The sequence below is a fragment of the Ovis aries genome, chromosome 1, assembly GCF_016772045.2.
Source record: "Ovis aries strain OAR_USU_Benz2616 breed Rambouillet chromosome 1, ARS-UI_Ramb_v3.0, whole genome shotgun sequence".
Lineage (NCBI taxonomy): Eukaryota > Metazoa > Chordata > Mammalia > Artiodactyla > Bovidae > Ovis > Ovis aries.
Window position 1 is genome coordinate 128,233,195 of NC_056054.1, and position 72,089 is coordinate 128,305,283.

The 72,089-nt window shown below is 39.5% G+C and overlaps 1 long non-coding RNA gene across 1 annotated transcript; it reads left to right on the forward strand.

Moving 5' to 3' along the window:
* Positions 1–27,773: 27,773 nt before the first annotated feature.
* Positions 27,774–56,973, forward strand: LOC132657679 (uncharacterized). The gene is made up of 4 exons (XR_009596186.1): positions 27,774–27,911; positions 28,480–28,516; positions 44,306–50,254; positions 52,169–56,973. It is a non-coding gene; the product is annotated as an uncharacterized LOC132657679 (long non-coding RNA).
* The last annotated feature ends 15,116 nt before the right edge of the window (positions 56,974–72,089 follow it).

Sequence of the window (72,089 nt, forward strand, 5' to 3'; positions counted from 1 at the left end):
AGGAACCAAGGGTTTTGTTTTTATAATATCCTAACCACTAATGTTTACCGTCAGTACTAGGTGAATCACAATGTCTTTACTTAGCCAAAGATCCAAATCATAACCACACTTGCAGGTGAATGGATAATAAAATAACTCACATTTTGGATACTGCAAACATGTAGACTGTTTAAAAAATCTTAAGAGCACAAAATAAAAATAAAAAAAAAAGAAAATAGAAAAAGAAAATAAAACTTACAATTTTAAACATATTATTAGGAAAAATAATGAAAGAAAGAAAAGAAAATCAGTTTTCATATGTTAGAAAGGCTGCAATCAAAAAGAATCTGTGCTGTGGTCATTGATTATTCTTTCCTGCTTCCTAACCCTGAAACCTTCTTTCTATGGTTTGAAAAATTCCCTTCTGAGGAACTCATGAGGTTTTTGGGGAGGCAGATGCTACTTCCTACTAGAAAAGTTGAACTTCAGATACTAAATTTCCTAGCCTCCCATGCACTACGACCTAGACTCCTTGATGTGTGGCAAGAAGCAGAGATGGTATGGCATTCTTAGAAGGGAACTGGTAGTTGCTGCATGTTCAAGTGCCTTGCTGCAGAATTAGCAGTATTGTCAACTGTTCTGTTTCACAGTCTTTGAAATGACCTAAAATTTCTTTTCAAATCAATTTGATGTCATGATTAGACTGTTGTTCAGGCTGCTTATCCCTTAACTTGGTTCTCTAACCTCTCCAATGATCTTGTGAGCTATCTATTATCTTTAAATCAGAGACTATCTTTCTTTTTTCATGCCTGAGTCACTCAGAGTGACTCCGTTACTTATATCTCCACAAAAAGACAACTTTAGATACACAACAGCTACCTTATTTATACATATGAGAGGATAGCCAAAGGAATTTAACCTTTAGATTAAATATCTCTGAGTTTAGTATCAGTCAACTCAGAATTAAAATTAAGGAGGTGCTCAGTTAACCAGCCTTGGCATTGCCTGTGTTTGAGCACCTGGACTGACATATTTGATAAAATTCTGAACTGGCAAGGATGTGAGCAAATTGCCATTTTCAGCAACACTGATGTGAATGTGAATTGGTACAACAGTTTGGGAAGCAATTTGACACTTGCTATAAAAATTTTAAAAATACATATATTCTTTGACTCAAGATTGTCAGTTTTTAAAATCTGCTCTGCAGACAATCCCTGGCATATATATGAATATACAGAAGAATATTGTAGCATTTATAGTTATAAAATCTTGGAAGGAGCCTAAATGTCCAGCTGCTGCTGCTGCTGAGTCGCTTCAGTCGTGTCCAACTCTGTGGGACTCCATAGACGGTGGCCCACCAGGCTCCACTGTCCCTGGGATTCTCCAGGCAAGGACACTGGAGTGGGTTGCCATTTCCTTCTCCAATGCAGGAAAGTGAAAAGTGAAAGTGAAGTCGCTCAGTCGTGTCTGACTCTTAGCGACCCCATGGACTGCAGCCTACCAGGCTCCTCCGTCTATGGGATTTTCCAGGCAAGAGTACTGGATTGGGGTGCCATTGCCTTTTCCAAAATGTCCAACCATAGGGTATAGTTGTATATTCTATCTATATCCATATATATCCATATATCTGCATGTTTATCTGTGTATCATTATATTGCTATAAAAATACCTGAAAGAATGGGCAATCTAAATACTAGCATCCTATTTTTTAAAATAAAATATAGGAAGAGCAACTGCTCTGTGCTTTTTTGGGGGATATATTTGCATGAATGTAGATAAACATGTGAAAGACTCTACACTGTTGAGATGGGTTACTTCAGTGGATAGAGTTGTAATCAGGAAGATGGAATAGATAGCATTAAGTTTTTTCTTTATATGAGTCGGTATTATTTGGCTTATTTATGCATTATTTTTTAAGTTAAAAAAATTCAGAGTGGAAAAACTTTCTCCAAACACTGTCATCATTTGATGCTGATGAGTAAGTTTTGGGAGACAGTATACTGCAGTGGTTATGAACGCAGAACTGGAGTTATTTCTGAGCTTAAATCCTGACCTTTTGTTTACTAGGTGTACGAGTGGGAACAGAATACTTTCTCATTAAGGGTTGGTTTCCTCCGTTATAAAATGGGAATAGCAATGTGTGTTGGTCCCTTTCTTTCTACTGCATGTTGTGGATCAGCTTCTCATTCCTTTCAACAATTTTTCAGTGGTGAGATGGACCACAGAGGTCAAGAATTTTAGCTAATTGGTTACTATAGCAACCTTTTTAATGAGAGGCTCAGTTTCTGATTCTATGGACTTTGTTGGCCAGACTACAGACTCCTCTAAGAAGGTCAGCAATTCTCTTCTCTTAATTGGTCTTGGAATAAATGCAGAGTAGTAAGCAAATGAAGATACTTGAAGTCTGAGCTGAGAAGAAGCTCCAAAGATTGCCATACCTTGAGCTAGCAATATTTTTTTACTTGCTACATATCTTTGAAGAACAGAGAAATATCCTTCCTGCCTCTGTCTGTATCTTATTTCAGAGATTTGACTTAATTTATAGGTACTAACTTCATGAGCAAATTTTTAACCCACCCTATCCATGTCTGAACTATTTACCCAATAATGTGTGTATTAGTTTGCTAAGGCTGCCGTAACATATTATATCAAGTACTAGGTAGCTTAAAGAACAGAGATTCATTGCTTCACAGTTCTGGAGGCTAGAAGTACAAGCTCAAGGTGCCATCAGGGTAGCTTCTTTCAGAGGGCTCTGAGGAAGAATATGTTCTGTGCCTTGCTCCTAGCTTCCTGGTCTTTATTGGCAATCTTTGGTGTTTCTTGGCTTATAGACACATCACCCAATCTCTGCATTCCTGTTCTGCACCATGTTCACCTGGTGTTCTCTCTGTATGCATGTCTGTATTTCCCTTCTCATAAGGACATCACTTGTATTGTATTAGAAGGCCTCCTTACTCCAGGATGACCTTAGCTTAACCCCTCCAAAGCCTAACACCTCCAAACAAGGTTACATTCTGGGGCACTGGGGGCTAGGATTCAGACATGTGGATTCTTGGGGGACACAATTCAACCTAAAATAGTGTTTTATTTTTCCACTGACACTTTTATATACAATAATGTAAAGGAATGCACAACAGAAAGATTAAAAATCATCTTGAAAATGATGATTGTAAGCAAAATATTCACTTAGAAAACGAACAATCAAAAATGATATTTCTGTTGGCAATTTTAACCACTATCTCCACCACTAGTCTTTTCCATTTACTATCACTGTGTCAATGTTATTTCAAAACTAGTCAACTGGACCACAATATAAATCCAAGTTCTCATTTTCCTTCACTTAACTTTTATTTCCCTTTTTAATCATTAGTCATCATTGTTGATGACAAAAGTTGCTAGCATGCAAAGTTCAATTAGTCTAACAAAATGGATGAGTTATGAACTGATTTGTCCTTAATTTTCTAGCTGCTGTTTTCTATGCACTCAGTTCAATCAAGGACCTTACATAAATAACAGGAAATAACAATTAGTTAATCATTGAAATTCAGCTTATAGTTCTGCTGAGAAGTGAACATATGTTGACTTAATGGACAGTAAGTCTGGCAACTCGAGGCTTATGGTTTCTAACCTTTTCTACTCTAAAAAGTAGCCTTCATCTCACATCAGTAACTTATGTTACCACTCCCTGGAAATTCTGACTAAGTGGAACTGGGTCTTTTATGAGATTAAAGCTGGAGTTTTCCTGTTTTAACACATAGGTCCTTTATCTTTCCAGTTTTCTCACTCCCTTCTTGCTTGTCTTTCAACTCTTACCATGATTGTCAATTTCTTGGACCTGCCATGTTTTCCAGATCTAACATTATTTTTTTTCAGTTTCATTTTTCTTTCCTACCATTCATGGAATTTATGATAAATCTGTCACCACATCTTGACAATATCCAACCCTGGCTTCTTAGTAGAACTGGAGAAAAATCTATAAAAGGTCAGTAGAAGGCAAATATAACTTAAATTCTAGATTTCATAGTCGTTGTTCAACAAATGCTTTACTGACATTATAAATGTGTGCTGTGGTGATTTGTAACACCTGTTCACAACATTTTTCATGTTGAACTACTTGTAGCCATGGTCTATAATGGATACCTTTGGGACCTTAATTGAAGCTGAGAACTAAGTAAAATGTTCAGTCTGCCCAGAGTCACTACCTTGGATCAAATCCATGCAGTAGTTGGATGAGAGTCTATTCAAGCCTGAGTCTTGGTTGGGTTTCTTATTTCAATAAGGGGACGTCAGTCTCCCGATGGGCCCATCAGTGTATAACAATTTGCTAGCTATTGCATACATGCTTCCATACCATATGACCTTCAAGTTCTAGCCAGAGAAAATAATTTGAAATTCCCTGCTATGCAATTTTTATCGAAAAAGGGTTTGGGGTAATAATATCCGTGAAGAATTGACTAAAGAATTTGTAATCCACATACTTCCAGAAATATTTTAAATTCCATCCCAAGATGATACTGAATTAAGATACATTAGTCTTTGGGCTCATATAATTATTTTTATGGAAAACAGGTATTGGAAATATGCCATTAGTGTTATTTAGGGAAGTGAACTTGGAGACTGCTTTCTGCTGCTGCTGCTGCTAAGTCGCTTCAGTCGTGTCCAACTCTGTGTGACCCCCATAGACAGCAGCCCAACAGGCTCCTCTGTCCCTGGGATTCTCTAGGCAAGAGGACTGGAGTGGGGTGCCATTGCCTTCTCACAAAGTGCCATTTTCATGATGACCCATAGGAGAAATTTCTCTTCAGTTTCTCTATTAGAAAAAAAAAATTTTTTTTTTCTCTAAGGGAATGTCTATTTCATTCCCTGCATGCTAGATAGAAAACTTAGAACTTAATTGTAGACCAGTTATATAAATAAGATTTCCCATTATTCAGTTTGGGGTACAATTTTAGCCTTGACCATTTATGACAGTTAATTGTATGGGTCAACTTTCCAGGACCACAGAGTCCAGATCCACAGTCAAACATTATTCTGAGTGATTCTGTGAGGGTGTGTTTTTGGACAAGATTAATATATAAGTTGGTGAACTTTGAATACAGCAGATTGCACTCCATGATGTAGGTAGGCCTCATTCCATCAGTTGGAAGCCTGATTAGAATGACAGAATCAACCAGCAGATGGCTTTTGGGCTTGAACTGCAGCACTGGTTCTTTTTAGCTCTCCAGTCTGCTGGCCCACCGTGAAGAATTTGGACTTGCCAGTTTCTATAATCTTGTGAACTAATTTCTTAAAATAAATCTCTTTATACTTATTTTATTCCTTCCATCCCTCTTTGGCTTAATTTCCTTACTCTATTCTTACTCTATTGTTTATACTACATATTTTTAAGGCTATTACAACTCTTAAAAAAAACTAAACATATAACTCAGCAAGTAAATACACAGAATTGATGACTATTAAAAACTATTCATAAAACATATGTTTGTAGTCCCTTTTAAAACAAGACCATTCTTTTGGCCTTGAGGCCAAAAGCTTCCATATTGTGGATAGAGCCACATGGCAGGGAATGATGGATGGTTTCTTAGAGCTGAGAGTGTCCCTCAACTGACAGCCAGCAAGGGAGTAGAGATCTTAGTCCTCTGGCTGTATGGATCTGAATTCTGCCAACTAGTGGGCTTGAAAGAAGACCACAAACCTCAGAAGAGATTGCAACCTCTGACAACTTCTTGATTTCATTCTGGTGAGACCTTGAATAAAGAATCTTGCGAATATTTGCCTGGACTCCTGATCCATGAACACTAAGATGCAATATATCTGTTTTGTTGTATTTAATAAATTTAAGCTGCTATATTTGTGATAATTTGTGTTATAGCAACAGAAAACCGATGCAGGGAAAATCAATCCAGATTTACCAAATCAAGATAAATTTTAATAAAACAAATTAATCATGCAAATAAAATCAGTTTGATTTGTTTATGTCAATGTTTTATGCCAGGAGGCTTTAGAGTAACATTATTATGGTATTCTAGTAAAAAATATGAGCCAATGGCTTCATATTCAGCCAAACTGCCTTTTAACTATAAAATCTGTAGACAAACTGCTTTGAGTATATGAGAACTCAGATTTTATTGTTTTCATGAGCCTTTCATGAGTAATTTCCTAGAGAAAGATTTTTTTTTTTTCAGAAAACCAAATGACTGGTGAGGTGTTGAAAACAGAATTAGTGTGAACTTAAAATATATACTGACCTGTATAATTCAGACAAAATGATGACTATAACAGAGAACCACACATACACAATAGCTATCTCCTCTGGCAATATTGACAAAGTATAAATATGAAAAAATGGAAGTGGAATGAGGAAGCCATGTAAAATACTGAATACAATTTATTCATCTTATTGTTGGTAGTTGAAAGCAAAAGATAATGCTTCAAACCAAATGTGCAATAGGAGAAGGGGAGAAGAATATAGTATTTAACTTTAATATTATTTGTAGTAGAAAATTAATAATCCAAATTACATAATTTACAAATATTGTTGTTGTGATTGTTCAGTCACTGAGTCATGTCTGACTCTTTGTGACCTCATGAACTGCAGCACACAGGGTCCTCTGTCTTCCACTATCTCCCAGAGTTTGCTCACACTTATGTCTATTGAACATCTAACCATCTCATCCTCTGCTGTCTCTTCTTTTCTTCACCTTCAATCTTTCCCAGTATCATGGTCTTTTCCAATCAGTCAGTTCATCACATCAGATAACCGAAGTAGTAGAGCTTCAGCTTCAGCATCAGTCCTTCCAATGAAAAAGTAGGGCTGATTTCCTTTAGGATTGACTGGTTTGATCTCCTGAAAGTCCAAGGGACTCTCAAGAGTCTTCTCCAACACCACAATTCGAAAGCATCTGTTCTTTGGTACTCAGCCTCCCTTATGGTCCATCTCTCACATCTGTACATGATTACTGGAAAAACCATAGCTTTGACTATATGGGCCTTTGTCAGCAAAGTGATGTCTCTGCTTTTTGATATACTGTCTAACATTTTCATAACTCTCCTTCCAAGGAGCAAGTGTCTTTTAAGTTCATGGCTGTAATCACCATCCACAGTGATTTTGGAGATCAAGAAAAAAAAGCCTGTCACTGTTTCCACATTTTCCTCTTATATTTGCTATGAAGTGATGGGACTGAATGCTATAATCTTAATTTTTTAAATGTTGAGTTTCAAGTCAGGTTTTTTCACTCTCCTCTTTTACTTTCATCAAGACACTCTTTAGTTCCTTTGCTCTTTTTGCCATTAGAGTGGTATCATCAGCATATCTAAGGTTGTTGATATTTCTCTGGCAATTTTGACTCCACTTTAAATTTTTATATACGACTGAGTGACTAACACTTTCACTTGCATCATTTATGTAAATATATGTATTTATATATACAACTTATGGTAGAAAATCAATTGATAATGACCAAAAATAGAGTCTAATGGAATTACATAAAGATATTGTATATAATTAGGAAAATCAGAGAAAATTTTCTATGGAATCTTCATATATTACTCTGGAGCAGTTGTTTGGAAAAGTGAAAAATGAGATGAAATCAATTTTGTAATACACTGCAATTTATCTAATTAACTGGAAATGTTGTTTAGTCACTGACTCTTATGTGACCCTATGGACTGTAGCCTGCCAGGCTCCTCTGTCCATGGGATTTCCCAGGCAAGAATACTGGAGTGGGCTGCCAGTTCCTTCTCCTGGAGTAATACATGTGTTATTTGCTATTATTTAAAAATTTAAAGGATAAATCATGAAATGAAAGAAGTCAAATTGGAAATTAGAGGAGAAGGAAAATTAGGCTTCTTTGAATACATCTCATTTTTCAGATATAGCTTTTGTATCATGTAAATAGTTTACATAATTATAAAACAAAATTTAGTTAAAAACTGATTCTTAATTAAAATTCTAAAAATTAAAAATAAGATGAAATAAATGAAAAAATGTGTTCAGCTAATGTATAATTTTACAGAGGAAGTCTTTTATATTTGAGTTTTAAATATCGCAGTTGGTTTTACAACCTAGCTGGTTTTCTACACCTTCATGGGATATAACCTGAGGGAAAAAAAAACCCTGAAAAATGAATTTTCTTCTACCTTTTTTCTGTCATCTGTCTATGCTAGTGTTGATAGGATTAATTATTTGGTGTCTGTTGGGTGGAGTCTCATATCTCAGCTGGCTTTATACATGGTTTGACAGCATGAAGTGCTAGTTTCAAATAAGTGAATATTCTGTTAAAAGGCCTTTTAGTTTATTTTACTTTTTCAAAAAAGTTTTATGTGGACCATTTTTAAAGTCTTTATTGAATTTATTACAATATTGCTTCTATGTTTTAGTGTCTTTGGCTGTGACGCATGAGGGATCTTAGGTCCCCCAATTAGGCATCAAATCTGCAGCCTCTGCATTGGAAGATGAAGTTTTAACCACTGGAATGTCAGAGAAGTCCCTTAAAAGGCCCTTTTAGTAAAAGAGTAAAAGATAGAAAAGTAAATAAAATTGAAAATGAATCATTTTAATTTAATTATCTATTATTTCCCTCACTTTATTTATTCCTCTTTTGTCAACTGTTGATTTCTCTTCTTTATTTTGGGAAAAAATCCCGTCAAGTCTCCTGGCATTGGGAAGGGTCTTCTGGTCTGCTTGGGAGAGTCCTTCAGTGAGAGGGGAAAGAGAAGGATATAAATGCAGCACAAAGCTATTTCGAGATATTGGTCAAAATGTTCCCAGTGGTTTTCCTTGGAAGGTCCTGAGAGTTTTTCCTTCCTTTTCCCCACACGTTTCCCTTTGACACTATATTACCACACTGAGAAAGTAAGAACATAAAAAATGTTTCTTTTTTGGTGTCAGCAAATAAACCCTTCATTCTCCTCTTTTCTCACCCATATCTCTTAGCCTTAGAAGATTTTGGGGAGCTAGTCTGCCTTGAGAGTCAAGTGATGAGAATGTTTCATGTCAATGTTGCTGCACTTTTATTTCTTCATAAGTTGTCTTAGAGATGTATGTTGTACTGAGTTATGAAAATCTTGCTTATTACCTTGTCCTTGCATGACATACATCAAATGTGGTTAATTTTTTTTCTTTCATAAAATAGTGAATTTCCTGACTCAATGGAAAAAAAATTGCTAGAAGCTATAATTATACGTTGAGAATAGTTGTAAAATGCAGATGCTAAAGGCATAACAAGCATCTGAAAGTATTATTGCAGCTTGTACAGTTGGTTTTTTGAAAGGCATGTGTTGAACTTCATCTTACTTTTTGTGTTTCAAGCTGAGTCTTGCAGAAAGTGACTGTACTAGCAACTGTCACTCCCTTGGATTAGAACCAAGGTCAGTGATGTAATTGAAGGGGATAAGGAAGGGAGCCTTTCCCCAAACATTTGCCCACTAAGAGGTGATTTATCTCATCAAATTGGATAAATATAAAAGTCTATTAGCTCTTTCTTCACCTCACAGCCTTCATTACTCATTCTAGACCCACCCCATATTCTTTCAAGTGAGGTCTTTCAAGCTTTTCATTCCACCCTCCCCTCCCCAGCAATCTTGCTTTCTGCTCTCTACAACTGAGGCCTTTCACAAACTGCAAACTTATCAATTATACTTCTTTTTTTTAATCCTCCATCTAAGTGTAGGATATTCCCATGAGCACTTAAGAACACTAGATGATTAAGACACTGAGAGGTCTTAGAGATGTTGGGACAGGGGTGAGAAGGTTCTGTATGTTGGAAAGATGTAAATTGTCATGGTAGGATGTATGCAAATATGGCTGTCAATTCCTCCCATGTCAGTTGGTTATATGCCAACTCCATTCTTAAGACAGGGAGGCTATTCCTCTTCACACCGAACCTAGGCTGAATCTGTGAATGTGACTCATTTTGACCAATAGAATGCAGAGAAGATGCAACTGTGTAACCTCACACTTAGGTTTTAAAGAATGTTGCTGACCTTTTGGGATCCAGCAACATGCAAAGGGACTTGAGCTATGTCAGCTCCCAGAATTTTTAGTTACACTTGATGAGTCACCAGATATTGAGACTAAAGTCAGAAGTTCAGCCTCAGTTCAACACCCTGTTAATATACTGTAATATCATGAGAAGCAAGCCACTCACCTAGCTGAGCCTAGCCAATCCACAGAATTACAGAATTATGAAAACTATAGAAACCTTGCTGCTCTTTGGAGCCACAAAGACTTGGGATGGTTTGTTATACAGCGATAGATAACGAAGACAATCACCAAGTCCAAAAATGATTTTCCTTTCCAATACACTTCCATTCTAGGAGGGGAAATAAGTATGGTTTAGTGAAGTAGTTACTAAAGGATAATGAAGCACTTCTTCAGTTTTCCTTCCATTTACTCCCATATATCCTTCTTAAAGCAAACAAACAACAGAGCCTATTTGTTAAATGGGGCAAAACTAATTGTATTCAGACTACAGCAGTAACAGAGAGAGTCCAGTTTAAAGGAAGAATAGATAGGGAACAAAAAGGACTAAAGGGAAGTAAAATGGGGGTGGAGAAGGATCTAGGGGGTGATATGGACATAGAAAAATTAAAGAAGCAGATAGATGGATAATTACTGAAAATGGTTTAGCTAGGGGGTTGGGACGATGTAATTTTTTCTTTTTCTTTCTTTCTTTTTTTTTTTTTTGCAATCTGGCAACATTTTCTTTTCTTGAGCAAAGACTTAGCATGAGGATTAGGGTTATCTTTAGGACCATGGTCTAGTGCAGGTGTGCTGTAGTCCATGGGGTCGCAAAGAGTTGGATATGACCCAGCTACTGAACAACAACAACAACAATTAGTGCAGGTGCAAGCCAGGCTGAAGTCTGGTCAAGTTTCTTAGCATAGTATTTGGCAGGTCCCTTGTGCCACTTGGGAGTTCACTGTTCACATCCTTTCATGCAGATGACCTCAAGTCCTTCTTCTCAGATCAGTTAAAGCATGAACTCCTAGCCTCCACACAATACATTCTTCATGGGGGGATGAGGTGGTCCTCTATTGAAACTTTCCATCCAAGATCCAACCAGTCCATTCTAGAGGAGATCAGTCCTAGGTGTTCTTCGGAAGGAAGGATGCTAAAGCTGAAACTCCAGTACTTTGGCCACCTCATGCAAAGAGTTGACTCATTGGAAAAGACTGATGCTGGGAGAGATTGGAGACAGGAGAAGGGGATGACAGAGGATAAGATGGCTGGATGGCATCACCGACTCGGTGGACATGAGTTTGAGTGAACTCAGGGAGTTGGTGATGGACAGGGAGGCCTGGCGTGCTGCATTTCATGGGGTCTCAAAGAATTGGACATGACTGAGCAACTGCTGAACTGAACTGAACTGAACTGAACCGATCCCTTCTCTTTGTTCTCTCCCACCTTATTTCCTTACAGGTTTTGCTTCATAAAACAGCACTTCTTCCTTCTCTAACTTCTATTTTCTATCATAATTTTGCAATAGCTCCTCCTTGGGGTTTTCAGGTGGCTCAGTCAATGCAGGATGACACAGGAAATGGGTTGGGTCCCTGGGTTAGGAAGAATCCCTGGAGAATGCAATGGAACTCCAGTGTTCTTCCCCGGAAAATCTCATGGAGGAGCCTGGTGAACTGTAGTCCATGGGGTCGCAAAGACTCAGACATGACTTAGTGACTGAGCACCCACACCACATTTCAAATCTCTTTACTATTACTATGATTCTTCCTTCACTTTGAATTCTTTCTAAATTCTGTTTCTTTGCTCCATGACTGAGTTCTATGGGGATTATTTGCACACACTTTCCTCACTTTTTATCACCTACTCTAAGTAAATTTCCCTCCCTAATAAACTTGCTGGAACAAGTCACCGATGATCTTTGAACTTTCAAGTGTAGTGAGAATACTCATCTCATCTGGAAACTTTATTTTCCTAGAGTTTTTTGGTTTTCCATCCATCTGTCTCACTATGTTTCCAGTTATGTTTTAACTGCTCATCAATAACCTTTTTTTTTTTTAATGTAAGATTGTTGACCAATATTCTTTCTTGAAGTCTTTTCTCATCACAGTTCTCTGACTTAACTCATTTATCTCTATGCTTAAGATTTTTTAATGTATGTCTTTGGTCTAGTGCTTCTTATTGAATTATCCTACTGCCTTTTGTGGTGCTGGAGAAGACTCTTGAGAGTCCCTTGGATATCAAGGATATCAAACCAGTCAATCCTAAAGAAAATCAATCCTGAATATTTATTGGAAGGACTGATGCTGAAGCTGAAGCTCCAGTACTTTGGCCACGTGATGTGAAGAACTGATTCAATGGAAAAGACCCTGATGCTGGGAAAGATTGAGGGCAGGAGAAGAAGGAAGGGGGAAACAGAAGATGAGATGGTTGGATGGCATCACTGACTCAATGGACGTGAATGTGAGCAAACTCTTTGAGAGAGCGAAGAACAGGGAAACCTGGTGTGCTGCAGCTGCAAAGAGTCCACTGGACATGACTGAGTGACTGAACAACAAATTGCCTTTTGGAGGTCTCTGCTTGAACATGTGAGGTAGTGCAAACTCAGTAATGTCTTGCCACTACTTCTGAACTTCTGATACTTTGTAAGACATGGCTCCTGTGTGGTTTTTTTTTTTTTTTTTTTGCTACTTTTTTTTTTTTTTTTTGCTCCTGTGTTTCATTTAGTAGCATAATCCTTTTGCTAAGCCAGGGCTTGATCCTACTCTTCTGGACTCCCATTACCTCTTGATTCTTATTGATTTCTGTATCTTAAATATATTATGATTTCTACCACTGCTGGTCATTTCCACGTGCATGGTTGTAGTGCAGATCTCTTGCTTAGACTGTTTCAAAAGATGGTTTTTGAAATTGCTTTTCTCTTTTATAGTCAGTTCCCTGGTGGCTCAGATGGTAAAGCGTCTGCCTACAATGGGGGAGACCTGTTGATCCCTGGGTCTGGAAGAACCTCTGGAGAAGGAAATGGCAACCCACTCCAGTACTCTTGCCAGGAAAATTTCATGGATGGAGGAGCCTGGTAGGCTACAGTACATGGGGTTGCCAAGAGTCGGACATGACTGAGCGACTTCACTTTGTCTCTTTTGCTAACTTTTAATCTCTCTGTATTTATATTAATAATTTTTTATATAAAAATTTGCTTACATTGTACTTTATGCTTCCGCTACACTCAGGGCTCAGCTGAAGACCCAAGAGTCCTTCCTTTCCCACTGCTCACTGTCTTTGCTCTTCCTATTCTAACTTGCACAAACCTCTATCAGTGTACTCAGCCCACCATTTTGCAGTTTCCATGTTTTAAGTTCTTAAGGATTATAGCTCCCATTTTTGACCTCCTGGGACCTGTGCAAAGAAGTGTGAGCTCAGTCAGCTCCCAGATGTTTCAGTCACAGTGGGTGAGACACCAGATTGGAGTGCAAAACCATCTTAGAAGTTCCAGCCCCAGTCAAGCACACAGAGAGATATGGTTTCATTTATGACAAAACTATTGTTTTATTTTTGCTTACCTCTCATGTATCAAAGGTGTTGACAAAGTAGACCATGTAAGTCCAACCTGCCTCCTCTTTCTGTAAATAAAGTTTTATTGGAACACAACCATGTCCCGTGGTCTGATGTCCTGGCTGTAGCTTGTTTAGTGCTACAGTGATAGAGTTGAACAGGCATAACAGAGATCCTATGGCTTACAATGTCTAGAATATTTACTATTTGGCCTTGTGTGGAAAGTTTGGTACTTGTTTTCGTGAACGAATGGATATAAAACGCCATGAAAAGATAGATCACATTATGAAAGATGAATGCTATATTACTTAGGGTAACTATAGCTGATTTAACAAGTAAACTCCAATATTTTTGACTTTTAAGAAAATCAGAATTTCTGTGTAGTGCATATTAGCACTTAACAGGTTAGCAAGAAGCCCTCCACACTATCATTCAGTTCAGTTCAGTTGCTCAGTCATGTCCGACTCTTTGCGACCTCATGAATCACAGCACACCAGGCCTCCCTGTCCATCACCAACTCCAGGAGTTCACTCAGATTCAAGTCTATCGAGTCCGTGATGCCATCTAGCCATCTCATCCTCTGTTGTCCCCTTCTCCTCCTGCCCCCAATCCCTCCCAGCATCAGAGTCTTTTCCAATGAGTCAACTCTTCGCATGAGGTGGCCAAAGTACTGGAAAAAAAAGTACATGGCCAAAGTACATGGTCAACAAAAGAGTCTGAAATGCAGTACTTGGATGCAGTCTCAAAAATGACAGAATGAGCTCTGTTCGTTTCCAAGGCAAACCATATAATATCACAGTAATCCAAGTCTATGCCCCAAACAGTAACGCTGAGGAAGCTGAAGTTGAACGGTTCTATGAAGACTTACAAGACCTTTTAGAACTAACACCCAAAAAGAGATGTCCTTGCCATTATAGGTGACTGGAATGCAAAAGTAGGAAGTCAAGGAATACCTGAAGTAACAGGCAAATTTGTCCTTGGAATATGGAATGAAGCAGGGCAAAGGCTAATAGAGTTTTGCCAAGAGAATGCACTGGTCATAGCAAACACCCTCTTCCAACAACATAAGAGAAGACTCTACACATGGACATCACCAGATGGTCAACACTGAAATCAGATAGATTATATTCTTTGTAGCCAAAGATGGAGAAGCTCTACACAGTCAACAAAAACAAGACCGGGAGCTGACTGTGGCTCAGATCATGAGCTCCTTATTGCCAAATTCAGACTTAAATTGAAAACAGGGAAAACCACTAGACCATTCAAGTATGACCTAAATCAAATCCCTTATGATTATACAGTGGAAGTGAGAAGTAGATTTAAGGGACTAGATCTGATAGATAGAGTGCCTGATGAACAATGGCCAGAAGTTCATGACATTGTACAGGAGACAGGGATCAAGACCATTCCCATGGAAAAGAAATGCAAAAAAGCAAAATGGCTGTCTGGGGAGACTTTACAAATAGCTGTGAAAAGAAGAGAAGTGAAAGCAAAGGAGAAAAGGAAAGATATAAGAATCTGAATGCAGAGTTCCAAAGAATAACAAGAAGAAATAGGAAAGCCTTCTTCAGCAATCAGCGCAAAGAAATAGGGTAAAACAACAGAATGGGAAAGACTAGAGATCTCTTCAAGAAAATTAGAGATATCAAAGGAATATTTCATGCAAAGATGGGCTCAATAAAGGACAGAAATGGTAAGGACCTAACAGAAGCAGAAGATATTAAGAAGAGGTGGCAAGAATACACAGAAGAATTATTAAAAAAAAACAAAAAAAAACAACTTCATGACCCGGATAACCATAATGGTGTGATCACTCAATTAGAGTCAGACATCCTGGAATGTGAAGTCAAGTGGTCCTTAGGAAGCATCACTATGAACAAAGCTAGTGGAGGTGATACAATTCCAGTGGAGCTATTTCAAATCCTGAAAGATGATGCTGTGAAAGTGCTGCACTCAATATGCCAGCAAATTTGGAAAACTCAGCAGTGGCCACAGGACTGGAAAAGGTCAGTTTTCATTGCAATCCAAAGAATGCTCAAACTACCTCACAATTGCACTCATCTCACACGCTAGTAAAGTAATGCTCAAAATTTTCCAAGCCATGCTTCAGCAATACGTGAACTGTGAACTTCCAGATGTTCAAGCTGGTTTTAGAAAAGGCAGAGGAACCAGAGATCAAATTGCCAGCATCTGCTGGATCATCGAAAAAGCAAGAGTTCCAGCAAAACATCTATTTCTGCTTTATTGACTGTGCAAAAGCCTTTGACTGTGTGGATCACAATAAACTGTGGAACATTCTGAAAGAGATGGGAATACCAGACCACCTGAACTGCCTCTTGAGAAACCTATATGGAAGTCAGGAAGCAACAGTTAGAACTGGACTTGGAACAACAGACTGGTTCCAAATAGGAAAAGGAGTACATCAAGGCTATATATTGTCACCCTGCTTATTCAACTTATAGGCATAGTACATCATGAGAAATGCTGGGCTGGAAGAAGCACAAGCTGGAATCAAGATTGCTGGAGAAATATCAATAACCTCAGATATGCAGATGACACCACCCTTATGGCAGAAAGTGAAGAGGAACTAAAAAGCTTCTTGATGAAAGTGAAAGAGGTGAGTGAAAAAGTTGGCTTAAAGCTCAACATTCAGAAAACAAGATCATGGCCTCTGGTCCCATCACTTCACGGCAAATAGATGGGGAAACACTGGAAAGAGTGTCAGACTTTATTTTGGGGGGCTCCAAAATTACTGCAGATGGTGACTGCAGCCATGAAATTAAAAGACGCTTACTCCTTGGAAGAAAAGGCCTTTGACAAAATCCAACATCCATTTATGATAAAAACTCTCCAGAAAGCAGGAATAGAAGGAACATACCTCAACATAATAAAAGCTATATATCACAAACCCACAGCAAACATTATCCTCAATAGTGAAAAATTGAAAGCATTCCCCCTAAAGTCAGGAACAAGACAAGGGTGCCCACTTTCACTGCTACTATTCAAGATAGTTCTGGGAGTTTTGGCCACAGCAATCAGAGCAGAAAAAGAAATAAAAGGAATCCAAATTGGAAAAGAAGAAGTAAAACTCTCACTATTTGCAGATGACATGATCCTCTACATAGAAAACCCTAAAGACTCCACCAGAAAATTACTAGAGCTAATCAATGAATATAGTGAAGTTGCAGGATATAAAATCAACACACAGAAATCCCTTGCATTCCTATACACTAATAATGAGAAAGTAGAAAAAGAAATTCAGGAAACAATTCCATTCACCATTGCAATGAAAAGAATAAAATACTTAGGAATATATCTACCTAAAGAAACTAAAGACCTATATATAGAAAACTATAAAATACTGATGAAAGAAATCAAAGAGGACACTAATAGATGGAGAAATATACCATGTGCATGGATCAGAAGAATCAATATAGTGAAAATGAGTATACTACCCAAAACAATTTACAAATTCAATGCAATCCCTATCAAGCTACCAGCCATATTTTTCACAGAACTAGAACAAAGCATTTCAAGATTTGTATGGAAATACAAAAAACCTCGAATAGCCAAAGCAATCTTGAGAAATAAGAATGGAACTGGAGGAATCAACTTGCCTGACTTCAGGCTCTACTACAAAGCCACAGTCATCAAAACAGTATGGTACTGGCACAAAGACAGACATATAGATCAATGGAACAAAATAGAAAGCCCAGAGATAAATCCACACACATATCGACACCTTACCTTTGACAAAGGAAGCAAGAATATACAATGGAGTAAAGACAATCTCTTTAACAAGTGGTGCTGGGAAAACTGGTTAACCACTTGGAAAAGAACGAAACTTGATCACTTTCTAACACCATACACAAAAATAACCTCAAAATGGATTAAAGATCTAAATGTAAGATCAGAAACTATAAAACTCCTAGAGGAGAACATAGGCAAAACACTCTCAGACATAAATCACAGCAGGATCCTCTATGATCCACCTCCCAGAATTCTGGAAATAAAAGCAAAAATAAACAAATTGGACCTAATTAAAATTAAAAGCTTCTACACAACAAAGGAAAATATAAGCAAGGTGAAAAGACAGCCTTCTGAATGGGAGAAAATAATAGCAAATGAAGCAACTGACAAACAACTAATCTCAAAAATATACAAGCAACTTATGCAGCTCAACTCCAGAAAAATAAATGACCCAATCAAAAAATGGGCCAAAGAACTAAATAGACATTTCTCCAAAGAAGACATATGGATGGCTAATAAACACATGAAAAGATGCTCAACATCACTCATTATTAGAGAAATGCAAATCAAAACCACAATGAGGTACCACTTCACACCAGTCCAAAAATCTGCAAGCAATAAATGCTGGAGAGGGTGTGGAGAAAAGGGAACCCTCTTACACTGTTGGTGGGAATGCAGACTAGTACAGCCACTATGGAGAACAGTGTGGAGATTCCTTAAAAAATTGCAAATAGAACTACCTTATGACCCAGCAATCCCACTGCTGGGCATACACACTGAGGAAACCAGAATTGAAAGAGACACATGTACCCCAGTGTTCATCGCAGCACTGTTTATAATAGCCAGGACATGGAAACAACCTAGATGTCCATCAGCAGATGAATGGATAAGAAAGCTGTGGTACATATATACAATGGAGTATTACTCAGCCGTTAAAAAGAATTCATTTGAATCAGTTCTGATGAGATGGATGAAACTGGAGCCAATTATACAGAGTGAAGTAAGCCAGAAAGAAAAACACCAATACAGTATACTAACACATATATATGGAATTTAGAAAGATGTCAATGACGACCCTGTATGCAAGACAGCAAAAAAGACACAGATGTGTATAACGGACTTTTTGGACTCAGAGGGAGAGGGAGAGGGTGGGATGATTTTGGAGAATGGCATTCTAACATGTATACTACCATGTAAGAATCGAATTGCCAGTCTATGTCTGACATAGGATACAGCATGCTTGGGGCTGGTGTAGGGGATGACCCAGAGAGATGTTATGGGGAGGGAGGTGGGAGGGGTTCATGTTTGGGAACGCATGTAAGAATTAAAGATTTTAAAATTAAATAAAGAAAGAAAGAAAGAAAGAAAGAAAAAAAGAAAAAAAAAAAAAAAGAAAAGTTATGACCAAACTAGATAGCATATTGAAAAGCAGAGACATTACTTTACCAACAAAGGTCCGTCTAGTCAAGGCTATGGTTTTTCCAGTGGTCATATATGGATGTGAGAGTTGGACTGTGAAGAAGGCTGAGTGCTGAAGAATTGATGCTTTTGAACTGTGGTGTTGGAGAAGACTCTTGAGAGTCCCTTGGACTGCAAGGAGATCCAATCAGTCCATTCCAAAGGAGATCAGCCCTGGGTGTTCTTTGGAAGGAATGATGCTAAAGCTGAAACTCCAGTACTTTGGCCATTTCATGTGAAGAGTTGACTCATTGGAAAAGACTCTGATGCTGGGAGGGATTGGGGGCAAGAAGAGAAGGGGATGACAGAGGATGAGATGGCTGGATGGCATCACTGACTCTTTGGACCTGAGTCTGAGTGAACTCTGGCGAATGGTGATGGACAGGGAGGCCTGGCATGCTGCGATTTATGGTGTCGCAAAGAAAAGGACATGACTGAGCAGCTGAACTGAACTGAACTCTTGTTACTGTCTGGATTAATAGATAAATTTTCTTATCTGCTTCTGCATTTAATCTATTCTGAGCTGATTTTATGCAGATCTTTAAATGGAAGAGGAAGGAAATTGCTGATTCTCTAAAACGATCTTGGGGACCCCTAGGAATTCTTTGAAGCTCTCCATAGAATTTATCATGGCAACCTTTAGGAAAATAGTTAAAGAAGCAAAAAGAATATGTAACAAATTGACAAATTGTTATTCGCCCCACCCCACCTGCCAAAGTGACATTTCACAGTGAATTAAAAAAAAAAAAATTTCCTCTAATTCGTTGTAACAAGAACAACAACAACAAAAATCTATGATTTTTGGGCCAGTGCCCCAAATCACTTAGTTATCATGCCAAAAATGCAACAAATAAGAATTTTAATCATGGGAAAAAGTTTCAAGGGATCTGACTAAATGCTTAGGTCGAATTTGATAAAACTATGATCTTAACTCCCATATACCTTGCTTTATTGAAGGGATATTTTTTTCACCACTCAGAAAATTCTAGCCAATTTCATTGAGATTCTTCTTGTTCCAGAAACTTCCTCAAAGCTGACCTTTCATTCTCTTGTGACCTGGGTAAGAATTTCTCGGAAATCAAAAGCCTGACTGCACCGTCAGATTGGGAGTGGTACTTCCTAAAGTTTTGATTGGAAAATAAACTTTGAGTTCTAACAAATTCATTTCAAAAAGAATGAGCTGAAGTTTCCTTTCCAAATGCCATTTACAAAAGCTTAGTATAAATTCTTAACCTAATGCAATGGATGAAGAAAGTGAATTATTAGTTCTGGTTTTAAAATCCCGTTATAGCATCCATATCTTTCTGTTCCACTTGGAAAAGTAGATACCGATCTCAGGATGAATCCCAACCCTTATGTTAGATTACAAATTAAATGGATTTAAATAGCAAATATCTTAAAATCCAAATTTGAAACATAAGAAATTTAAAAATTAAAAAAAGAAACACACACACACAAGGAATAATCTCGCACAATTGTCTCCAAAAATTGCGTTACCGGTTGTTTTTTTCCACCCCAATGTTATTTAATTTTGCTGGTATTGTTAATAAAAAAATATTTTACATTAATTTTAAACCTTTCTTTTTACTTAAGAGATACGATGGATTTTTTCCCCCTTGTGATTAACCACAACTTTTACTTTAAACACAGCATACTTACTAAGAGGAGTTCTATCTTTATATGTAAACAATGGCTTGTGAAAGGATTAAAAGTGAACTCAGAGGGAGAGAGATGGAACAGGTCCCCAGACAGCCTTAGGTCGTCCCGGGCAGTGATGACTGTGTGCTTCCTTCCTATTGCCCTTGAGAGGGACGTGTGGTTTGCAGAGTCCTCCCGGTGGACCCCTCCTGGGAGAATAATTCTGTCATTTCCATTAGGAAGATGATTTATTGAGGGCAGTTCCTTTTTAGGACTGGACAGGAAAATCACCCTTGCAACCTGATGATGCTTATTTCCTCTGCAAAGCCCTTCAGTGATGAGGTGGTAGGAATTACTTTGGCCTTAAACTGAATCGCAGGCACCTCTAGAATTCCTTCTGTGATCTTTTCTGGTAACATATAAGTAACCACTGCACCCTCATGGTTTAGGGTGGTGGAAAAGCAGGGAATGTACCTCTCAGATTTCTTATAAGAGAGCATCCGACCCAGTAAGAGATATGCCCCAGGGCCATGCTGAAGAAGCCGGATGCTGGATGAGGAGGCGGTGGTGGTGGGGGGGGGGGGGAGAAAGGGTCTTACAAACACACATGCCCTTGTAAAATGAGTATGATTGCAGCTGGACAATAATTATCCACCAAGGTACATGACAAGACATTTTGCTTCTACCTACCAATATATATTAATGCACATAGGTGAAATCTAGAAGGATAGCATGTGCTGTGGGCTTAGTTGCTCAGTCGCGTCCAACTCTTTGTGACACTATGGACTGTAGCCCACCAGGCTCCTCTGTCCATGGGGATTCTCCAGGCAAGAATACTGGAGTAGGTTGCCATGCCTTCCTCTAGGGGATCTTTCCAACCCAGGGATCGAACTCAGGTTCCCCACAGTACAGGCAGATTCTTTGCCATCTAAGCCACCAGGGAAGCAATAGCTGTGCTTAGTTGTTCAGTCAGAAGAATAGTATAGATGATCCTATTTGCAAAGCAGATGTAGAGACACAGAGGTAGAGAGTAAATTAATGGATACCAAGAGGAAAGGGGGTGGGGTGGGAGAAACTGAGAGATTGGGATTGACATATCCACACTATTAATGCTACATATAAAATAGTTAACTAATGAGAACATACTGTGTAGCCCAAGCAATTTGACTTAATGCACTGTGGTAACCTGAAAGGGAAGAAAATCCAAAAGGGAGAGAATATATGCGTATGTATGGCTGACTGTGCAGTGGGCTTCCCAGGTGTCTCAGTGGTAAAGAATCTACCTGCCAATGCCAGAGACCCCTAGGAGATGTGGGTTTGATCCCTGGATAAGAAGATCTCCTGGAGTAGGAAATGGCAACTTGCTCCAATATTCTTGCCTGGAAGATTCCATGAACAGAGGAACCTGGTGAGCTACAGTCCATGGGGTCATAGCCAAGTCACGCCCAGCTCTTTGTGACCTCATGGGCTCTAGCATGCCAGGCTTCCCTGTTCTCCACTATCTCCTAGGATTTGCTGAAGTTCATGTCCATTGAATCGGTGATGCTATCTAACCATCTCATCCTCTGCTGCCCTCTTCTCCAATAAAAAGTAACTAAAAAACCAACCAACCAAACAAAAAACCCCGCTCTTTTAGGTATAGTTAGGGGACTCCCCTCTGCTTTCCAGTAGAGGGCAGTTTCCTCAAGGCTACAGCAGTACATCATTACAGGGCTCCTCTCACTTTTCAGATGTGGTTGTTCACACCTTGTCCCAGAGAAAAATAAACTTGTATTCAGGTTACATGATTACACGGTTACATGGCAGCTTGCTTTGTGCTAAACGGGTTGTTCATGCAGACATTTCCTTTGAAAAACAGAAGTGAGTGCAGTTGTGATTGTGAGGAATGAACACCACAGGCAGAGTAAGGCGATCTGAGTCCTGGTCTTATTGTGTCACTAAACAGCTATGTGTTCATTGGAAGGACTGATGCTGACGCTGAAACTCCAGTACTTTGGCCACCTCATGCAAAGAGTTGACTCATTGGAAAAGACCCTGATGCCGGGAGGGACTGGGGGCAGGAGGAGAAGGGGACGACGGAGGATGAGATGGCTGGATGGACATGAGTTTGTGTGAACTCTGGGAATTAGTGATGGACAGGGAGGCCTGGCGTGCTGTGATTCATGGGGTCACAAAGAGTCGGACACGACTGAGTTACTGAACTGAACTGAAAGAGCTATGTGATGTCAAGTGAGCCACTGTAGTTCGATTCTGCATCTGCAGTGAGGTGTTTTGAACAATATGACCTAAACATTTTAGATTCAGTAGAAAGTTTATATACTATCTCCACATGTGTGAATGCTAAATTGCTTTAATTGTGTCTGACTCTATGTGACCCCGTGGACTAGAGCCCATCAGGCTCCTCTGTCCATGGGATTTTCCAGGCAAGAACACTGGAGTGGGTTGCCAAGCCCTTCTCCAGGGAATCTTCTCAATCCAGGGATCGAACCCACATCTCTTATGTCTCCTGCTTTGGCAGGCAGGTTCTTTACCACTAGAGCCACCTGGGAAGACCACAATATCTCCAGAGCCCTGGTTGAACTATATTTCAAGATTGAGACTTTAAAGTTACAGAAATGGTGCTATATAGCCGTGCACATTTGTTCCTACTGAATCGCTTCAGTTATGTCTGATGCTTTGTGACGCTATGGGCCATAGCCTGCCAGGCTCCTCTGTGGGGTTCTCCAGACAAGAATACTGGAGTGGGTTGCCATGCCTTCCTCCAGAGGATCTTCCTGACTCAGGGATGAAACCCAGATCTCTTATATCTCCTACACTGGCAGTTGTGCTCTTTACTGCTAGTGCCACCTGGGAAGTCTGTGCTATATATATTAAGTAACATTAATTCAAATAGTTTAGCTGATTCACAATATTAACTTTATAGATTGTGACCCCATCTATGAGAGTCAGACTAAATTATCCTTCAGCTTAGGAAACGTCAACTGGACATGACATTTCAGAACTAGAACTGATTTCTGGCCCTGCATGGGCTTCTCCCTAGCTGCCAGACTTTGGATGAATAACCTCAAGCTTCTGATTCTCAGTTTTCCCCTTCGTTAGATGTGTGGATGAGCTAGATCAATGCTTGCCCCTAAAGGATCAGTAGTTAAGTTTGAGAAAAGATAAACAGGGGTCAGTCTGTACTGAAGCACGTCTTGAAGTCTTTCCACAGGGTGATTTAACACATATTTATTGGAAGCCCCATCCCAATGTGAGGGTCAGAACATTGGACAACTGGTCACTCTGTTAATGACCCATCAGAATGAATTCCAGCAGCTCTGAATCCACTCTGCAGGCTCTCAGTGGCATCTGCCAATTGTTGCTGGGTCCTGGTAAATAAAATAGTCATCATTACTTACAACACACAGGGATTTTGGCTGGTACCCACAGGCAGTTGCCAAGGAGTGCAGGTTTTCATTGAGAAGATAAAGATACAATAGATTCTGCTAAGTCTGAGGACTCCTTTCTCTGCTGAATGCCAGGTGCTCTGGACATGTCTGTTTTTTACTTTGCTCTGCTCTGCCTGGTGACTGTGTACCTTGGCTGCTCCTCTGTTTCCTATGGTTATTATTATTATTTTAAATTTTATTTATTTATGGCTGTGCTGGATCTTCTTTCTGCATGTGAGCTTTTTCTCATTGCAGCAAGCCTGGGCTACTCTCTAGCGTGGTGCCTGAGATTCTCATTATGGTGGCTTCTCTTCTTGTGCAGCAAAGGCTCTAGGATATTCAGGTTGAGTAATTGTAGTATAAAGGGCTTAGTTGCCCTATGGCATGCGGAATCTTCCTGGATCAGGGATGAAACCAGCATCCTTTGCATTAGCAGGTGGATTCTTTACCACTGGACCACCAGGGAAGTCCTCTCTGTGGTTATTAACAAGGCAAGCACTCCTGAGGTTCTCTGTCTCGTAATTAGATTGTTTCTCAGTGGGCTCTTGATGGCTTCAAGGCCCTACCTTCCCAAATTCTAAGTCTAGGAACTGGTTCTCCTTACTTGGCCTTGGGGCTTGGGACCATGGCCAAGTCATTTAACCCTCACAGATTTTATTTCTCTTGACTGTAGAATGGCCTCAAAGGCAGTGGTGGCTATGTCATTTATAGGACACAATTGAAAGTGAAAATGCAGGGTCCCTCATTCAAAAAAAAAAAAAAAATTACAAAGTGCAATTGAAAGTAAAATATATAGCTTTTTCCCTTAAAAATATTACTAATGACATTAAATAGAATAAGATAAACATGTAATGGCATAAACTTATAAACACAAAATATAGTATTTTGTGCCAGAATAAAATAACAATAATACTTTCCCATGAAACATGATGATCTTTAAAGTAAATTGCCCTTCCAAAACCTGCAGATAATCTGCTTGGCAATATTGCAAGCAGTTTTCAAAACCAGAGGCTCTAAATTCTGACAGATTCTAATAGCAGCTCCCTGATATGTCTTCTCGCCATGTCCACCATGCACACTTTTACTTTGTAATAATACTGACAATGTTTATAGCTTGTGTACTGGAAGTGTCTGTCCAGGCATGGGCAGGCTAGCTGCTTTCCCACCGAGGGTCCTTCCCTAACAGAAGGCCTTCCTGTCCTCCGGGGTTGCAGCCCCTGCTGTAACTTCCATTGTTATTGTCAAAGTGGGTCCCAATCTTACCAGTGATTGGCCAGGCTGGATGTTCCAAGCTGCCCACTTTCAGCAGTGATTGAACCTGAGTCTGCGCATGTGTTGGCTGGCTGCCAGAGGACTGTATCTCCTTTGCTTATGCACAGGCTTTATGGTCCCAGAGGCCTAAACTCACGCAACTCCAGTTCAGAGTTTGGATTATTAAAAATTTCCAGAAGGCAACAGCAGTGCATTAAACCAAGTGCTTGGCCTCCACTGAGAGTGAGACTCTGTAACTACACAGGTGTATACCCATGAAGGCTTCAGGCTAGCAGGTATGATGGAGATTATGCTTCTAAATTTGTTCTGTTATCATTTTTGATTCAGTAAGCCATTCGCTCTTTATTAATGTACCATTTTAATAACCTTTTTTATGGAACCATTGATATGCATAATGATGAATTCCAATGAAACATTTAAGAAATTGCTTTTGCAATTTGAGATTTATTCTAAGGGAAAAATTTAAAAACCACTTTAAAAATCCATGGTCTGCAGAATGTATTAATCTCTTGATTAAGCAGGTACTTTTCTGCAGGAGGTTAAAGATTCTCATATGTAAACTCAGGCTAATTTTCTTTGTGACTCTGGAAGTCTGAACCAGACGTTTAGTGAATGCTGAATAAATGAATAAGTCTTCTTGAGAAAAACTTGGAGAAAACCTAAGTTCAAGGAGGTTAGAAATTGGGTCAACTGTCCTGCAATGGGGGGTTTTCAAACCATATTTTTAATTGAGAATCACTTTGGGAGCTCAAGAAAAAGGCAGATACCCATGTTTGCTTCCCAGGAGGCTCTATTGGAACAGGTCTGAGTGAGACCCAGAGATTTGAATATTTAATGAATATGCTAGGTGATGATGATTCAGGTGGTCAGTGTACCAGCAAATTTAGCATTCTAAGTCAATATAGGGGTTCCAGATTTTATCTCCCAGAAAAACCAGTCCAGGAAATTATTAGGATTGGGCAGATCATGATGAATAGAGAAAGAATTTCCCTGCCTGGTTCTGAACTAAAAGAATACCTACCCCATTAGTTATTTTTATCTCCAGATATTGATATTTCTATGGTCTTCCACTTTTATCTAGGAGCATGAATTCATTTGAAAATGTATCAGGGAAGTGGGTTATGCTTTTGAAAGACATGTTTGAATTGGGTAATGGTGTGAGATGAAGAGAAGGAAAAATGAGGACAAAGGAGAAGAAATAAAACTCAGATTGGAAGAAAACATTAATTTCATTATGCATATTTGTTGCATGTCTGTTTTGTTACAAGGACTAGAGGAATTGTTGGAGAAGGCAATAGCACCCCATTCCAGTACTCTTGCCTGGAAAATCCCATGGACAGAGGAGCCTGGTGGGCTGCAGTCCATGGGGTCGCTAAGAGTCAGACACGACTGAGTGACTTCACTTTCACTTTTCACTTTCATGCATTGGAGAAGGAAATGGCAACCCACTCCAGTGTTCTTGCCTGGAGAATCCCAGGGATGGGGGAGCCTGGTGGGCTGCCGTCTCTGCGGTCGCACAGAGTCGGGCACGACTGAAGTGATTTAGCAGCAGGGGAATTGTGAATTGAAAAGACCCAGTTCTTAAAAGAAGGTGCCATGTTTCTTTCTCTTTCCCAGAATTCTGCCTACTCACCCCCACTCCCATCCCACTGTCCTTCTCCTATCCTATCTTAAGAGAATCAAGACTAACAAAGGAGAGAGGAAAAAGATAAAACAAGGGCAACGAAGAATCCTGTACAAGGTATTCTTGCCTGCTGTTGTGTCTTAACCAAGTGCAAATGTGTGTCCAGTATCATTTTGAGCTACCAGGGAAGAGGTGAGTTTTACATCTCTGCCTTCAACTGAACTCTGTCTAGTTACTACAATTCAATATTCTCTTATTTGAATAAAGCACAAATAACAGCACATTATAAGCTCAAAATTTTAGTTGGAACTTCCTGTTTAGTTGATGGTTTCTACTGAGTTAAATATGCTTGATTTTCTGAGATTTTCTTTCTGTTGAAATGATTTGTAACATGGATAATTATTTTAGAGGGCTCTTGTGGCTAAAAAGAAAAAAAAAAAAGCCTGAGGAATGAAGCTGTTTTTATAATAGGATGATTTCTTTTGAACATTTCAAGAACTTTGGATTTCATTGAGTTCCCATTTCTGGTGAGATATTTGAACATTAATGACCTTGAGATTTTCAGGCTGGCCACAGCTTAACTATATTGCCAAATTTACCTAGAATTGATCTTTCAATTCTTCATAGTTAGAAGCTTATTTAAGAAATAATACCTATAATCATTTGCATTAAGTTGGTTATATATATATGACTTTATATATAAAAGATGATAGAATTATCATTTAATCTAGACTCATTTATGAGTCAGTATGGTGCTCTGTTCAAAGAGCTTTTATGTCTAATTTATTTCTGAATTTTTTTATTATACGCAACACAAGTACCTTATGAAGAGTTCTTGTTAGACTCTTGAGTCTGTGTACATATATATTTTGAGGTGGGATCCAAAGCAATTGAAAATGGATTTGTTGGACTACGGAAACTCATTGTTGGCAATCTTTATCTTTATGGCTCCAACTCCTAGCATAAGACACCCCAACATGTTTATTAAATAAACTTTTATGTTCTTTTGATTTAATATTGAGTGTGTTTTGAATTTGATGCTAAAATTGGGTCAAGAGGCAGTTCCAGGCCTCCCAGCAAAACGTTAAATGTTGCCAGAGTCCTTTAGAACACTGCTGGAGTGTGAGCATTGTGCTCACAGCTCAGCAAGGATGTTTCCAGAAAGACAAACAAAGATACAGAGATTTGGGAGAATTATCTGGGCAACTCATGGAAAAACAACAAGGAACAATGACCTTGAGGAAAAGAAAGGGTTAGGACCTGAATTAACTAAACCATATATAACTTTTAAAATCAGATGATTATCAAATTTATTCTTTTGTTTTTTTTAAAGATTATTGATTTTTTGGCTATGCTGGCTCTTCATTGCTGCGTGGCCCTTTCTCCAGTTGTGGCGAGCGTGGGCTACTCTCTAGTTGCAGTGTATGGGCTTCTCACTGCAGTGGACTCTCTTGCTGTGGAGCACAGGCTCTAGGGTGCATAGGCTTCAGTAGTTTTAGCTCCAGGCTCTAGAGCACAGGCTCAATTGTGGCACATGGACTTAGTTGCCCTGTGGCATGGGAGGTCTTCCCCAATCATGGATTGAACTTGTGTCTTCTGCATTGCCCGGTGGATTCTTTACCACTGAGCCACCAGGGAAGCCCCTGAATTTATTCTTAATGATTTCAATAAATTATTTTGATAATCACTTAATTAAAACAATTTTTTTTGATGTTTTATCTTTTTACAACCAGATACAAAGACTTCAATATCATGGATCCTATCAATTTGGTTAAGCCCAAGCCATATAGGTAACCAATTTATCTTTTAATTTTTTGCAGGCACAGTGCTAATCGCAGAGCAAAGAAATGTCACCTGGTAAGTCCTCATCCTTCTCTTGTGACTCTCCCACCTGTCCAGCCCTCCAGCCTGTTGTTACATATGTATCCATGTACTTTGTGGTTTGCTCCTAGGGCATTTCTCGCACTTCTGCTTGCTTAGTTTATCCTTGACTTGGAGAAGATGAAGGTATAAAACACTGCCTCTGTGGAAGAACATTATAGCTTTATGAAGCCCATGCGTCATGTAGCTTTGGCCCTGATGAAAAAAACAATGTAAATAACAATACAAGAACAATAAGAACTCTATTTTTATGCCTTGTATACATTTCAAATTACTAAGTTTTTTATTCTGAAAGGACATAAATACCACATACTCCAGTTTCCCTTTGGTAAATTAACTTTCTCCTGAGCACCTGTAATAATATTCAATGGCTTTTAACTTATATTTGAATATTTTCAGTGTAAGGAATTTTATACTTCCCAAAGTTCTGTTAGAAATGTCTTCCTTTCCATTGAACCTGACCTATTTCCCTGTTATTTATACTTATTAGTTTATTTGTGTGTGTGTGTGTGTGTGTGTGTGTCTGTGTGTGATTGAATAGTTCTAATCTTGCTTCCATGGATCAGTTCTTGAAATATTTGATGACATCTATTGCATGCAACCCACATCATCTTTTCTCCAGGCTTAATATGCTAAATATGCTCATATTCTCTCAACTATTCATTACATCACCCTTTTTATAGCCCAGATTCCCAATACTTTCACATACGTCACTTGAATTTATTCTCATAGTAACCTTGCAAAATAGATAAGGACTTGTAAAACTGCATTAACAGTGAAAAATCTGAGAGGCAAGGATATTGGTTGGAAGAGAAGAGAACTGATACTCACTAGCCTTTTATATTATGGCCTTTCTGTTTCCATCTTTTAAAAAATTAACTGTTGCAAAAAAGAAACAGTTCAGACATAAATTTAGGTCACGGAAAATGACATTAAAATTTTAATTTAAGGTGTCTTAATCTTTAATTAAGCACATGAATATTGGAAGTTCCTGAATATTCATTTTTTAAATCATAAGAGTATGAGGGAAGTCATCCATTTTATTTACACAGTGCTCTTAAAGAAATAGATTTTGACTGGGTGTTTTTCTTTTCTTTTTTTTGTTTCTGGAAAAATTTCTAGAATCTTGTTAAATCTTGTTAACAAATCTACATGTACCATTTCCTTAAATGAAGCAGTCCCTTTTTGCTATATTTTTATATGGCCTTGATTTGCACTGCCTCTTTTTGGCATCAGAAGTCATAAAGATTTTACTAATGAGCTCATAAGTTTCCAGCTATTTATACATTAAGAAATAGAGAAAGAATACTGTTGGTCTCTTTTAAATAGAAGGTGTACTTTCTCATGGGAAAAATACTTATACCTGAGAGGTACAATTTCATTTTGTACACTTTACCTTCTAAATGTTACTTTTCATGCAGTAATGAATTCAAGAGGAAACTCTACCCTTTCCTCTAAATGACTCATGATGTAATGCCTTTACAGATTAAAAGCACAATTTGACTAACAGGCCACATTCTTACTTGTAAGTTTTTACACATTTCATCACAGTTACTCTATTGAACACACCATAGACTACATAACTTATATGTTCTAAAAATGAAAAGCGTTGATTAAAGAATCAGAAGTCTCATTCTAGTTGAGTGCTTTAGCCTAGAATTTAATCGTTAATAATGCCAAATTGTAATGTCATGTAGGTACTTTTATGGATGGGTAAAGTGTAAAAAATAAAACCATTGATAGCATTATGGGATTGTTTAAAGACCATCACTAAGAACTGTTAGATTCAAAACTGTAACCATAAACCAAGTGGCAAACTAAATCCACTTGTTATAATGCCTATATTCTGATATAGTGATTATTTTGATGTCTAAATGCCTGGTCATCCATATTTGTTTTTAAAAGTAAAGAAGTCTGTTTATTTATTTTTTAAAATATAAATTTATTTATTTTAATTGGAGGCTAATTACTTTACAATATTGTATTGGTTTTGTCATACATCGACTTGAATCCGCCACGGGTATACACATGTTCCCCATCCTGAACCCCCTTCCCAACTCCCTTCCCATCCCATCCTTCTGGGTGGTCCAGTGCACCAGCCCCAAGCATCCTGTATCATGCATTGAAACTGGACTGGCTATTCGTTTCACATATGATAATATACATGTTTCAGTGCCATTCTCCCAAGTCATCCCCCCCTTGCCCTCTCCCACAGAGTCCAAAAAACTATTCTATACATCTGTGTCTCTTTTGCTGTCTCACATGCAGGATTATTGTTACTATCTTTCTAAATTCCGTATATATGCATTAGTATACTGTATTGGTGTTTTTCTTTTCTTTTTTTTTTTTTTTTAGTGTTTTTCTTTCTGGCTTACTTCACTCAGTACAATAGGCTTCAGTTTTATTCATCTCATTAGAACTGATTCAAGTGTATTTTTTTAATGGCTGAGTAATACTCCATTGTGTATATGTACCACAGCTTTCTTATCCATTCATCTGCTGATGGACATCTAGATTACTTCCATGTCCTGGCTATTATAAACAGTACTGTGATGAACACTGGGGTACACGTGTCTCTTTCAATTGTGGCTTCCTTGGTGTGTATGCCCAGCAGTGGGGTTGCTGGGTTGTATGGCAGTTCTATTTCTAGTTTTTAAAGGAATCTCCACACTGTTCTCCATAGTGGCTGTACTGGTTTGCATTCCCACCAACAGTGTAAGAGGCTTCCCTTTTCTCCACACCCTCTCCAGCATTTATTGCTTGTAGACTTTTGGATCACAGCCATTGTGACTGGTGTGATATGGTACCTCATTGTGGTCTTGATTTGCATTTCTCTGATAATGAGTGATGTTGAGCATCTTTTCATGTGTTTGTTAGCCATCTGTAGGTCTTCTTTGGAGAAACGTCTACTTAGTTCTTTGGCCCATTTTTTGATTGGGTCGTTTATTTTTCTGGAATTGAGTTGCAGGATTTGCTTGTATATTTTTGAGATTAATTCTTTGTCAGTTGCTTCATTTGCTGTCATTTTCTCCAATTCCAAAGGCTGTCTTTTCACCTTGCTTATAGTTTCCTTTGTCGTGCAGAAGCTTTTAATTTTAATTAGGTCCTATTTGTTTATTTTTGCCTTTATTCCCAATATTCTGGGAGGTGGGTCATAGAGGGTCCTGCTGTGATTTATGTCGGAGAGTGTTTTGCGTGTTCTGTTCTAAGAGTTTTATAGTTTCTGGTCTTACATTTAGATCTTTAATCCATTTTGAGTTTATTTTTGTGTATGATGTTAGAAAGTGTTCTAATTGCATTCTTTTACAAGTGGATGACCAGTTTTCCCAGCACCACTTGTTAAAGAGATTGTCTTTTCACCATTGTATATTCTTGCCTCCTTTGTCAAAGATAAGGTGTCCATAGGTGCCTGGATTTATCTCTGACTGAAAGTGAAGGGCTGGAAAAAGATATTCCATGCAAATAGAGACCAAAAGAAAGCAAGAGTAGCAATACTCATATCAGATAAAATAGACTTTAAAACAAAGGCTGTGGAAAGAGACAAAGAAGGACACTACATAATGAAGATGATATAACAATTATAAATATATATGCACCCAACATAGGAGCACCACAATATGTAAGACAAATACTAACAAGTATGAAAGGGAAAATTAACAATAACACAATAATAGTGGGAGACTTTAATGCCCCACTCACACCTATGGATAGATCAATTAAAGAGAAAATTAGCAAGGAAACAAACTTTAAATGATACAATAGACCAGTTAGACCTAATTGATATCTATAGGACATTTTACCCCAAAACAATGAATTTCACCTTTTTCTCAAGTGTACATGGAACCTTCTCCAGGATATATCACATCCTGGGCCATAAATCTAGCCTTGGTAAATTCAAAAAAAATTGAAATCATTCCAAGCATCTTTTCTGACCACAATGCAGTAAAATTAGATCTCAGTTACAGGAGGAAAATCTATTAAAAATTACAAAATATAGAGGCTGAAAAACACGCTGCTGAACAACAAACAAATCACAGAAGAAATAAAAAAGGAAACCAAAATATGCATAGAAATGAATGAAGATGAAAACACAACAACCCAAAACCTTTGGGACACTATAAAAGCTGTGCTAAGGGGAATGTTCATAGCAATACAGGCATACCTCAAGAAATAAGAAAAAAATCAGATAAATAACCTAACTGTACACCTAAAGCAACTAGAAATGGAAGAAATGAAGAGCCCCAGGGTTGGTAGAAGGAAAGAAATCTTAAAAATTAGGGCAGAAATAAATGCAAGAGAAACAAGAGAGACCATAGCAGAAATCAACAAAACCAAAAGCTGGTTCTTTGAGAAGACAAATAAAATTGACAAACCATTAGCCAGACTCATCAAGAAACAAAGGGAGAAAAATCAAATCAATAAAATTAGAAATAAAAATGGAGAGATCACAACAGACAACACAGAAATACAAAGGATCATAAGAGACTACTATCAGAAATTATATGCCAAAAAAATGGACAACGTGGAAGAAATGGACAAATTCTTCGAAAAGTACAACTTTCCAAAACTGAACCAGGAAGAAATAGAAAATCTTAACAGACCCATCACAAGCACGGAAATTGAAACTGTAATCAGAAATCTTCCAGCAACAAAAGCCCAGGTCCAGATGGCTTCACAGCTGAATTCTACAAAAAATTTCAAGAAGAGCTAACACCTATCCTACTCAAACTCTTCCAGAAAATTGCAGAGGAAGGTAAACTTCCAAACTCATTCTATGAGGCCACCATCACTCTAATACCAAAACCTGACAAAGATGCCACAAAAAAAGAAAACTACAGGCCAATATCACTGATGAACATAGATGCAAAAATCCTCAACAAAATTCTAGCAATCAGAATCCAACAACACATTAAAAAGATCATAAACCATGACCAAGTGGGCTTTATCCCAGGGATGTAAGGATTCTTCAATATCCACAAATCAATCATTGTAATTCACCACATTAACAAATTGAAAAATAAAACCATATGATTATCTCAATAGATGCAGAGAAAGCCTTTGACAAAATTCAACATCCATTTATGATAAAAAAAAAACCCTCCAGAAATCAGGAACAGAAGGAATATACCTCAACATAATAAAAGCTATATAAGACAAACCCACAGCAAACATTATTCTCAATGGTGAAAAATTGAAAGCATTTCCCCTAAAGTCAGAAACAAGACAATGGTGCCCACTTTCACCACTACTATTCAACATAGTTTTGGAAGTTTTGGCCACAGCAATCAGAGCAGAAAAAGAAATAAAAGGAAACCAAATTGGAAAAGAAGAAGTAAAACTCTCACTATTTGCAGATGACATGATCCTCTACATAGAAAACCCTAAAGACTCCACCATAAATTACTAAAACTAATCAATGAATATAGTAAAGTTGCAGAATAGAAAATTGACACACAGAAATCCCTTGCATTCCTATACACTAATAATGTGAACATAGAAAGATAAATTAAGGAAACAATTCCATTTACCATTGCAAAGAAAAAAATAAAATACTTAGGTATATATCTACCTAAAGAAACAAAAGACCTATATATATAAAACTATAAAACACTGGTGAAAGAAATCAAAGAGGACACTAATACATGGAGAAATATACCGTGTTCATGGATTAGAAGAATCAATATAGTGAAAATGAGTACACTACCCAAAGCAATGTATAGACTCAATGCAATTCCTATCAAGCTATCAATGGTAGTTTTCACAGAGCTGGAACAAATAATTTCACAGTTTGTATGGAAATACAAAAAACCTCGAATAGCCAAAGCTATCTTGGTAAAGAAGAATGGAACTAGAGGAATCAACCTGCCTGACTTCAGGCTCTACTACAAAGCCACAGTCATCAAGATAGTACGCTACTGGCACAAAGACAGAAATATAGATCAATAGAAGTCTGTTTAAATAGTTATCATACTACCAAAATTAATTGAGCCTTAAAGATCTTAATTAATAAAGTAAATAAAATGAAGGATACAATGCGAGCAAATAAGAACAGGAAGAAGGAGGGAACACATACTGGAGTTTTAGATGGAAATGGTATAGTGGGAACACATTTTAATTATAATAAAGGCATTTAATGTCACCCAATTTTTTCTTTTTTTACTTAATCGTTACCCATGCTTTTAGGAGAATCAGGAAAAAAAAAAAAAGGCAAGTGAACATTGGAATAACATTAAATCCGGTATTGATGTCCCCATTCCCATGTAGTTAGTTCAGTTCTAGAGATGTAGAGAACAGACTTGTGGACACAACAAGGAAAGGAGGGAGTGGGCTGAATTGAGAGTAGCACTGACATAGAGACACTGCCATGTTTGAAATAGACAGCTAGTGGGAAGCTGCAGTGTAGCGAACGGAGCTCACTCTGCTGCCCTGTGATGACATAGAGGGATGGGAAGTGGGAGGTGAGAGGGAAGAACAAGAGGGAGGGGATATATTGATATGTACACTTGTGGCTGATTTATGTTGCTGTACAGCAGAAACCAACACAACATTGTAAAACAATTATATTCCAATTAAAGATAAATTAAAAAATAAAGTAGCATATTCTACCTTTTTTTTTTTTTTTTTTTGTATTTGCCTGTAGCTTCCCTGGTGGCTCACACGATAAAGATTCTCCCTGCAATGTGGGAGACCTGGATTCCATCCCTGGGTAGAGCAGATCCCCTGGAGAAGGGAATGGCTACCCACTCCAGCATTCTTGTTTGGAGAATTATGTGGACAGAGGAGCCTGGAGGGATATAGTCCATGGGGTCGCAAAGAGTTGGACATGACTGAGCAACTAACACACTTTCATCTGTTAAACACATTTTTACTAGGTATAAAATAAGTCCGATTTAGAAATTTCAGATGATTGTTCTATTTTACTTAGTGGAATTGCTTCACTTGGGACATACGAGGTTCTGTTACCTGTGAGCCATTTGAGCAGAGATATCATGTTGATCTTTGATTATGGGGGAGTCAAAGGCAGACACCTCAGTTGGTGGTAGTCATGGAACAGGATGGGATTGCCTTACACAGCAAAAATACATACAATCTCAAAGTGCTTTATAGAAATGACAATTCATACTATATTTACACATTCATTGGATCAGTCCTGGGTGTTCCTTGGAAGGATTGATGTTGAAGCTGAAACTCCAATACTTCAGCCACCTAATGTGAAGAGTTGACTCATTTGAAAAGACTCTGATGCTGAGAAAGATTGAGGGCGGGTGGCGAAGGGGAAGACAGAGGATGAGATGTTTGGATGGTATCACCTTCTCAATGGACGTGAGTTTGCGTGGACTCTGCAAGTTCGTGATGGACAGGGAGCCCTGCCGTGCTGCGGTTCATGGGGTCGCAGAGTTGGACACTACTGAGAGATTGAACTGAACTGAACTGGAGGAAAAAAAAAAAAAAACTGGCAGATTTAGGTTTTATTGTCAAGCTCCCAGAGTTTAAGAGAAGCCAGATATATCGCTGTAGTAATTTCACTCTGTACTGATAATTATGGGCTTTCTCTAACATTCTGCCTCTCCCCCCTCTATTTTCTCCCCCTTCTACTCAATTTACTGATAACTTTATTTAGAGAATTTGTTTGTCTAACAATTGTATCTAGCATAATTCACCTGCTCATAAGTTTCCATAAGTAGGCAGCAATGAAGGAATGAGAATAATATCCAGTTAATAAAATGCATCACTAATAGTATTTTGTTCCAAAACTTTCCTAGTTATAACTAATATTAAGCAGTGGCCTTTTATACTGGCTGAAAATATTTGTAGCAGGATTATGAGCTAGGATGACCAAATGTTCCTGGACCACGGGATGTTCCTGCCTTCCCTGAGCACGTTTGGAAAATGATTTCTATTTATCAGAAAGGATTTGGAAATTTCTGTGAAAAGGTGATAAATTCAGAATATTACTTGCTTGTTTGTAGCCTATTCCCAGTTGAAACAATAGAAAGCTCCAGGAAACCTGATTACTAAAAGGGAAAACCCCACCTGTCCCCTCCCTTTTTGTAGGTTCTTGGGAAGGGTGGTGACAGGAAGAGAAATGATATGTATTCGCCACATTCAATAGAATGGAATATAAAATTGAACATGCTGTTTGCATCTGAACATGAGCGACCATGATTCCATTATGTACTGACCTTTAGAGGAAGGCATCCGGGTGGTTCGAATAGTCAGTATTTGGGCTGTAAGACAAACCATTCCAGAACACAAGATTTCTGAATGTGATGAGGCTTATCCCAGAGATCCACAGTAGCGAAAAACAACACAGATGCAAAGAAAGTCAAGTCAGGGATCTGACAAGAGAAAGTTCTTGCGTGCTCAGTCCTTCTGGATGCTTTGCGACCTTTTCAGGCTCCTCTGTCCATGGAATTCTCCAGGCAAGAATACTGGAGTGGGTTGCTATTTCTTCCTCCAGGAGAGAAAATGGTTCAGTTTAGTTCAGTTCAGTCCAGTCGCTCAGTCATGTACGATTCTTTGTAACCCCATGAATCACAGCATGCCAGGCCTTCCTGTCCATCACCATCTCCCACAGTTCACTCAGACTCACGTCCATCGAGTCAGTGATGCCATCCAGCCATCTCATCCTTGGTCGTCCCCTTCTCCTCTTGCCCCCAATCCCTCCCAGCATCAGAGTCTTTTCCAATGAGTCAACTCTTCATATGAGGTGGCCAAAGTACTGGAGTTTCAGCTTCAGCATCATTCCCTCCAAAGAAATTCCAGGGCTTATCTCCTTCAGAATGGACTGGTTGGATCTCCTTGCAGTCCAAGGGACTCTCAAGAGTCTTCTCCAACACCACAGTTCAAAAGCATCAATTCTTCGGCGCTCAGCCTTCTTCACAGTCCAACTCGAAAATGGTGCCTATATAAAATATAACAGATTGTTGAGAAGCCAGCCACCATGACATGTTATGACATGTCAAGGATTCCATTTCTGTTTGTGCCCTTTGCAACATTGTACTGTTACTTGCCAAAGAGTGCAGATTAACAAACATAGAAAGGCGCTGCTCTGCTTCAATTATCTTATAATCTAAGATACTCATAAAACTATTTCCTGTCAATTTTGAAAGCACTTTAGAATATTTAGCTACCAGGATACATTGTGCAGGACATGGTATTCAAATCAGCAGATCGACGTGGTAGTCTGAGAATTGTCATTTGTTAACTTTTATCAAGTTCATCTTTCTTTGCCTGATTCTTATTTGTAAAATGGAGATAATTACTTGAGATAATGTACAAGAGAGCACAGCAAAAATGTGTGCATTTTCTAACGAATAAAAAATGCAACAGTTTTGCGTGATATCATCAATCTTGGGGACAAAAAAGATCATAAAACAATTGTCATAGAATCGAGTTTGCTTATCCAGTGAGGGGGAAATGGAAAAACCATCAGCTCAAGTGGAACTGAAAAGGTCATTTGGGGAGTTCACAGGTTTTTGTCCAGGGAGAAAATGGTGCAGGGGTTGTCATTAAACTGTTATACATTCTCACCTGCAGAAATATAATTTTTAAAATAACTTCTCTATACCCAAGCCTAACTATCACAGCTTCTTTGTTACTGTCAAGGAAAACTCAGTTTTCCAGTTTAAGTTGCAGTGATCACTCTGCCTTGGCATGTATCAATTTAGAATTTAAATTTTGTCAACTCAAGATTCTCTCTTTCCTATTTACCTTCTTATCCTTTGGATGTAATTTGAGTCCCAGAATGAACATATATATCATCTTGGCTTTCATGACATTTGCTTCTGCTATAGATTTACAAAACCTATCCAGTGTTTCAAGTAACTACTTCAGACTGTATCTGTCAAGATTGTATAAAGAAAACCCTCAAGTTACTTCAGTGATTGGGGGAAGAATATAGTAAAAGAGATGAGAAACTATAATGGTAAATAATTAAACATAAAATTATTATGCCTCAGAAGGAAGACAATTTACTCTTTTTCCTGGTACATCAAGGTCACAGTGATGCCTGACATCCAGAGCCTCTAGCACTTAATTCTTTGGGATAGAGTTATCTTGAGGGAATGGCTTCTTAGGAGAAGTCTTTGGAAGAATGGCCTTGAGCAGCTCTATGATTGCTCTAGAGATAGCGGAATGGAGCAGTGGTTATTTACTAGTAATTACCTTTCCCTGGTGGAGACCACAGAGATAGTAAGAGGTGGTAACTGAAGGATTAAAGACTCTGATGCTGGGAAAGATTGAGGGCAGAAGGATAAGGGGACAGCAGAGGATGAGATGGTTAGATAGCATCACTGACTCAATGGACATGAATTTGAGCAAACTCCAGGAGGTGGTGAAGAACAGGGGAGCCTGATGTGCTGCAGTCCATGAGGTCACAAAGAATTGGACATGACTCAGCGACTGAACAACAGCAACAGCAATTAAAGGATGCAACAAGTTGGTGGTAGCAGTAAAGAGAACATATACCACTGATTCCAGAGCATCAGGAAGATCCCCTGAGTGTTCTGGGAGACCCAGGTCAGACACCAGGGACTGTAGCCTGCCAGGCTCCTCTGACCATGGAATTCTCCAGGCAAGAATACTAGAGTGGATTGCCATTCTCATCTCCAGGGGATCTTCCTGATCCAGTGATTGAACATTGATCTCCTGGATTACAGGCAGATTCTTTACCATCTGAGCCACCAGGGAAGTCCAAGGAAAGCTTGACAGATGAGAAATAGTGAATGCAATGTTATTGCTGTGTGTTTCTTCCTCTCAAACAAAGCAGTGGTTCTCAGCTGGAGCTGATTCTGTGCTCTAGGGGACACTTGGCCAGGATTGGAGACATTTTTTTGGTTGTCGAACCTGGTAGACAGAGGCCAGTGTTCTTAGTTGCTCAGTCATGTCTGACTCTGTGTGGCCCCATGGACTGTAGCCTACCAGGCTCCTCTGTCCATGGGGATTCTCCAGGCAAGAATACTGAAGTGGGTTGCCATGCCCACTTCTCCTCCAGGGAATCTTCCAACCCAGAGATCGAACTCAGGTCTCCCACATTGCAGGCAGATTCTTTACTGTCTGACCCACCAGGGAAACCCAAGAATACTGGAGTGGGTAGCCCATCCCTTCTCCAGGGGATCTTTCTGACCCAGGGATCAAGCTGGGTTCTCCTAGACAGAGGCCAGGGATGCTGGTAAACATTCTGTCATGCACAGGGCAGTCCTTCACAACAAAAAGTCATCTCACTTAATATGGTAATGGTACTAAGGGTGAGAAACTTTGAATCACAGAAAGATATTTGCATCATCAACTCAATGGATATGAGTTTGAGCAAACTCTGGGAGATGGTGAAGGACAATGAAGCCCAGCTTGCTGCAGTCTATGGGATCGCAAAGAGTTAGACATGACTGAACAACTGATTGAAAACAAGATTCTACTGATCCACATGGTGGGGTGGTAGGAATTTGAAATATGAATAATTTTTTTAGACAGTGTTATACAGGAAAGTACCTATTGTGAGTATCCAACACAAACTCAAGTGTTTAATTCAGATGATGTCCACTTGTTTTTAAAACGAGCGAGGAAAAATAGCAATCAGTGATGAGAATGTTCTTGATGAGTTCCAAAAGAATCAGAATCCTTCAGGCCTACTTATTTCCCAATTTTTCTTCTCAGAATTACCTGTGGAGATTTATGAGTGTTTCAGAAATTCTGATTCAAGTAGCTTAAGTGTAGAGCCAAACATCTATATTTTTGGAAAGACTTAGATGAGGTTCTGATGCCCAGTCCGGGCTGAAAACCACTGTTTCACAGTCACATTAAGAAAACTAAATTAACTTAAATATTCTTAGTTTTGCTTCTCTTCTTACAATCTTATAGTTTAGAGACTTTAGTTAGGGAGAGAGTCAGGGTCTGTAGAAACGTATACCACACCCCCTTCATTCTATATATAATCCAGAACCTAAATGTACAGAACTGTAATAGTCTTGGGATATATAAATAGATATACCTACAAAATCTCTTCTCTTTCTTGTTTTTATTATGAATTCACGAATTCTCCCAGCAAAAATGTGTGACCCATGAAGATCTGATAGGATATTCAGTCAATCTACATAACTACTCTCACAAAAATTTATTGTTTTTTAATTTCTCCCTTCACCCTTTTGACCTCCATATGACTCCCCCACCTCTTCACCTCTCCCACCCCACCACATTTGAATAAAGTTACTGATGAGGAAACAGGGTTCAGAGATTAAGGTCTCCGGGTTACACAGGAAACCAAGGGGGGAGGGTAGATTGGATCGCATTTCCAGCAACTGATCCAGAAATCCCACCTAAATAGTTTATCCGGAGTTCTGGAAGGGCAGTCTGTGGCAAAACAGTCTGCAAATGAATGAAAGGACAAGCTGGCTTGTCCATCTGCAGAAGATATACACAGCGTCACACATCCACACTCAGGCAAGGAAAGTACAAGCTGGCTTGTCCATCTGCAGAAAATATATACAGCCTCACACATCCACACACAGGAAAGGATTTAACTTTTAATTTTGATTCTCTCCATGGTTTATGATCTCTTGATTTCAACAGTTCAGTGTTCAAGACAATATATACCAAATTCAAATAAGCAAAGATAGAAACTGTTCAACTTAAATGACATCTTTTTCTGGGTCTGTTCTAAAGAAGATGCTTCTTATCATTTTCTTGTTTTTCTTGCTTCCAGCAGGAGATGTGTTCTCCTACTGTCTTTAGCAAAATCTGATCCCTTAGTGTTATCAATATCCAGGAATTATGGAGGGGCATCTTCAATTCTTTGAAAAAAAAAAAGCAATATTATTTTAGGTTTTGCCTTTGAATCCACTGTAAGCACAGCTCAAATAATTTCAAGCTCTCTTTATTTGCATGGAAGAAATGACTAAAAGTGATTAATGAGAGCTCTTTGAGAACTTTTGATGACAAGTTTATTGGGAAATGTGAATATGGAAACTGCTATCATTTCTGTTTCTAAAAACCATTTCCATGAAAAGAGTGAAAAACATTATTAAGCCCAGAAAGCCTTTGCTTTTACACCAAAAAGTGAAAATGGAATAAAAAGGCAAGTCAATATAAACATCATGTGTTCCAGATGAGCTTTACCACATGACCACAAAGGAGTGAGACAGGGTTCTGAGAAATAAGTGACAGAGACTGAAGAAATGTAAACTGTAAGCCCTTTTCATATCATCTAAAAGAAAAGGTGTCACATTTTCTCTTGTGACTTTGGAAAAATGGTAGCTGATGAATATAATTGTGACTATCAAGATGCTTCTATTTTGCTTTTTACTCTGAGACTCATGAGCTAGAAGGCTAATCTCATGGGTAAAGAATCACTCGGGTTTCCCAGGTGGCTCTAGTGGTAAAGAACCCTCCTGCCAAAACAGAGACATAAGAGACTCACATTCGATTGGGAAGATCCCCTGGAGGAGGGCATGGCAACCCACTCCAGTATTCTTGCTTGGAGAATCCCATGGGCAGAGGGGCCTGGGGGGGGGGCGAGGGGGAGGGCTATAGTCCATAGGGTTGCAAACATGATTGAAGTGGCTTGGCACAAAGAATCACTTGTTTGCTCTGTAGGTCTATAAATATGTATAATCTAAATTTTTATCACCCTTTATAAAAATCTCAGGCTGGTTTGAGAGTTCAGGAAAGGTAGACCACCTAGAAAAAGGGTCTTTGTTACACAGTACTGTTGTCGCTCAGTTGTGTCCGACTCTTTTTCGACCATGCTAGGCTCCTCTGTTCATGGAATTTTCCAGCAAGAATACTGGAGTGGGTTGCCATTTCCGTCTCCAAATCCAGTACTGTAGTTTATTGCTTTGTCAATAGAGAACTAAGGAAGCCGCAGTTCTGAGCTATCCTCTGGAGTTATTAGGTAGATGCAGCTCTGACCTACCAATTTAGAGAATTCTTGAACCTGGACATATTCCTGGAGACAATGTGGCCAAATAATTAGGAAGTTTCTAAAAGGAGAGGAGGATCTTTGGTATGCCCAGATATCAGAATACATTTCAGAGCTTCTGGACAGGATGTTCCACTTTTGAATAGCTTATTATACAAGGACTGGGTTCTGATTCATCTTAGCTTGTGTTTGTGAGTCCTCGTGTCAAGAGCACCATGGCAGCTTTCTTTGTGTTTGTGCTGAAGTGGAAAGGATAGAGGTTATCCCAGAGGCCAGGAAACAGTAATGTGTCTCCAGAGACCCCGATGGCATCAGAGTTCCAGAAATGCAGAACGGAGCCCAGAGCCAGCTACAGAAACTCCAAAATGTAACTTTAGCTTGGTTACATTCTTTGGCGGAGAACATGGCATAAGAAAAAGGCTTATGGTCACACAACAATGATTATCTTTGGTTTCAAAACATTTACTTACAAAATGATCTTCAGGGGCATGTAATCACTGTGAAATTATAGTGTAACTCTCCAATCAAACTGTATATGATCATCGAAGCAAAGGAAGGAGTAAAGTCAGTTCAGTTGAGATTTGTGAGCCAAGCTTGTTAAAAAAGACTGGATTCCTGTAGCAGCTTATCTTCCCCTAACCCCACACTGACAGTCAAATTGCTTAAACCTCAATATGCCCCATTTTCTTCAGCTGCAAAATGAAGTGCATACCTAACTCTGAAGACCTTTGCAGGGAAAGAGTAGGAAGGTGCTTTTTTAAAAAAAGTATTTTTAAAATTAAAAGAAGACATAGATGTAAAGAACAGACTTTTGGACTCTATGGGAGAAGGCAAGGGTGGAATGATTTGAAAGACTAAAATTGAAACATATACATTACTATATATAAAATAGATGACAGTGTGAGTTCCATGCATGAAGCAGGGCACCCAAAGCTGGTGCTCCAGGACAACCTAGAGGGATAGGGTAGCGAGGGAGGTGGGAGGGGGGTTCAGAATTGGGGGGACACATGTATACCTATGGCTGATTCATGTTGATGTATGGCAAAAACCATCATAATATGGTAAAGTAATTATCCTCCAATTAAAAAATTAACTAAAAAAAAGAACACATTTCTATAAAGAGGCATAAAATTATTTAGGGCTTGCTATTGGCCTGACTTGGTTATGTTATTGGCCTGACTTTGAATGTACTTTGCTAAAATATTTTAATAATAAAATAATAATGGCAACAGCAATGATTTGTGTTTTATAACATGGTATCAAACACTGTGACAGTATTTTGTGTATTTACTCCTAAAGGTGATGGCAAAGCCATCTGCTGAAGAGACATTATGATCTCCAGATTTAGAGATGGGACAAATGGGAAAAGAGATTGGAAAAGTTAGTCACCCAGTTAGAAAGTGATTGATGCATGATTCAAAGCCACTGCTGTTTGATTCTAGAACCTATGCTTTTAACCACTGTTTATGGTTGAGTTGGAGGGCTTCCCAGGTTATGCAGTGGCAAAGAATCTGCCTGCCAATGCAGGAGACCTGGGTTTGATCCCTGGGTCGGGAAGATCCCCTGGAGGAGAAAATGGCAACCCACCCCAGTATTCCTGCTTGGAGAATCCCATGGACAGAGGAGCCTGGCATTCATGGATTCCCAAAGAGTCAACATGACTGAGCGACTGAGCATGCACCCATACAAGGCTGACTTGTGTCCCCCTGCCAAATTTGTATGTTGAAATCCTGACCTCTTGTACCTCCGAATGTAATGGCATTTGGAAATAAGTTCTTTAAAGAAGTGATTAAATTTGAATGAGGTCATTAGAGTGGGCCCTAATCCAATATGACTGGTGTCTTTTTCAGTAAAGAAATTTGGACAGACGCACACTGAGGAAGACCATGTGAGGATGCAGTAGAAGACAGGCATCTGCCAGCCAAGAGAGAGGGCTCAGCAAAAACCAGTCCTGCCAGCACCTTGGGCTTGGACTCCTAGACTCCAGAACTGTGAGACAATAAATTTCTATTGTTTAAGCCACCCAGTCTGTGGTATTTGCTATGGCAGCTTTAGCAAACCAAGGCAATCACCATTATATCATGTCAGCTCATCAGAGAGGGAAGATATTCAGCTTGGAAATCCTTAGTTAATCTGAGGAAATCATCAAGTCAGAGATAAATCATTTCAGCTCGTTTCTATCTATACCTTATGTCATCTAAACATAGAAATGTCTCATCTTTTCTGTGACAGATGATTTTACTATTCAGCAAATAGTCATGGCCTTCATCTCCATGAAAGACTATACCTCCCCTCCCCACTTCTGTGTTCTCGGTCATATGAGTTACCGTTGTCAACGATAACTTGACATTGAATTGAGGTGAGGTGAACAGAGGCTTGAGATGTGTCTGGACACGAACTTTGCTTTTCTTGCATTTGAAATTTGGACACGAGAAAAAACACGTGTTGAGCAGCTATCTGCTGCTTAGATCAGAAGTCCAGCCTGGCTCAGCTGACCTTCAGCTGACACCCAGATCAGTGAGAATAAATTATTTTTGTTCTAAGCTGTGGATTATTCAGGCAGTAGCAAATGCACCTGTTTATCATTTTCAAATTAATTTTAATTGGAGTACACTTGCTTTGGCCTTCCCTGGTGGCTCAGTGGTAAAGAATCTGCCTGCCAATGCAAGAGACACAAGTTCAAACTCTGGGTTGGGATGATCCCCCAGAGAAGGAAGTAGCAACTCGCTCCGGTATTCTTGCCTGGGAAATCTCATGGACAGAAGAACCTGGCGGTCTACAGTCCATGGGGTCTCAAAGAGTTAGACATGATTGAGCGACTACTCAGCAATACCAGCGACATACTTGCTTTACAATGTTGTGTTAGTTTCTACAGTATAGCAAAAAATATTAGTCGTGTGTCTACATATATACCTTCCCCTTTGGATTTCCTTCATATTCAGGTCACTACAGTACATTAGGTAGGGCTCCCTGTGCTATAGAGTAGGTTCTCATTGGTTATCTCTTTTATACATAGTATATACATAGTATCAATAGTATATATGTATCAATCGCCATCTCCCATTTCCTTCCTCTCCCCTTCCCTCTTGGTGTCCATATATTTGTCCTCTACATCTGCTGGATTATTGAAAAAAGCAGGAGAGTTCCAGGGAAACATCTACTTTTGCTTCATTGACTATGCCAAAGCCTTTGACTGTGTGGATCACAACAAACTGTTGAAAATTCTTAAAGAGAATGGAATACCAGACCACCTGACCAGCCTCCTGAGAAATCTGTATGCAGGTCAAGAAGCAACAGTTAGAACTGGACATGGAACAACAGACTGGTTCCAAATTGGGAAAAGAGTACATCAAGGCTGTATATTGTCACCCTGCTTATTTAACTTATATACAGAGTACATCATGAGAAACACTAGGCTGGGTGAAGCACAAGCTGGAATCAAGATTTCTGGGAGAAATATCAGTAACCTCAGATATGCAGATGACACCACCCTTATGGCAGAAAGTGAAGAAGAACTAAAGGGCCTTTTGAAGAAAGTTAAAGAGAGTGAAAAAGCTGGCTTAAAACTCAACATTGAGAAAGTTAAGATCATGGCATCTGGTCCCATCATTTCATGACAAATAGTTGGGGAAACAATGGAAAGAGTGAGAGTCTATTTTCCTGGCCTCCAAAATCACTGCAGATGGTGACTGCAGCTGTGAAATTAAAAGATGCTTACTCCTTGGAAGGAAAGTTATGACCCACCTAGGCAGCATATTAAAAAGCATAGACATTACCTTGCCAACAAAGGTCCATCTAGTCAAAGCTATGGTTTTTCCAGTAGTCATGTATGGATGTGAGAGTTGGACTATAAAGAAAGCTGAGTGCCAAAGAATTGATGCTTTGGAACTGAGGTGTTGGAGAAGACTCTTGAGAGCCCCTTGGACTGTAAGGAGATCCAACAAGTCCATCCTAAAAGAGATCAGTCCTGGGTGTTCATTGAGGTGACTGATGTTGAAGCTGAAGCTCCAGTACTTTGGCCACCTGATGTGAAGAACTAACTCATTGGAAAAGACCCTGATTCTGGGAAAGATTTAAGGTGGGAGGAGAAGGGGACGACAGAGGATGAGATGGTTGGATAGCGTCACTGACTCGATGGGCATGAGTTTGAGTAGGCTCTGGGAGTTGGTGATGGACAGGGAAGCCTGGCATGCTGCAGTCCATGGGGTCACAAAGAGTTGGATGCGACTGAGCGACTGAATTATATCTTAGCAGACAGACTGATATCTGTCTCTACTGCTTTGCAAATAGGTTCATCTGTACCATTTCTCACTGTTGCTATCATTCTATCACAGGGTGCCTACTAGCACACTATGTGTGGATCATGTTGTGTAACAAAAGTTGCCATGGGTGTTCCTGTTTGATTTGGGGAAAAACTCTTGCCAACCCTCCTCCAAGGATTTTCCCACATCCTGGAGTTCAAGTGTAGAGAGGCATTCCATTAAGTTTAGCTGATTTCTGGTCTTGTGGACTCTCCTTCTACAGGGAAATTTGGACAGAAGTGTAACTTCTGAAGACCAAATTAGCAAAACTTATAGTTGCTGTTAAGTAGCTAGGACAGAGTAGAACCTGTAGAGAAACAAGACACTAAGAAGGGAGGAAAATATACAGTGGAACAGCCAGAACAAAGAAATAAAGAATATCAAAGGTAAGTTTCATGCTGTTTCATTTTGTCAAGGATTAAACCTGGTCCATTACAGAAGAGCCCAGGGCTTCCCTGGTGGCTCAGTGGTAAAGGATCCACCTGCCAATGTAGGAGACATGTGATGGATCCCGGATCCATGAAGATCTCACATACCACACCACAACTGCTTACCCTGTGCTCTGGAGCCCAGGAGCCGCACCTATTGAGCCCACGTGCCACAATCACTGAAGCCTGCACGCCCTAGAGCCTGTGCTTTGCAACAAGAGAAGCCACTGCAATGAGAAGCCTGTGCACGGCAACTGGAGAAACACTGTGCAGCAGTGAAGACCTAGCCCAGTCAAGAATAAATAAATTAATTAAAAAGGAAAAGAATAGACCAGGTTAGGAATTACCCAATATCCATCAGCAGTAGAGTGAATACATACATCATGGTATATGTATGCAGTGGAATACTTGATAGTACTGGTCATGGCTTTAATTGTGCATGCTAAGTGGCTTCAGTCATGTCAGACTCTTTGCAACCCCATGGACTCTAACCCGCCAGGCTCCTCTGTCCATGGGATTCTCCAGGCAAGAGTACTGGAGTGGGTTGTCATGTCCTCCTCCATAGCATCTCCCCGACTCAGGGATCGAACCTACATCTCTTATGTCTCCTGCATTGGGGGTGGGTTCTTTACCACTAGGGCCACCTGTACTCTCCTCCAAATGTACATGTTGAAGTCCCAATCCTTATTTGGAAATAAGGTCATTGCCCATGTAATTATTTGAGATGAAGTCATATTGAGGTAGGTTGAGCCTCTAATCTGATATGACTGGTGTCCTTATAAAAATAATGCCTTGTAAAGAGAGAGAGATACACACGGGGAGAGTGCCACGTGAACATGAAGGTAGAGAACAAAATGATACATTTACAAGACCGGAAGTGCCAAAGATTGCCTGCAAGCTGCCAGAAGCTGAGAGGTGAGCATGGAATAGACTCTCCTGTACAAGGAATCGGTGCTGCTGATGCCTTGATCTTGCACATCTAGCTTCCAAAACCATCAGACAACAAAATTCTGTTAAGTCACCTAGTCTGTGGTTACAGCAGCCTTAGTAAACTAATACACAATGAAGTGGACATACTTTTCTTCCATGCAATAATATGGATGATTCTAGCGACTGCATCTTAGAGTGAATGAAGCTAGATGGTACAGTGTGTAGTATGAATGTCTAGTTATGTAAATTTTAAACACAAGGGAAATTAACTTCTGGTGGTTATCACTAACATGTAGCAATTAGTATACAGAACAGAGTTTAGACAGGCTCTCTGGGCACTGCTGTATTCTGTTTCTTGACTGTGCAGTGGGCGCAGAGGTGTGTTTTTTTTTTTCTCTTTGAAGTAGTTTATTGAGCTGTATTCTGATGATTTGCTATTTTTTGCCAGCATGTGCATGTCAATACAGATGGTAATTTAAAAGATATCCATGGGGAGACGTCGTGAGGGGAGAGACGGAAGCTAGAGGATTTAGAAACCACATTTGACCCTGTCAGTAAGCTCATGAGCAAGGGGCATGTGGGAACACCTAGGGCACAGTGAAGGGTTTGGTGCAGGCAGGAAGAAAGATACTTCTGTGCTTGCTGAGGAGGTATCAGCAGAGGGTTTGTGCAGTTTTCCACTTTATCAGAGCTCCCTTCTTTCCTTTGTCTCCAGCAAAAACACACACACACACACACACACACACACACACACAAACACATGAACTTAGTGTTTCCAAAATATCTTTTGGCAAGTCTCTTTGCCTTTTCTAAAGTTCATTTAAAACACCATCCATTTTCTCCAGCAAAGCCAGGGAGTCCTTGTGTCGATATGACACGACTCCTGTTGCTATGGCAACTGAATGTTTACTAGAGAAAATATTACCAGTTAATAATAGCCTGAATGGAAATAATAGCTACTGCTAGGCCCTTCAGAGTTACACACCATCAATTTCCAATTTGCTGAAATAGGTGCAATTTGCTTTTTGAGTTTCAAAGTATTACTTTTTCCAGGCCTTCAAGATCCTTCCCCCACACCATGCACCACAGGCCCACACCCACACTTCCATATGCTCCTAAAGAATGTTCTGTTTATCCAAAATGAGTACAGAGGGCAGCTGTTCTGTTGGAGCCCCATCAGAATCCCAACAGTAGGAATAATGAATAAATTAGAAGTTTACTATTTATTGGCTTTGGTGAATAGTGAAATCACAGAGAGAACGATCACAGAAAGAAAGTATAATTCATACTCTTTCTTATACCCAATCTTTTCCAGAATCTCATTCCCAACGAGCAAACCAGCAAGCAGATGTGTTGAATTACTGTGTCAAAAATCATGCCTGTGAATAACAAAAATGCCTTTCAAGGTATTCAGCCCACTCTCTCCCTGAGTCTGGGCTTTTTATGCATTTGTTCCTTTCTTGATTGATGGCTTCTTTCTATTATTTATTAATTCAGCAAATGGGAATTGAGTTGGGCACAAGCCTGGTTCCCGAGGTATGCAGACCCAGCTCTGGCCTGTCAGAGGAGCTTTCGAGATACTGCATGCAATGTTTTGATGAAGTCACCCCTCCCACCACCAGCTTTCCCACTGGATGCCAACAGAGAGCACAGCTGGAAGGACACAGATCATGACTCAAGTTCCATGTCTTCCCTCAATGAGCCACCTTTCACCCCCACGTTGGAAGCTCTGTGAAATCATGGGGTGGGGAGTGCAGCCTAGGGCCTGGGCTTGGGGGAGGGCAAAACTCTCCTCCAAAAGGCCAAGAAACAAACAGCCCTTCTGAGACTCCAAGCTTATGCTTCCAGAAGAAAACAAAACAAAACAAAACAAAACCCTGGAGAAACACTTAACTACCATGACAACCAGCTCTATCACATTTCCATCGGACCTATGAGGGTAGAAGAAAGGGCAAGTGGACCAGTCTGACACCATGTGGGCAGATAATAAAAGGGCCAGGTCATCTCTGGAGATGGATTCTTCTTCTCTAAAGCAGTGCTTCTAACACTTGGTATACAAGATAATTAGGCTTCTTGCGGGGCGCTGGTGGTAAAGAACTTGCCTGCCAAAGTGGAGAATAGATTGCAGTTACATAAGAAGGTACATCATCTTTACACTTTGCTTATGATCTGTTTGTTAGAGAACTAGTTAGAGTACTAGTTTATGGAGTAGCTAAGATGAAAGTCAAAGAAACAGGTCAATATTCTGTTAAGTACATTGTTTGATCTAAGAGCTAGGAGGTGAATGCTTATTTTCAAAATAGATGCCTTGACTGTTTCATATCTGTAATGAACATATATCCCTGTTTTGGTATTTTGTCTTTGGGAATCAGTAAAATACAATTTGTGAGCTAAATCTATCCATACTCATATTTTATATATCACCAATGGCTGCTTTATCTACAACGGCAAAGTTTCACAGTGGAACGGACTGTATGGTTAGCAAAGTCAAAATCATTTACTCTCTTTTTAAAGACAAAGTTTGCCAAGTTTTACTTTAGAAGAATCCTTTAAAAAGCTAGAATCAGTGGGAGGTATTTCCATAATGATCAGCATCATGAGGGAAATCACTTTTAATAATGAAGGTGACTCAAGTTTGTAAAATGTTTTTGCATACATGTTAACCATAATCTCCATGAAAGGGTTGTGAAGTAGGTATTCTGAAACCTGTTTCATGGATGAGGAAGTGGAGGAGAGGTAAAATGATTTACTTGACTCTTATATTGGGGGATGAGAACCACTGTCCCAAATGTCCTAAATTCATATGATTTCTATTATTCTAACTCTACCCTAGAGCTGAGTATATCTATTTATGGAGAAACTCCATCTAGTATCATTTCCAAACTGCTGAGAAGGCCTTTGAGTCCCCCAGACATCTCAGCCCAAATTCCAGTAGTGCTAGAAATTCTTTTCTTTAGAGCAACATGTTCCTTTTCAGAAATGTAAAATGCTTCTGGGAGGGTGAGCACATTAAGTCTGGCTACAAGTCACTTGCATTTTACAGATGAATGTTCTTCTCCTAACAAGGAGATATGAGGGACTTCCCTGGTGTCCCAGTGGCTGAGTCTGTGTGCTCCCAATGGAGGGGCCTCAGGTTCGATGTCATAACTAAGAGTTTGTGTGTGGCAACTAAATATGCTACATGCCTTGAGGAAGATCACAGATCCTGCGTGCCACAACTAAGAACCTATGCAGCCAGATAAGTAAAAAAAATAAATGGACATATAAGCCAGGGATCACACCCAGGTCTCCTGCATTGCAGGTGGATTCTTTACCAGCTGAGCCACCAGGGAAGCCCAAGAATACTGGAGTGGGCAGCCTATCCCTTCTCCAGGGGATCTTCTTGACCCAGGAATTGAACCAGGGTCTCCTGCATTGCAGGTGGATTCTTTACCAGCTGAGCTACAGGGGAAGCCCTCAATATGTAAAAGATCATTTTAAAAAGGAGGTGTGATGCCCTGTGGTGAAGGCAGGTTGGAAGAGAATGGGTGGAGTCGTGGGTGCAGAAGGATTGATATCTGAGTGTGGCCAAAGATGCAAAGGAATAAATCTGGCGGTAGGTGTCAGGCAGTCAGGAGAAATAAAAAGGATAAGACTCCTGAAAGTGCTAAGTTTTCTCTTTATTCACAATTCTTGTTCTCTCTTTATTCACAATTCTTGTTCTCTCAGTGTTACAGTGAGAGTGGCTCTTAAGCTGATGGGCTTCCTAGGTGGTGCATTTTAAAAGAATCTGCCTGTTAATGCAGGAAACATGGGTTTGATCCTGAGTCAGGAAGATCACCTGGAGGAGGAAATGGTAACACACTCCTGTATTCTTGCCTGGAGAATCCCATGGACAGAGGAGCCTGGCAGGCTACAGTCCATGGGGTCACAAAGAGTCAGACATGACAGCACACACGCATGGCACTTAAGCTTAGACAAATGGGTCACGGATCTGATTTATTTTAAGTAATGCATACATTCTTATCATCTTTTCCTTCTAACCCTATGACCAACTTTGTTCCTCATCTCACAGTTGCCTGGATACTCGCAGTCAGAGTGCTGACAAGCTTCCCAAAGATGGGAAATTTGCTTTTGTGAGAACTCGAGAATTATATCCCCAAGGAGGTTTCTCGCCACCAGAATGTCCCTGGAGCAAAGCTGAATATTCTCTGCTGCTGCTGCTAAGTCGCTTCAGTCGTGTCCGACTCTGTGTGACCCCACAGATGGACTCCTACCAGGCTCCCCGCCATCCCCTGTCCCTGAGATTCTCCAAGCAAGAACACTGGAGTGGGTTGCCATTTCCTTCTCCAATGTATGAAAGGGAAAAGTGAAAGTGAAGTCTCTCAGTCGTATCTGACTCTTAGTGACCTCATGGACTGCAGCCTACCAGGCTCCTCTGTCCATGGGATTTTCCAGGCTCTCTAGCAGAATGTAAATTTAGGGTATGGTGCTAGAGGAGAGAAAAAGGGACTACAGCAAATGTCAGGACAACATGGTTTTCAGTTAGATTGTAGTCAATGTGATATTTGTATGGCACACTGTGTTCTGTGTTCAAAGATGTTCTTGAAAGAGAAGAGATGCTTCTTGTGTGCCAAGTAATGAATAATAAAGGGGGAAACTGGGCTGGAAAACAGTTTTAGATTTGAGTGTTGTTAGAAAGAAGCTAGAATTGTGGTTTTTTATATTGGAGGTACCATCCTAACAAAATGCTAATGGGTTTTTCTGCCTCATTTTCTGATGGATGACAGAAATGATGTTCAAACCTGATATGCATGTGTTATGGCTATTTCTATTTTTTAAAAGAACATCTATAACTTATTGAGTTGAAATACATGCCCTGAAAATATGAAATTAACTCAGTGTGTGGATTAATTCAGCTACTTTAGGATAGTATATTGTCACCCTGCTTATTTAACTTATATGCAGAGTACATCATGAGAAATGCTGGACTGGAGGAAGCACAAGCTGGAATCAAGATTGCCGGGAGAAAAATCAATAACCTCAGATATGCAGATGACACCACCCTTATGGCAGAAAGTGAAGACCTAAAGAGCCTCTTGATGAAAGTGAAAGAGGAGAGTGAAAAAGTTGGCTTAAAGCTCAACATTCAGAAAACCAAGATTATGGCATCTGGTCCCAACACTTCATGGTAGATAGATGGGGAAACAGGGGAAATAGTGGCTGACTTTATTTTTCTGGGCTCCAAAATTACTGCAGATGGTGATTGCGGCCATGAAATTAAAAGATGCTTACTCCTTGGAAGGAAAGTTATGACCCACCTAGGCAGCATATTAAAAAGCAGAGACATTATTTTGCCGATGAAGGTCCATCTAGTTAAGGCTGTGGTTTTTCCAGTGGTCATGTATGGATGTGAGAGTTGGACTGTGAAGAAAGCTGAGTGCCGAAGAATTGATGCTTTTGAAGTGTGGTGCTGGAGAAGACTCTTGAGAGTCCCTTGGACTGCAAGGAGATCCAACCAGTCCATTCTGGAGGAGATCAGTCTTGGGTGTTCAGTGGAAGGACTGATGCTAAAGCTGACACTCCAATACTTTGGCCACCTGATGCAAAGAGCTGACTCATTTGAAAAGACCCTGATGCTGGGAAAGATTGAGGGCAGGAGAAGGGGACAACAGAGGATGAGATGGTTGGATGGCATCACTGACTTGATGGACTGATTTTGGGTGGACACCGGGAGTTGGTGATGGACAGGGAGGCCTGGCATGCTGTGGTTCATGGGGTCGCAAAGAGCCGGACATGACTGAGCAACTGAACTGAACTGAATAAATATAGAGAAAGATGTAGCTTTCATAGATGAAACTCAGTTCCATTAGATTTTTATAATGGTGCCGTCTGTCCCTTTGTCTTGAGAATTTTATTAATAGTACAGATATTACTTCATAGGGTAGAGAGAGAATAGAATTGGGTTCTCTATTACTGCTTTTAATCAATCTTTAGGTAAATCATTGTGTTTTCTTGCTTGATTTTCTTATCTGCACAATGAAGAAATTGAATTAGATAGCTTCTATATTTACCATGGTGGTAAAGAATCCAACTGCCAGTGCAGGAGACACAGGTTTGATCCTAGGGCTGGAAAGATCCCCTGGAGAAGGACATGGCAACCCACTCCAGTCTACAGTCCATGGGGTCCTAGCTACAGTCCATGGTATCACAAAAGAGTCAGACATGACTTAGCGACTAAATGACAATATGTTTCCTCTAACCTCTTAGGATGTAATTCTCTGCTTCATTTGGACCATAGACTTTGGTCAGTTTTCCTCTTCTTTCCTTTTGATCCTCTACCATTTCATTTTCTCTTGACATGACTCACTAAAATTATTCTTTGACTTCAGCTTCACCATCTTTCATTCTTTTTGTTTCCAATCATTTTGCCCTCTGGGTTAGCATCTTGGCTTCATAGAGTTTGCAGATGCATGTGTTAGAGTCTCACCTCTTATCTGAAACACCGGTGACAGTCATCATCCCAGTTCCTCTTGTTCCTCTACAGGAACAGAAAGCCTGTGATTTCCAAAGCTCGATGCATTTATCAATGTTAGCTTAACTTTAGCTGTGTCAAATATGACTGAAGTCTTGTATGAGTCTCTGACACACCAGATTTCATTAAGTATGCCACCATTCTATTATTATTTTTTTTAATTGAAATATAGTTGATTTATGCACTTCCCAGGTGTTGCTAGTGGTAAAGAATCCACCTGCCAATGCAGGAGATATAAGAGATGGGGGTTTGAACCCAGGGTGTGGAAGGTCCCCTGGAGGAGGGCGTGGTGATCCACTCCAGCATTCTTGCCTGAAGAATCCAATGGACAGAGGAACCTGGCAGGCTATAGTCCATGGGGATACAAAGAGTTTATCAATGGTGATATGCTGAAGATTATAATGACAAGGAAGGTGATGTCCCAGGCTGCTCTGAAGAGTCTACTTGGAGTGAGAATTCAACCTCTAACATGACTGTGTCGATATGAAACAGAAGCATCACATGGCTTTGCCCGATATCGTTTTCTTTGCTCTGTTCCAATTGTCTGGAGACCATGGAACGAGATGTTGTCATAAGCCCACAGTTATGTAGGAGCACTTAGCCAAGGTTAGCAGCTGGGCAAGTTGCTTTATGACACATACTAGGTTCATCTTGGCCTTTTTGAGAAAAGTTCCTTCAACCTAGTGAATGTTTCTGGGCTTCCCTGGGGAATGAAAGCCCAACAGTGATATATACACATGAGCAGTGGCCAAACTCTTGGTAAAAACAAATCTTTGAAGAAACTTAATGGCCATCCTGAGGACTGCTTTTAGTCCAAGAGTTGTTAGGAATAGTATTTCCTCATACACACAGCTCCTGTTTGGGGCTGCTGCATAAAGATGGGACACGAGTGATGCTTGTAGACAATTTTGGCTTCAGTCTTTCTACTCTGAATTAGGCTGTTTCAAATAACATATGTGAACTAGTAATGTGTGCTTAGTTGCTCAGTCATGTCTGACTCTGCGGCCCCATGAACTGTAGTCCACCAGGTTCCTCTGTCCATGGGACTATCCAGGCAAGAATACTGGAGTGGGTTGCCATTTCCTTCTCCAGATAGTCTCATCCTATTGTTGAGATTCCAGGCCCAATTAAAAAGAATGAAATAATTCCATCTACAGCAACACGGATGGACCTAGAGATTGTCATACTGAGTGAAGCTAAATTAGACAGAGAAGGAGAAATATCTTATGACATCACTTATAGGTGGAATCTAAAAGGAAATGATACAAATGAACTTATTTTCAAAACAGAAACAGACTCATAGACATAGAGGATGAACCAAAGGAGAAGGCTGAGAAGAAGGGATAGTTAGAAAGTTCAGAATGGACATATATACATTGCTGTATTTAAAATGAATAACAAATAAGGACCTGCTGTATAGCACTCAATGTTCTGTGGAGCCTGGATGGAAGAGGAGTTTAGGGGAGAATGGATACTTGTGTACGTATGGCTGAGTTCTTTTGTGTTCAGCAATGTGTCAATATAAAATGAAAAGTTAAAAAAAAATTGCAGGCCCAATGTCTGAAGATATTAATTTTCTTTTCTCCAAAACATCTATGTATATACCTTAAAACACATATCAATAAATGGAAACAAAAGTTGAAATTCAGAGAGAGAGAGAGAGAGGTCATGGAAGGCTGTAATTTCTAAATATTGGGCCTTGAAAATGGCAAGCAGAGAGGAAGAAATAGGACCAGGGTATCAGTGTCCTTAGCTTCTGATTTATTTCAAATTGAGCTGACTTGGGAGCATGATCTAGTTCTTCCTAGTCTACGTTTGTCCCGCAAATGTTTCCTGTGTTTAAAAAAAATGGGAGGCATTTTGGCTGGGTATGTGTGGGGGAGGGTGGTGGAGGATAGCATTTGCAGAGGGCTTTCCTTTCTGCATTTTAGTGTTTTGCAATCTGTGTTATAGTTATTAAGTGTTGATATGCCAATCTCATTTGCTCTCGAAGTGGACTGTTTAGAATGTTCATCTTAATAGTTTAACAGATTTTTTTTTTTTGCCACTGCACTTAGTTATTACCCAACATAAGAATCCTTAGTAAACTCATATGCAATAATTGCAGAAATAGGTTTTCAACAATCTCTCTAATCTATAAAACAGATATTTTATTCTGTCACAAATTTTCTATTGGTGCTTATTTAAATCTTTTCATCTCTAGTGAATATTTTAACTGCTACAAAGTTGAAAAATTAAAAATGGATGGATGATTTGACTTTGTCAGAGTTAAGCAAAGGCATGTATGTGACTCTGGTTCATTCTATTCTTTGAGAGATTTTAAAATAAAACATTTGGAGTAAAACTAGATTATTTGGATTATTTCCAACCAAAGGTTCATTTTTTTTCCATTGATTTTTGGCATATGATGTCCATAATTGGGAAAGGAAAGAATAAAAATTTCTATCCTTCCGTTTGAAACTGTATGGACCGCTAATGACTATACTATGAGAATTTTATCACAAGGATGTGGATCTGCTTAGAGGATAGTAACCCATAAAGATGATCAATTTCAGCCCTTTATCAGCCCAATTTCAGTATCTGGGCAATTAATTCCAATTTTCTCTATTTCAGAGGTCTCTCTAAGCTGAGACTCAGATGGAGAAGCTTCTTCTCTGGAACTTTTGCCCTCTGGAACAGACTCTGTGCATTTTTACCCCTTCTTCCAAATCTCAGCTAGGATCAGTCGCATCTTCTTCATTGTATGTCCCTTATCTTCCTAGGTGTGTTGAACAAGTTCCCACAACTCAGCAAATGACTTCAACTTGAGTCAAGTCCATGTGCTTTGGATGGAACCAGTCCAGCAACAGCCATGACCCAGAGCCCCTGTGTGAAATTGCTGGATAGTTTAGGGCTTCTCCTTAGGAAGCATTCCTCTCTCAATATTTCTGGATAGTTAGTTATGAAATTTAGGATAGTTAGGATGAAATTTACTTAGTAGGAATTAATGAAAAGGTTTTGTAGAAGGGTCATGATAACCAAGAGTTCTGCTGTGTCCCACGCTTCCTGGATGCTCTAGTTATTCAGATATTAGAAGATGTACCGGATTCACTCTGAGCCTGCTGATGGCGCTTCAGCTTCTGTCCTTTGTCACACACTCATCTCTTGGATTTCCTGTTGTATGTTTATCAGGATATAGATGTTTTGCAATATCCTGTTGGTTTCCGCTGTGCAACAAAGTGAATCAGCTATATGTATACATATATCCCCTCTCCTTGGGACCTCCCTCCCATTTCCCCCCAATCCCACCTCTCGAGGTCATCTACCAGATGCATACAGTCTTATCATCTTTTCCCTCCAACCCTATGACCAACCTTGTTCCTCATCTCACAGTTGCCTGGATACTCGGCAGCCAGAGTGCTGACAAGCTTCCCAAAGATGAGAAATGTATATATGTGAATCCCAACCTCCCAAGTCATCCCCTCACTCCATCCCCCACCACATCCACACATCCTTTCTGTATCTATATCTCTATTCTTGCCCTGCAGATGAGTTCATCTGTACCATTTTTCTAGTTTCCCCATATACCCTCTGATTTTGAACACATTTTCGGCTTTTCCTCTTTGTTGCCATCCTGGGTCTTCTGTTTTCTCTTTCTTGGCCACTCCATGTCCCTGCATATTGCACAGGGATGTTCTTGGCTTTTGCTGGTGAAGACCTTCACTTCTTGCCCAGCTATACACATATCTCTCTTCCATGTGACTTCTGGAGCCTCAAGTCCTGAAACAACATTTTAAAGGTGCCATCTGGCTGTATTTTCCTCCTCCTTTTTTTCCCCTAAGCTACAAATCATCAGAATTTACTGTCCACCCCATTTATAATCGCTCATCTCTATTGTAGTGCTTCTCCATGGATGTGCATGTGTCTCACCTCGGGAGGTTGGTGAGGGGCATATTCTGTCTGTTGGCCTGGCCTGGCCCCTGTGGTGTTCTAGGTGGTGCAGGGTCTTCTGGTTCTGGGATCACTCTGATCATAGCAAGGCTTTTCTGTTCTTGATTTTCATTCACTGGAGGCTGCATTAGGTTTCCACCATAACAGAGTACCACCACCTTGGTGACTCAAAACAATAGAATTTATTCTTCCACAGATCTGGAGGCTAGACATCCAAAATCAAAGTGTCTACAGGCCTATGCTCTCTCTGAAAACTGTAGAGGAATCTTTTCCTGCCTTGTTCTAGCCTCTGGTGATTTTCTGGCAATTTTTGGTGATCCTGGGTTTGTAGATACATCATTCCAACCATACAGCTATCCTCTCCTGATGAGTCTTCAACATCTGTTAATGTTGTTCAGTCACTAAGTCATGGCCAACTCTTTGTGACTCAGTGGACTGCAGCATGCCAGGCTTTCCTGTCTTTTGCTGTTTCCTAGAGTTTGCTCAAACTCATGTCGACTGAGTCAGCGATGCCATCCAATCATCTCATCTTCTCTTTCTCTTTTCTCCTCCTGCTCTCAATCTTTGCCAGCATCAGGGTCTTTTCCAGTGAGTCAGCTCTTTGCATTAGGTGGACAAAGTACTGGAGCTTCAGCTTCAGCATCAGTCCTTCCAATGAATATTCCAGGTTGATTTTCTTTAGGATTGACTGGTTTGATCTCCTTGCTGTCCAAGGGACTCTCAAGAATCTTCTCTAGCACCACAGTTCAAAAGCATAAATTATTCGATGCTCAGCTTTCTCTGTGGTCCAACTCTCACATCTGTACGTGACTACTGGAAAAACTATAGCTTTGACTATATGGACCTTTGTTGTATCTGGCTCTGTGTTCACATTTCCCCTTTTTGTAAGGACACCAGTCATATTGGTTTAGAGCCCACTGGAAGGACCTCGTTTTAACTTGATAGACTTTATGAAGACCCTTTTAGTAAATAAGATCACATTCTGAGGTATTAGGGGTTAGGAATTCAACATATCTTTTTTAGGGAACCACCATTCAGCCCATGAGATGTGTACTTTCCTCTACCCCAGCCAACTTTATTATATTTTTTCTTAAATAGAATTTGGTACTTCAATCAACAACTGAAATATGAGAAACTATGGATCTTTGACTTAGAATGGGCTTCCCTTGTGGCTCAGCTGGTGAAAGAATCCACCTGCAATGTGAGAGACCTGGGTTTAATCCATGGGTTGGGAAGATCCCCAGGAGAAGAGAAAGGCTACCCACTCCAGTATTCTGGCCTGGAGAATTCCATGGACTGTATAGTTCAAGAGGTTGCAAAGAGTTGGACACGGCTGAGTGACTTTCACTTTTAGTTGACTTAGAATGGGCCAGGGAATGTACAGATTTGGTATCACCAAGAAAGGCACTGTAAGATAGGAATATTTAAAAAGAAAAAAAAGGCTGTCCTGGTGGTTCAGTGGTTAAGACTCCATGCTCCCAAAACAGGGGACATGGGTTCAAGTCCTGGTGAGAGAACTAAGTTCCCACATGCCCCATGACATGACGTTAAAAAATAAAAACGAAAAAAAGGAGCCCTGATGCTGTTATTCCAGGGTTTAATAGTAGGAAAAGCATGAACTTTTGAATAGATTAGTTGTAAAATTTGAACCCTGACCCATGACTTATTAGTTCTGTGATTTGGGGGCTTACTTGCTTTTGCCAAACTTGGTTCCTTATAAGAAGAATCGGTGTAATAACATTTGGTAAATGAGCATGGTTGAAAGAATCGGTAAGGCTTCCAAAGCACCTGGCAAGTAGTAGATATCGAGAATATATGATCATCAGTTTTGTACAGTCTGTATTCTGAATATCCCAGCAGAACTGTCAATGGCCCCAAGCCAAGTCACCCAGTGGACCCTCCCCACTCCCAACCCCCAGGGCTGCTAGATCAGCTTGCAGCAAGTCACTGCTTTTCTCTTTCCTCCCTAAACCACAACAGTGACTCAGAAGAGCAAAAATGACAAAGGAACTACTTTTCATTGTGTTTCTGTGTAACTTGCCATCACTGAAAGATGGGGAAAATAAAGTTTTCTCCTGTGCTGCTTCTAGTTTAACGTATACCATCATTTTCCTTGTTGCATTCATATTTTTAACAAATAATGTTCCCTAAGTGAATGCCATAGAGATTTATTTCCATCCTTTGATTATTGTTTGTGTGTAAAGATGGACATATGTAATGTGGTTGCTGCTAAAATTAATGTAGCAGAACTCACTAGAATAGAGGCCATTTACTTCGATGTTTGGATGGAAAATGACATTATCTGTCACTAGTCCAGCATTTTTAGTAATTTATGTTAAAGATAAGATTTTCAAAGTAGAACTTGAATGAAAAAAAATGGGAATAGTTGAGGAAGATATTCTATAGTTGCAAATTCATTTGTTTTCTAGCTGTCTATGAATTTTACACTACAAAAGAAAAAGTCCATGCTTAGGCTAGATTGGGGTTGGAACAAGTATCATTTGTTTCTCATATGCCAACCACATTAGAGCTTACATATCCAAACAGTAGGGTATGTGACAATGGAAAACTTTGTCTTCATGTTTCTGTTAATGTTAAGGCCGACATTCCTTAACTGGCCTATCATTATAGGTCCATATAACCTATAGTGAACTAAGAGAATGTTGAGTGTGTATGAGTGAGTTGAATAAGCAAACATTACACATACATGTGATGTGCTTACACAGATATTTCTGTATTATTTTACAATTGCCAAAGGAGGGGGGGAATCCTGTTTTTAAGGAATCAGGGCTTAAGTTTTTTTGAATGTTATTTGATTTTCCCCTAAAAAAACATCTAGTAAGCATGGAGGAGTTCGAAAAATCTCTGAGCAAACTGGTACTCCAAATGAGAGTTTATTCGAAGTGAAGTGAAATTCGATTGTTTCACAAGTGAAACAGGCTTAAAGCAATGCACAGGGCATTCTGAATACTTGCATCTGGTTTGATTCAAATGGTTTCACATTCGTGGAGTTTCAAATGAAAATAAAGTTCACAGCAAAACGAAATGTTATTTAAACCATGTGAACTGGAGCCAGTGAAAAAATTCATCCTCATAACCGCAACATGTGAAGTTCTGCTTGGTAAGTCATTTTTCAGAGAAGGTATGCAAAACGAGATACACCTGCATGCTTGGGTTAATTCTTGGGGTTAAATTAGGTCAACATTTCTCATTCAGTGTCTCAGCAAACAGTTTCTTCAATTTTCTTTCCTCTGTCATCTATTTATGGAGTTTCTACTATGTATGAGATTTCACCATAAGTGTGTTGGTGTTACAGTGATGGCCTGTGGAGCATAAGATTCATGCACTTGAAGAGTTTACACCCTAGTGGTAAAGACAAAAACACATGCTTTTATGTGGTAGAATAATTTATTGATTATTAAGGGAGCTTTAAAAAGAGGGAGAGGAAGTATAATTGGTTGTTCAACTCCTTAAGCCAGAGAGTGAGAAACATACGGTGCTTTGCCATGTCTGGCCCCTCTTGGGACTTCTGTGTGGGGAAAAGAGGATTATCATAGCTATGAAAAGCCTAAACTTGCTACTTTGCAGGGTTTGAGGGAGAACACTATCATAATCAACCACTAAGTTACCTCGATAAGGCACCCTTAATAGGTATTGCTGCTGTTATTCAGTCCTAAATCATATTCAACTCTTTGTGACCCCATGGACTGCAGCACACCAGGCTTCCCTGTCCTTCACTCTGTCCTGGAGTTTGCTCAAACTCATGTCCATTGTGTCAGGGATGCTATCTAATCATCTCATCCTGTGCTGCTCTCTTCTTCTTTTGTCTTCAATCTTTTTTAGCATCAGGGTCTTTTCCAGTGAGTTAGCTTTTTGCATCAGGTAGTCAAAATGTATTAGGGTTCTCAGAGAATCAGAAACAACGGAGATATATAGGAGAGAGGAAAAAAAGAGAAAGAGACAGACAGACAGACAGACAGACACACTAAGGGATTTAACAAAATTGGTTCACATGGTTGTGGAGGCTTGACAAAGTCCAAAATCTGCAGAGTTGGGGAGGGAGGAGTGGACTGGAGACCCAGGGAGGAGTTGAGATCCAAATTCAAAGGCAAACTCCTGGCAGAATTCCTTCTTGCTCAAGGGAGAGAAGTCTTTGTTCTATTCATGCCTTCAACTGATTGGATATTCTCCACATGATGGGGAATAATTTGCTTTAATCAAAGCCCACCAATCTAAATGCTAATTTCCTCCAAAAAAAACTTCACAGAAATATTCATAATCATGTTTGAGTACAGGTCTGGGCATTATAGCCTGGCCAAAGTGACACACAATTAACCATCACACTGCCAGTGATGGTCTGGAGTAAACAGGGTGAAATGTGGTCTCAGCAAAGACTAGACCCCCGTGACTACCTAGAGAGTTTTGCCGAGTTTCTAAAGAAAATTAAGAGTTTTGAACTGACCTTTTCTGGAATATAGTACCCACAAAAGAAACATATGTTACAGAGACTGTAACATAGAAGGAAAACATTGTTGAGATTTCTCAGTGCTTACAATAGTACTAGCACACAGCAGATACTTAATATGTACTGAATTAATAACATAATAACTCACCCGGATGGAACGTGTTGCATGGGGGTTGGAAAGAAATTCTTCAAGGGGAGATTGTATGTTTTGAGGGGAAAAAATTTTGCCTGGTACCCAAGTATACCTAACCAGTATTTGGGGGGATTAGGGAAAATAGACCAAATTAGCTTTTGAACAAGTGCTAATGTTACTGTTCTTAATTTATGCTAGAGGCTTGGCTCCATCTTGTTTTGGATGGGATCTGGATCAAAAGTAAGCTTTCCCTGTGGGATGAAAATAATTGTTTCATGAGATAGTAGATAAGACTAAAAATTGAAGTGCCTAATTGGTTTGTTTTTCCTCTTTCCTCTCTCAGATAGATAGGTCTCTTTATGCCAAGGGCAAAAGAATATTTTGGAAAAGTTAGGGTTCACCAAAGATATTGTAATAAGGGAAGGAGATATGTATAATAAGGGAAGGAGAGCAGGAAGGGACAGAGAAGTGAAGAGACCTTTGAGAATCAAGCTGAGGTGAGAGAAATGGAGACTGGTCAAGAATTAAAAGAAAATGAGAAGTAGTGGTTTTCAGAAAAAGCATGAATCCAAGCCCTTCTGGTTGGTTTTGCCCTTAGGTAGCATACCTAGAGACTAGATCTCAACCACAGCTCAGGATAATAGATCCACCAAACTACCACTGAGTGGAAACCACAAACGTCAGTCATGCCCATGATGGTTAGATGGTGAGAACCTTCTTTTTCATTTTAGGAATCCCATTAAGATCCTGGATTCTGGAGCCGCCCTGGGTTGGAAAGGTCTCTTGGGCTGTTTGAGATGAACTTGTCATCCGTGTGGATTAGATAAAATTTGATCTAAAGTTTTAAAAAATATTAGATTTAAAGTTAAAAATTGGGTCGCGGATGAAGATTCATAGTTACTATATATATTTAACCAGTCAGAAAAGAAAGCATTGGAGTAAGAGTGAAGGGCAAATGGTGTCTTTAATCTGAACATCAACGAAGACGGGGTTAAGAAATTAACATCTGGGTTTGCTCTGACGACCTTGGCAAAATGGGGCAACTCACTATTGCTCATCCTCATCCTCTCTGGGTGAAAAAATTAGGTCTTTTCTTTTTTTTTGAAACCTAGCTTATATCCTGACCTCCTCTGACTTCTTGGAAGCAGCAGAGGCTTACAGGTCATGGAACTTCACCTCACTTTCTCTCTTCATCCTCCACACTCAGTGCTCTGATGTTGTATAAGCCAGAGTGCATACTTTGAGCCCTAAATACAGTTGACACATATAATCTTTGAATTTCTAGAAACATACCTTCTCTTTTCTCTCTTTTATTTCTCCTCTCTCTACCCTCTCCTTTCCTTTTCATTTTATCAGTTTCAGTTCAGTTCAGTCGCTTAATCGTGTCCGACTCTTTGCAACCCCATGAATCGCAGCACGCCAGGCCTCCCTGTCCATCACCAACTCCCGGAGTTCACTCAGACTCACGTCCAAAGAGTCAGTGATGCCATCCAGCCATCTCATCCTCAGTCGTCCCCTTCTTCTCCTGCCCCCAATCCCTCCCAGCATCAAAGTCTTTTCCAATGAGTCAACTCTTCGCATGAGGTGGCCAAAGTACTGGAGTTTCAGCTTCAGCATCATTCCTTCCAAAGAAATCCCAGGGCTGATCTCCTTCAGAATGGACTGGTTGGATCTCCTTGCAGTCCAAGGGACTCTCAAGAGGCTTTTCCAACACTACAGTTCAAAAGCATCAATTCTTCGGCACTCAGCCTTCTTCACAGTCCAACTCTCACATCCATATATGACTACTGGAAAAACCATAGCCTTGACTAGGTGGACCTTAGTTGGCAAAGTAATGCCTCTGCTTTTGAATATACTATCTAGGTTGCTGATAACTTTTCTTACAAGGAGTAAACATCTTTTAATTTCCTGGCTGCAATCACCATCTGCAGTAGCATGCCTCTATTTAAAAATTCTTTCTCTCCAACTCAACATCAATTTTTATCAGTATGAAGAACTAGAAATCTATAGTAGATTTAAGTTTTAGAATAGAAATAAGACAATAGATGTATGCTGCTGCTGCTAAGTTGCTTCAGTCGTGTCCGACTCTGTGTGACTCCATAGATGGCAGCCCACCAGGCTCCCCCATCCCTGGGATTCTCCAGGCAAGAACACTGGAGTGGGTTGCCATTTGCTTCTCCAGTGTGTGAAAGTGAAAAGTGAAAGTGAAGTGACTCAGTCGTGTCCGACTTCTAGTGATCCCATGGACTGCAGCCTACCAGGCTCCTCCATCCATGGGATTTTCCAGGCAAGAGCACTGGAGTGGGGTGCCATTGCCTTCTTCATAGATGTATAAACATTAAAAAATAAACTATAGTATATTATTGAATGTCCAAAAATTAAATTTACTAAATAGTATTTTTCAGATCACTAAAAAGACAATTTAACAAAAGAAAGACTAGGAGGTAATACGGGATTTGGATGCAACAGGAGTTTAATGGTCACTACTGTATTGATGACTTTGAACCATGCATCTTAAAGCAGCAATAGTACACAGTTTTACTTTGAAGTCCTGATGGTAGAAAGTTTATTGATTACAATTCTTTCAAGTTCTCAGGAACTTGGTAGACTCTTTTCTGTTCTTATCTTCAATCATGCAAACTTCTTTTAGAGAGTTAGGTAGTGAGTAGTTTCCTCTTTATATTTGTTAAAAAAAGACTTTGTTTCCATTACTCTGGGAGGTGGGTCATAGAGAATCCTGCTGTGATTTATGTCAGAGAGTGTTTTGCCTATATTTTCCTCTAGGAGTTCTATAGTTTCTGGTCTTACATTTAGATCTTTAATCCGTTTTGAGTTTATTTTGATGTATGGTGTTAGAAAGTGTTCTAGTTCCATTCTTTTACAAGTGGTTGACCAGTTTTCCCAGCACCACTTGTTGAAGAGATTGTCTTTCCTCCATTGTATATTCTTGCCTCCTTTGTCAAAGATAAGGTGTCCAAAGGTGCGTGGATTTGGTTCTGGGCTTTCTATTTTGTTCCATTGATCAATATTTCTGTCTTTGTGTCAGTACCATACTCTCTTGATGACTGTAGCTTTGTAGTATAGTCTGAAGTCAGACAAGTTGATTCCTCAAGTTCCATTCTTCTTTCTCAGGATTGGTTTGGCTATTTGAGTTTTTTGTATTTCCATACAAATTGTGAAATTATTTGTTCTAGCTCTGTGAAAATACCGTTGGTAGCTTGATAGGGATTGCATTCAATCTATAGATTGCTTTGGTTAATATACTTATTTTCACTATATTGATTCTTCCGATCCATGAACATGGTATATTTCTCCATCTATTAGTGTTCTCTTTGATTTCTTTCACCAGTGTTTTATAGTTTTCTATATATAGATCTTTTGTTTCTTTAGGTAGATTTACTCCTAAGTATTTTATTCTTTTCATTGCAATGATAAATGGATTGTTTCCTTAATTTCTATTTTCTCATTGTTAGTGTATAGGAATTTCTGTGTATTAATTTTATATCCTGAATTTTTACTATACAAAAATAAACAAATTGGACCTAATTAAACTTAAAAGCTTTTGCACAATGAAGGAAACTATAAGCAAAGTGAAAAGACAGGCTTCAGAATGGGAGAAAATAATAGCAAAAGAAGCAATTGACAAAGAATTAATCTCAAAATATACAAGCAGCTCATGCAGCTCAATACCAGAAAAATAAGCAACCCAATCAAAAAATGGGCCAAGGAACCAAACAGACATTTCTCCAAAGAAGTCATACAGATAGCTAACAAACTCAATATCACTCATTATCAGAGAAATGCAGATCAAAACCACAGTAAGGTACCATCTCACACTGGTCAGAAGGGCTGCTATCAAAAAGTCTACAAACAATAAATGCCAGAAAGGGTGTGGAGAAAATGGAACCCTCTTACACTATTGGTGAGAATGCAAAGTAGTCCAGCCACTATGGAGAACAATGTGGAGATTCCTTAAAAAATTGCAAATAGTACTGCCATATGACCCAGCAATCCCACTGCTGGGCATACACACTGAGGAAACCAGAATTGAAAGAGACATGTACCCCAATGTTCATAGCAACACTGTTTACAATAGACAGGACATGGAAGCAACCTAGATGTCCATTGGCAGACGAATGGATAAGAAAGCTGTGGTACATATACACAATGGAGAATTACTCAGCCATTAAAAAGAATACGTTTGAATCAGTTCTAATGAGGTGGATGAAACTGGAGCTTATTATACAGAGTGAAGTAAGTCAGAAAGAAAAACACCAACACAGTATACTAACACATATATATGGAATTTAGAAGAGACATGGAGATAAAGAACAGACTTTTGGACTCTGTGGGAGAAGGCAGCCTTAGGAAAGAACAAAGCTATAGGCATCATACTTCCTGATTTCAAACTGTACTACAAAGCTATAGTAATCAAAACAGTATTATAGTGACATAAAAAAGACCAAAAGAACAGATTACATTGCATTACAGGACAACAGAATCCAGAGCATAGAAATAAACGAACACATATATGATTGATGAATATTTGTCAAAGGAGCCAAGAACACTCAAAGAAGAAAATGTCATCTTTCCAATAAACGGTGTTAGGAAACCTGGATAGTCACAAACAAAACAATGGATCTGTAGCTTATATCACCTACAATTATTAACTTGAAATGAATTAAATACTTAAATGTAAGACCTGAATTGTAAAACTCCTAGAAGAAAACAGTGGGAAAAATCACCTTGACATTGGTCTTGGCAATGATTCTTTGGATATGACACCAAAAGCATAGTCAACAAAACAAAAATAAATAAGTAGTATAACATCAAACCAAAAGGTTTTTTCATAGAAAATAAATAACAAAATGAAGAGGCAATCTATTCAGTGGGAGGAGGTATTTAAAGCCATATATAAGATATGTGGTTAACATCTAACATATATAGGGAACTCATATAACTCAATAAAAACAAATTTAAAAAAATCTGGTAAAAATGTGCAGATGACCCAAATAGACTTTTTTCCTGAATTAGGGATAAAAGTGACAAACAGGCACATGAAAAAATGTTCAATAACACAAATCATCAGGGAAACATATCAAAATCACAATGAGATATCACCTGACACCAGTTAAATTTGTCATAAAAATACAAGAGATAAGTACTGGCAACAACAAACTGTGGAAAATTCTTAGAGAGATGAGAATACCAAACCACCTTACCTACCTCCTGAGAAATCAATATGCAGGTCAAGAAGCAACAGTTAGAACTGGACATGGAACAACAGACTGGTTCCAAATAGGAGAAGAAGTACATCAAGGCTGTATATCGTCATCTTGCTTGCTAAACTTCTATACAGAGTACATCATGTGAAATGTTGGGCTGGATGAATCATAAACTGGGTCAAGATTGCCTGAGAAGTACCAATATGCAGATGACACTACTTTATGGCAGAAAGTGAAGAGAAATTAAAGATCCTCTTGATAAAAGTGAAAGAGGAGAGTGAAAAAGCTGGCTTAAAACTCAACATTCAGAAAACTCAAATCATGGTATCCAGTACCATTACTTCATGGCAAATAGACAGGAACCAATGGAAATAGTGACGGACATTATTTTGGGGGGCTCCAAAATCACTGCAGGTGGTGACTGCAGCCATGAAATTAAAAGATGCTTGCTCCTTGGAAAAAAGCTATGATAAACCTAGAGAGCATATTAAAAGCAGAGACATTACTTTGCTGACAAAGGTCCGTCTAGTCAAAGCAATGGTTTTTCCATTAGTCATGTATGGATGTGAGAGTTGGACTATAAAGAAAGCTGAGTGCCGAAGAATTCATACTTTTGAACTGTGGTGTTGGAGAAGACTCTTGAGAGTCCCTTGGACTGCAAGGAGATTTAACCAATTAATCATAAAGGAAAACAGTCCTGAATATTCACTGGAAGGACTGATGCTGAAGGTGAAACTCCAGTACTTGAACTGACTCATTGGAAAAGACCCTGATGCTGGAAAAGATTGAAGGCAGAAGGAGAAGGATGAGATGATTGGATGGCATCACTGACTCGATGGCCATGAGTCTGAGCATGCTATGGGAGTTGGCGATGGACAGGGAAGCCTGGAGTGCAGTCCATGGGTCCACAAAGAGTTGGATATGACTGAGTGATTGAACTGAACTGAAGTACTGGGAAAGATGTGGAGAAAAGGAAATCCTGTGCATTGTTAGAGGGAATGTAAATTGGTATAATCACTATGGAAAACAGTATAAATGTTTCTCAAGAAATTAAAACATAGAACTACCGTATGGTACAGCAATCCTGTTTATAGGTTTATATAAAAAAGGAATGAAATCACTATTTTGAAGAGATACGTGCACCTTCATATTCACTGCAGAATTATTTAGAGCAGCCAAGACATGAATTCACTCTATGTCCATTCATAGATGAATGGATAAAGATGAGATATACATGCATATGTATGTATATGAATGCACATATATGAATATTTAGTTCAGTTTAGTTCAGTTCAGTTGCTCAGTCATGTCCGACTCTTTGTGACCCCATGAATTGCAGCACGCCAGGCCTCCTTGTCCATCACCAACTCCCAGAGTTCATTCAAACTTATGTCCATTGAGTTGGTGATGCCATCCAGCCATCTCATCCTCTGTCATCCCCTTCTCCTCCTGCCTTCAATCCCTCCCAGCATCAGGGTCTTTCCCAATGAGTCAACTCTTCGCATGAGGTGGCCAAAGTATTGGAGTTTCACCTTCTACATCAGTCCTTCCAATGAACACCCAGGACTGATCTTCTTTAGGATGGACTGATTGGATCTCCTTGCAGTCCAAGGGACTCTCAAGAGTCTTCTCCAACACCACAGTTCAAAAGTATCCATTCTTTGATGCTCAGCTTTATTTACAGTCCAACTCTCACATCCATACATGACCACTGGAAAAAACAGCAATGAAAAAGAAAGTCCATCATTTATAACAATATGGATAACAGTTTAAGGCATTTGTCTAAGTGAAATAAGTCAAAGAAATAAAAGTGAACTTGTCTGTATATGGAATATTAAAAAAAAAAGCCTTCTTAGTATTTTAGTTTTTCTTATGATACAGCACATGTCTGTTGCAGGGCAGAATAACCAAATTGTTGTGATTAACCTCTTGTCCTTCCCTATTCTTTAATCTTGATACCTCAAGTTTCATTGCATCAGTACCTCTTCAAATATTTATTTATATATGTATATTTCTGCTTTATTGACTATGCCAAAGACTTTGACAGTGTGGATCAAAATAAACTATGGAAAATTCTGAAAGAGGTGGGAATACCAGACCACCTGACATGCCTCTTGAGAAACCTGTATGCAGATCAGGAAGCAATAGTTAGAACTGGACATGGAACAACAGACTGCTTCCAAATAGGAAAAGGAGTACATCAAGGCTGGATATTGTCACCCTGCTTATTTAACTTATATGCAGAGTACATCATGAGAAACGCTGGGCTGGGGGAAGCACAAGCTGGAATCAAGATTTCTGAGAGAAAAATAAAAAACCTCAGATATGCAGATGACACCACCCTTATGGCAGAAAGTGAAGAAGAACTAAAAGCCTCTTGATGAAAGTGAAAGAGGAGAGTGAAAATGTTGGCTTAAAGGTCAACATTCAGAAAACTAAAATCATGGCATCTGGTCCCATCATTCACGGCAAATAGATGGCGAAACAGTGTCAGGCTTTATTTTGGGGGCCTCCAAAATCACTGCAGGTGGTGATTACAGCCATGCAATTAAAAGATGCTTACTCCTTGGAAGGAAATTTATGGTCAACCTAGACAGCATATTCAAAAGCAGAGACGTTATTTTGTCAACAAAGGTCCATCTAATCAAGGCTGTGGTTTTTCCAGTGGTCATGTATGGATGTGAGAGTTGGACTGTGAAGAAAGCTGAGCACTGAAGAATTGATGCTTTTGAACTGTGGTGTTGGAGAAAACTCTTGAGAGTCCCTTGGACTGCAAGGAGATCCAACCAGTCCATCCTAAAGTAGATCCTGGGTGTTCGTTGGAAGCACTGATGCTAAAGCTGAAACTCCAATGTGAAGAGCTGACTCATTGGAAAAGATTCTGATGCTGGGAAAGATAAGATTGAGGGCAGGAGGAGAAGGGGACGACAGAGGATGAGATGGCTGGATGGCGTCACCTACTCAGTGGACATGGGTTTGGGTCGACTCCGGGAGTTGGTGATGGACAGGGACGTCAGGCGTGCTGCGGTTCATGGGGTCACAAAGTGTCAGACATGACTGAGCAACTGAACTGATATTGATATGTATATTTACACATATTTATGAATATATATCAGATCTTCTCTGGTGGCTCAGACAGTAAAACGTCTCCCTACAATTCAGGAAACCTGGGTCCGATCCTTGTGTGGAAATGGCAGCCCACTCCAGTATTCTTGCCTGGAAAACCCCATGAGAGGAGCCTGGTAGGCTACAGTCCCTGTGGTCGTAAAATCAGTCATCAGACATGACTGAGCTACTTTACTTCATGAATATATATCATTTATTTGTGTCTGTATGTATATTTATAATACTCAATTTATCTTTTCTAGTTATTTCATGTGAACTGGTTAGTATAATATGCAGTAGTGAGATTGCCACTGCTTCCTTAGTGGCTCAGGTGCTAAAGACTCTGGCTGCAATGCAGGAGAGCTTGGTTCAATCACTGTGTCATAAAGATACCCACTCCAGTATTCTTGCCTGGGGAATCCCATGGGCAGAGGGGCCTGGTGGGCTACATACAGTCCACGGGTTCACAAAGAGTTGTACATGACTGAGCAACTAACACTACTACTAGTGAGATTTCCAAATGGTACATTTCTGTATTAAATGTTGAACATATAAGGATCAGTTCAGTTCAGTTCAGTTCAGTCACTCAGTCATGTCCGACTC